This window comes from Leptopilina heterotoma, unplaced genomic scaffold (assembly GCF_015476425.1).
Source record: "Leptopilina heterotoma isolate Lh14 unplaced genomic scaffold, ASM1547642v1 Lhet_773, whole genome shotgun sequence".
Taxonomy (NCBI): domain Eukaryota; kingdom Metazoa; phylum Arthropoda; class Insecta; order Hymenoptera; family Figitidae; genus Leptopilina; species Leptopilina heterotoma.
The window spans coordinates 443153-505595 of NW_025111178.1; the positions used below are offsets into that span (position 1 = coordinate 443153).

At 34.4% G+C, this 62443-nt stretch overlaps 4 protein-coding genes across 6 annotated transcripts; 1 reads left to right on the top strand and 3 right to left on the bottom strand.

The window, feature by feature from the left end:
- Positions 1-12889: 12889 nt before the first annotated feature.
- On the top strand, positions 12890-15686 carry LOC122510923. The gene is made up of 4 exons (XM_043625884.1): positions 12890-12979; positions 13047-13206; positions 14542-14910; positions 15028-15686. Exons 1-4 carry the CDS (start codon positions 12890-12892, stop codon positions 15684-15686), a joined length of 1278 nt encoding a protein of 425 aa, XP_043481819.1.
- Positions 15687-19386: 3700 nt separating this feature from the next.
- On the bottom strand, positions 19387-23341 carry LOC122510924. Its single transcript, XM_043625885.1, has 6 exons — positions 22729-23341; positions 22008-22199; positions 21107-21886; positions 20792-20920; positions 19967-20201; positions 19387-19684 (listed from the first exon to the last, which is right to left on the bottom strand). Exons 1-6 carry the CDS (start codon positions 23339-23341, stop codon positions 19387-19389), a joined length of 2247 nt encoding a protein of 748 aa, XP_043481820.1.
- A 4712-nt stretch (positions 23342-28053) lies between these two features.
- LOC122510913 lies at positions 28054-46230 on the bottom strand. 3 transcript variants are annotated; one of them, XM_043625872.1, is made up of 2 exons: positions 45950-46230; positions 28054-28797 (listed from the first exon to the last, which is right to left on the bottom strand). In XM_043625872.1, the coding sequence occupies exon 2, from the start codon at positions 28787-28789 to the stop codon at positions 28085-28087; it is 705 nt and encodes a 234-aa protein (XP_043481807.1). In that variant the 5' UTR covers positions 28790-28797; positions 45950-46230; the 3' UTR covers positions 28054-28084. The 3 variants fall into 3 exon arrangements, with proteins under 3 accessions (XP_043481807.1, XP_043481806.1, XP_043481808.1); XM_043625871.1 differs by lacking the exon at positions 45950-46230 and adding an exon at positions 42423-43304; XM_043625873.1 differs by lacking the exon at positions 45950-46230 and adding an exon at positions 38577-38696.
- On the bottom strand, positions 36531-38528 carry LOC122510925. Its single transcript, XM_043625886.1, has one exon. It carries the CDS (start codon positions 38526-38528, stop codon positions 36531-36533), a length of 1998 nt encoding a protein of 665 aa, XP_043481821.1.
- Positions 46231-62443: the final 16213 nt, after the last annotated feature.

The following is a 62443-nucleotide window of genomic DNA, read 5'->3' on the forward strand; positions in this document are numbered from 1 at the left end:
ATTAAGATGAAAAAATTTTTTTATGACACTACACTACTATATTCCCATGTACTTTTTCCCGCTGAATCCGAGTTCGCAGTCAGAATTGACAGATTTGCTCAAAATTTTGAGATAAGCTCAAAGAACTGATAAAAAAAGCGATTTAAAATAAAGAAATGGAAATTTTTTGCTATGACACTACATTACAGTATTTCCATATCGGATCTCGCATTTAAAGTCAGAATTGACAGATTTATGACTGATTTGCTCAAAATTTTGAGATATACTCAAAAAACTGATAAAAATGTAATTTAATATGAATAAAGGAAATTTTTTGCTATGACACTACACTAGTGTATTCCCATGTATTTTTTCACTGTGATTCCAAAGTCAGAATTTTCAAAGTGGCTCAAAATTTTGGATTTCATTAAAAGTGCTCAAAAACATGCATGCTTGTACCTGTAACCAGGGTTTGAGTTCTAAAAAATTTTATGTCATTCTGATAATTCTAACTTCGAATTTGTATTCAGCGTATATAAAATTCATGGGAATACACTACCGAATACCAAAAAAATGAACTCTTTTGCATTAAATTAAATTTTGAGCATTTTTGGATTTAACTTAAAATTTTGAGCCAATTTAATAATTTTAACTTTGAATTTAGAAGCAGATGTAAAAACATGAGAATATACTTATGTAGTGTACTAGCAAGAAAAGTAGAGTTTCTTGACTTTAATTTCTGTAAGTTAACAGATTTTCTTGTTTGTCTCAAAATTTTGAGCCATTAGAATAATTCTGACTTCAAATGCGAGATCCGAGTGTAAAAATATATGGAAATACTGTAATGTAGTGTCATAGCAAAAAAATTCCATTTCTTTATTTTTAATCGCTTTTTTTATCAGTTCTTTGAGCTTATCTCAAAATTTTGAGCAAATCTGTCAATTCTGACTGCGAATTCGGATTCAGCGGAAAAAAGTACATGGGAATATAGTAGTGTAGTGTCATAAAAAAATTTTTCATCTTAATTCGGTTTTTTGAGTGGTTTTTTGAGTTTATCTCAAAATTTTGAGCAAATCTGTCTATTTTGACTTCGAATTCGGATTCAGCGTGAAAAAATACATAGGAATATACTTTTGCAGTGTCACAGAAAAAATTTTTCATTTTCGTCATTTTAATTCGGTTTTTTGAGTCGTTTTTTGAGTTTAGCTCATAATTTTGAGCACATCTGTCAATTCTGACTTCGAATCCGGATTCAGCGGGAAAAAATACATGAAAATATGCTATTGTCATGTCACAAAAAATTTTTTTAATTTTTTTCGTTCAAATTCGTGTTTTGAGTCGTTTTTTGAGTATAACTCAAAAAAAAGAACCAATTTGAGCATTTGGACTTCAGATTCGGATTCAGCGGCCAAAAATACATGGGAATATACTACTGTAGTGTCTCGGCCACGAAACTTTTTTTTTTGTGTGCCTGTGTTATAATATGTAATTATGAATTTATATTTTATCCTAGTAAAAATTTCGATAAAATTTGATGTAGTAGTTTTATTAATATTTTATTTAATACATCATTTTATTTGCAATTATTTTGTAATAAAAAAGAAAACAATTTAATTTTTAGTACACAACATTGCTTACATATTAATAAATAATAATAATATAAAATAAATAAAAATAAATAAGAAGAATATAAAATAATAAAATAATTAAAAATAACTAAATAAACCACTCCTTGTAATTGACATTTGATAAATTTTTAAGTAATCGAAATATTTCTGTTTTTTGTGAGTGGTGTGGAAAGTAACATGATAACATTTTATCTTCATGAAATATTTATTGTTTATTGGTTTATACACCTGTCTTCAGACTTACATACTTGGCTATACAAATGTTTTTACATTTTTCGTAACTCTCATTACAAATTTCCTAATTATTAAACTTAATACTAAATTTTGCGTCTACAGATCGGCTTGAAATTAGGAGTACTCGCATTTGCCTGGACCACCCGTCTAATGGGTTTTCTTGCTAGTGGAGAGGGAAACTAAAAAAACCTCTCCTGAGTACATCCGGTTTATCGACAGTCGAGTTCTATTGGTGTATACCGGACAATAATCGACGGTGCACATCATTATACCCCGACGTCAAACCTCCCGCTCAGATTATCTCACGTGCCGGAAAAATACCAAGCCAAATCTTCATGGAATATTCCCCAATCAGTGTTCACAATACTGTATCCGTCCTCAAACAGTACGACGGCATAAGGCTGTAGCAATTTAGAATGATGAAGGAGAGAGAGAAAAACATTATCAGGAATATCTGTTATTTATTATTTATTAAATTGTTTGAACAATTAATTGTTGTTACTTTTTCATAAAATATACTTAGGGTTTAAAAATTCTAGTTTTTTCTCAATTGTTACAATTTTTCATGAGTAAAACATCTACTGATGATAAGAAGTAAAAAAATTATTTATTATAAAACTGTTGAGCCAATGAATTGTTGCCATTTTTTCATAAATTGCACTTAGAGCTAAAGTTTCTTGTTTTTTCAAAGTACAATTCATTAAAAAATAAAAAACTATAAATTAAATAATAAGTTTCTACTTTTAAGTTCAGTAAATTGAAAACTTTACAAAAAATAAATTGTTTAAACAATGTTTAAATAATTAATTTTTAGTTTTTCTTTTATTCTTGAATGTTTTAGTTACAAAAAATGCACAATTAAAAAAAACTAGAAGTTTCTAACCCTAAGTACAGTTTAGGAAAGAAATAACAATTAATTGTTTAAACAATTTAATAAATTGGTATACTTTTGTTATACATCAGAAACACTCAAACATTTTTTTTAGGTTTTTGTTTAATTTTCTGAATGATTGAAGCTGAAAAAAATATATTTTACGATTTTATGATTTTTTTAAAATTTATTGTTATTAAAAAAATGCTTAAAAACAAAATTTTAAAACCGGGCTCCAGAGATCGATAGAAAACTTAATTACGAAGATTTAGAAAAAAAGAAAAATCGTTTTGGCAAAAAATTGTGGCTTGTAGTGTGATTAGGAACGAAACTTGCGCCGCCATAAGCGAATACATGCACGAGTCCCGCCATGCCGCGCTGGACATTTTATTTTTTTTCTCATAAAGTTATTGTTGTCCCATAATTAAATTTATAGAAAGTATTTTTGACTTTATAGACAACTAGCTGTCGGACCCGTCTTCGACGGGTTTTAGTTTCGGCTAATACATTTGATAGGGTTTCTACCAACCGGGAAATAGCCGGGAATTAAATTTTACTGGGAAAAACTAATAATTAGTTATCAGGAACAGTATTAGGCAACTTGTAGTACTTTGTGCGTTTGTAGTACTGCAATTAATGTATTAAAAATTAATCCTAAATTTACACCAGCTTTTGGAGTCAAAGAAGAGTCTAATTATAAATAATTGTGTCACAATTAGACAATATCATTTTTTGTGTAAAATTATGCTAAAATATGACTAAATAACATGTAACACTCAATTATACAGAGTTTAAAAGCTGTTGGAAATTTGAATTCTATTAGTGCTCTCGATAATCGATCTTATTATCCGATATATATGGCGCCTTCTGTGCCTAAGTTCAGTTCGATTACATCGTCTCTAACACGCGGTTTGTGCATCTCATCAGCTCTTATACTTTTGTACTTTAATTAATTAATAAATGTGTTTTTAATGACCTGGAATCTTCTCACTTGTGGTTATAACCCAATGAAGTGTATTTCCATCTAACAGGTTATGGGCCCAGGTCGCCAATAATAAGTATAAAGAGTGAAATTCGGTTTTGTTAAAACGACGCAACGCGAAAATGGCTAGCGCGCTCGGGTTTACGAATATTGAAAAACTAAACGAACAAAATTATGACCTGTGGAAAGTTCAAATGAAAAGCGTGTTAATAATTAACGAATTGTGGTCATACGTTGACGGTACCGAGCTGAGGCCAGCGGCAAACGCTGAAGATTGGATTAAAAAGGACAGTAAAGCACTAGCAATGATAACTTTAAGTGTCACCCATGGTCAGCTCAATCACGTAAAAAGAGCTACATTGTCAAAGGAAGCATGGGACGCTTTAAAGTTAGTGTACGAATTTCGAGGCCCTGTAAGAAAGGCTGTTTTATACAAACAGTTGTTACGCCTAGAAAAAAGGACAAATGATAGCATCACGCAATATGTTACCGATTTTACCCACAAAGCAGAGCAACTCGAAGAAGCAGGAATTAAAATTCCTGAAGACCTACTGTCGATAATGTTGTTAGGTTCTTTACCTAACGAATTCGAAAACTTCTGTATCGCAATTGAATCTCGTGATAACATTCCGACACTCGAAAATCTGAAAGTAAAACTTATTGAAGAGGAAGCGAGACAACATGATAAAAGTGCGAAAACAAACGATGACAAGGATAAATGTGACGCGTTATTAACAAAACGATACAATAGTGAACAGGGTAAACAATCAAATTCTAATTCAAAACGAAACAACGTGGAAATAAATACGCGGAGGTTCAATTTTAAGTGCTTCAATTGTGGTAAGATTGGGCATAAAAGTCGATTTTGTCGGAGTAAATCGAAACGTGTTGAAACAAATATGAGTGATGCAATGATCGCAATCGCGTACAATACCGAGTGCAAAGCAAAATCAGAAGTGTGGTTCCTCGATAGTGGCGCGACGAGACACATGTGTAATGACGATCAGAAATTTTCTTTTCTCAACAAAAGTGACAAATCAAAAGTGTACACAGCTTCACAACACGTTGTAGAATCCCCTGGTGCCGGTGAAGTGAATTTAAATACTAAACTAAATTCCCACTCAGTGAACCCTGTGAAATTGAAAGATACATTATACGTTCCCGAACTTCGAAACAATTTACTATCCGTCTCGAGTGTTACTGAAAACGGATATACGGTCACATTTGACAAAAATCGAGCTTTTCTAAATCGGAAAGACGGTTCTACAGCAGTCACGGCAACGAAACGAAATCAACTATATGTCATCGATTAAAAAGAAGAACCAGTGTCATTTTTAAGTGAAAACGAAACCAGTGAATTACAAAAATGGCATCAGCGTTACGGACACGTAAACATCAACGATTTAAAAAAAATGAAACTTGAGGAAATGGTATCCGGTATGAAATTTACATCAAAATCGTGTGAAATAAAGTGTGAAATATGTGCAAAGTGTAAAATTAATGTCCAACCATTCAAATCATCAGAAAATCGCGAAAAAGTGTTACTAGGCTTGGTTCATTCTGACATTTGTGGGCCGATAGACTGTGAATCACTCGGCGGCGCCAAGTACTTTGTGACACTTATTGATGATTGTTCCAGATACACAGAGACAGCTATGCTACGAAAACGATCTGAAGTTCTACAGATATTCAAGGATTATAAACGTCGAGTCGAGAAACAAACCGGTCAAAAAATCAAAAATTTACGCACAGACAATGAAAAAGAATATTTATCAAACGAGTTTAAAAATTTTTTGAGAGAGGAAGGAATTGTTCACCAGTTAAGTGTCGAATACACACCCCAACAAAACGGTGTGGCCGAGCGTGCCAATCGAACGCTCGTAGAGATGGCACGATGTCTAATGCTGCAAGGAAAATTCCCAAATTCATTGTGGGCCGAAATGATAAATACAGCGACGTATCTCCGAAATAGAAGTGCCACAAAATGTTGCATCGGTATCACTCCTCTGGAAGCGTGGACTAATCAAAAACCATACGTCGGATATTTTTAGAACGATAGGAAGCAAAGCAATTGTCCTAAACAAAGGTCAAAGAAGAGGAAAATTTCAACCGAAAGGCGACGAATATTTATTAGTAGGTTACTCAAGTGAATCTAAAGCCTATCGCCTTTGGAAGCCAACGACAAGAAAAGTGATTAAATCCCGAGACGTAAAATTCATCGAAACAATAGACGCACCCGAGACTTTAATAAACGAAACTCTTAATATACCAATGTTTACTGTCGAAAACTTTATCGAAGAAAAAATTCAAAGCGAAGATGACGAGAACTCTCAAGCAGAAACTTCGGACGAAAACGAAGAAAATTCTCAAGAGGAATTCGTGGACGCAAACGAAACAAACATCGAGCAACAAGATATTGAAAATTGTGAAGCAGAAATAAGTGAATCAAAACGAGGAGTAGGGCGTCCCACATTCGAAAGGACAGGAAAACGTGGCAGACCGAGGAAGATCTACCAAACGAAACACCATGAACCCAGAACTCCACGTGAAGCCTTGGAACGAGATGACAAAGAATCATGACTAACCGCCATGGGAAGTGAATTCGATTCTTTAAAAGAAAACAACACCTGGACTCTTGTTGACCGACCTGAAAATAAAAAAGTTCTGTCAAGTAAGTGGGTATTTAAAACGAAAACTAATAAAAACAACGAAATCGAAAAATACAAAGCAAGGTTAGTTGCATGTGGTTATTCGCAAGAATTAGGTGTGAACTACAACGAAGTTTTCTCACCTGTAGCAAGATACGAAACCATCCGTACGTTGCTTGCCGCAGCCGTAGGTGAGGAAATGTACATTCACCAAATGGATGTAATCTCCGCTTATCTGCAAGGTCATCTACACGACGAAGTATACATGGAACAACCCAATATGTTCATTCAAATTGGACAAGAAGAAAAAGTGTGCAAGTTACTTAAATCTATATACGGTTTAAAACAGTCGGGTCGAGAGTGGTATAGTGAACTGGACAGTTTTCTTCTACAAATTGGTGGCAAGCGTACTCCAGCGGAGCCATGCGTTTATGTTTTCGACAAGGGCGAAGACAGAGTTATCATTGTTGTATATGTCGATGACTTAATATTAGCTTCGAAAAAGATCGAAAAATTAAACGCGATTAAAACAAAATTAATGTCGAAATTTAAAATGAAAGACTTAGGTGAAATCAACACCATTTTTGGAATTACAGTAAAACGAGAAGGATCAACCGGAAAAATATACCTGTCACAAAAGAAATATGTTGAAGAATTAATCGAAAAATTCAACATGGAACAGGCGAAAGAAGCTCCAACACCGATCGATCCATCTACAAAAATTTCCAAGGATATGAGTCCAAAAACAGAAGATGAGAGGAACGACATGCGTCAGAAACCTTATAGAGAATTGATTGGAGGTCTCATATACTTAGCAAATGCAACGAGGCCAGACATCGCATTTGCAGCCAGCGCCTTGAGTTTTTTTTTGTTCGGATCCTGGAATAGAGCATTGGATTATTGCTAAGCGGGTTTTAAGGTATCTGAAAGCAACTTCTCATTTCGGCATCAGTTATATTAAAAATCAGGAAAATCTTCAAGCTTACACAGACTCAGATTGGGCAGGAGACATCGACGATCGGAAATCATGTTCTGGAAATGTACTAATTTTATCAGGTGGACCTATAAGTTGGAAGTCGAAAAAGCAGGCATCAGTCGCATTATCTACCATGAAAGCGGAGTATTTAGCACTGTCGGAAATTTCTCGCGAAGTGATTTATGTCAAAAGACTCTTAAGTGATATGGGTTTTGTTCAGCGTGCTAAATCTCCAATCAAAGTGTTCTGTGATAATCAAAGTGCCATTGAATTGTCGAAAAATGGTGTTTTTCACAAAAGAAGTAAACATATAGACATTAGGTTTCATTTTACACGCGAATTAGTAGAAAATAAAGAAATAAAAATAAGTTACATCAGAACAGATATGATGCTTGCCGATGTACTCACGAAACCATTAACGAAATGTAAACACTATCGAAACGTCGAAATGCTATGTCTAAATTAAATAAACATTTTTGTTTACATTACTATGTCAATTTTAAAGAGCACAAATCGATAGAGGGAGTGTTGGAAATTTGAATTCTATTAGTGCTCTCGATAATCGATCTTATTATCCGATATATATGGCGCCTTCTGTGCCTAAGTTCAGTTCGATTACATCGTCTCTAACACGCGGTTTGTGCGTCTCATCAGCTCTTATACTTTTGTACTTTAATTAATTAATAAATGTGTTTTTAATGACCTGGAATTTTCTCACTTGTGGTTATAACCCAATGAAGTGTATTTCCATCTAACAAAAGCAAATCATCAAAACATGTAAAATTTGTAGAGGTGTGCAAAAAGCTCGAAACCCGAAGCTCGAGCGGGTATTTTCGAGCTTTTCATTTTTCGAGCCAAGCCGAGCCGAGCTTTATAAAAAGCTCGAATAATTTCAGGTACTCGAATTTTTCGGGTACCCGAAACTTTCGGGTACTCAAAATTTTCGAGTACTCGATTTGATTCGAGCCCTTGAGAAAATCCAAAATTTTCTACATTAATTTTTAATTAAATTTAAAAAAAAATAATTTTTAATTTAAAAGCTCGAATTAAATCGAGTACTCGAAAATTTCGGGTACCCGAATTCATTCGAGTACCCGAAATATTCGAGTACTCGAAATATTCGAGTACTCGAGTGAATTCGGGTACCCGAATGTTTCGGGTACTCGAAAATTTCGGGTACCCGATACATCGAGCCCGGCTCGGCTCGGCTCGAAAAAATTCCGGCCCGGCTCGGCTCGGCTATTCGAGCTTTTTGCACACCTCTAAAAATTTGTGATTTTTAAAATTTTTTGAAAACATTTTTATACTTCAATCTTAGTTATAAGATATTATTTTTTGAAAAATTATGCTAAAATGTGACTAAATAACATGTAATGATTAATTATAGATAGTTTAAAAGCAGTCCATTAAAAAATATAAAATTTAGAAATTTGCGATTTTTTGAAATTTTCGAAATTATTTTTATACTTACATGCTAAAATTTGACTTAATAACATGTAATACTCAATTATAGAAGGGTTTAAAAGCAATTCATTAAAAAACATAAAATTTGAAAAATTTCGATTTTTTGAATTTTTTTAAAAAAAATTTATACTTACATCTTAGTTATAGGACATTATTTTTGGCAAAACTATTCTAAAATGTGACTAAATAACATGTTATACTCAATTATAGAAAGTTTGAAAGCATTTTTTAACAAAATGTAAAATTTGAAAATTTTTGGTTTTTGAATTTTTCGAAAAAATTGAATATCTCCGGTTCTAATTAATATTTTTCAAATCTGTAAATTTATAAACCTTCCTTGGTCCAAGGTCTAACATTCTGCCAAATTTGGTTTCAAATGGTTCAGCCGTTTTTAAGTGATTCGCGGACAAAGATTCTGCGACATACGGGCATACATACATACATACACGAAATTTTTTATTGGTATATTTGGAATCCTTGATGCCTAAAACGAATAATTATGTGCGAAATTTAAAGTTCTGAGCAATGTATAGACAAAAGTCTGATTTTATATATATATAGATAACTACAAAAAAGAATTTCAAATCGAAGAGGTATTTTTTTCAAAATTTTGATTCAAAATTTTTTTTTTAATTTTTTCGGGCAAAAAAATTTTTTTTTCTTTGTATTTTTTTCTTTAAAGTGCTTCTTATTATGAGTATTTTCCAAAAAAAATTATCCTAATCGGTTAACAAAGAAAAAAGTTATGTGCCTTTTTTAAAACCCGACCAAAATTTTAAGTGAGCGGTAACTCAAAAAAATTTTGAATATTTTTAAAAACATTTATACATTTTTATTCCATGTATATGAGGGAACAAATTCAGTAAGTATTAATAATATTGCTAAAATCATCGAAAATTCTTCAGATCACTTCCCGTGGAATCTAGCCTGCCATATGTGATATAAAATCGTCAAAGGATCACCCATGCGATTTTATGCTTGCCATACTCGTTATTTTTTGGTGAAGCAGGGGATAACATTTTCCTCCAACACGACCGCTGGAATAAATCATCCATTTCAAAGTTAAGATCCAACAATAATTCAAGGTGAGACACATTATTAACTATTCGAAGAAGACGACGAGAATACCCTTCTTTTGGTCCGTATTTTATTATATTATTGTTGAGACCCAAGATAATTATTTTCAGTTTAATTGTTTACTTAAAACGTGCTCGCCTTAGAATATTTAGGATTAATTTTATTACACTATTTCTTTGAAGATTCGAAAACATATTTAATACATCCTTCGAGACCCCATAAAATTAAATGTATAATGTCGGATTGGTTTCAATAGTCTTATGATTTTAAACTTTTTTCCTTTGTCAATTTATCCTAAACTTTAATATGTTTATTTTGCAACGGCGAATTCCAACTATAAATTGAGGTACATCTACCTTTATACCTATCTATTGTAAATCTTTTACCCTGCCTACACCTAATTATGCTTTCCTCCCTTCTTTTCGTCAACTACCTATATCCCTTCCACTATCACTTCGCCCTTCCACTTTTTTGAAATTTTTGCTTCGAACCTTCTTCAATGTAAAACTCAAATTTTCACTAGCTTCCCGAAATAAATCGTTCTCGAGTGCACTTAACGTAATTATGCTCTCGACATTATGTACACATCAAACTAAAGTTTATTGTATTAAAGTTATTAATTATTAAATGCAAATCATTTTGTTCTTCCTACGATGACCTATCTATCATATCCTACACGGAACTCCGATAAATATTTATAATAACGAAAAATTATAAAATAAGATATCGGCACCGTCAACATTTTGGTCCTTCGACCCGGATCCAGTTTCCTAGTGGTCTGCTATAAATGGTCATCGTATTAGTGAACTGCATCTAAAGCACTTAAACAATACAATACAACTGAAACGAACATTTAACGAAAAAGAATGTTCTAAATTTGCTAAATTATTAGTGTATATCGTGAAAATCTTTACAAGTGACAATCAGTGAACTAATATTCACATTTTTAACATATTGTTACTGAACCCATTGTGAACGAATCAGTGTTTCAAATAATCCAATGAACGAGTATGGATTAATTGATTACTGAATAAAAATAAACTATTTAACGAGATATCTGAACGAGATACCTGAACGAGGTTCCTGAGAGAGTTAAAAGTTCGAGTCTGCAATACTATTCAAGGGATCATCATAATCATCGAATAGTGTACTTTGCTTGGTGCTTAATCAGTGACCAGTGGATATTAACTCTATTAGTGACTGTAAATTTTGATCTAAACCCATTGTATATATAATTGTGTAGTGAATTGTCAATTGTTAATCTTTTGCGTGTCCTGCAAGTAAACCATCGCCAGAATATCTGAAGGGTAAGTCTGTTACGTTCATTATCGAGTCACTATACTTTCCCGTTTATTTCTGATTAATCCATAAAATATTCTATCTCAGTGATTAAAAATGTCTGAATTAGAAAAGCGAATCATACAACTACATAGACAAAGAGGTACCTTAATAACAAAATTAACCATTTTTGAAAATTTACTCTCTAAACCCGCCGGGGAAATAAATTTAATAGAATTAAGTGCTGAACAATCAAGGGTACAAACATTATGGGAAAATTTTGAGGTTGTTCAGGGTGAACTAGAAGAAATTGCCTCGAAGGATAAAATTGATTCAGAATATGCAGAGAGAATCAAATTCGAGGAAAAGCTTACTTTATTGTCGGATAAAGCACAAACGATTCTTAAAGAGGTTTCTAGGACAACTCCTGTTACAAACGCTGTTAATGACATTAATTCTTCTATTAATACTGTTTCCATATCAGAAGCTCGATAATTAAGTGTACCCACTATAAATCTTAAATTGCCGTCTTTAAATCTACCGTCTTTCAGTAGTTCATAGAACAGTGGCCTGGATTTAGCGATATATTCAAGTCCTCCGTCGATGTCGATTCGCGATTCAAAAATTCTCAAAAATTAATATATTTGCGATCTTGTTTATCGGGAAGAGCTGCTGATAAAATAGAATCTCTCGAAACTACCGACGCAAATTATAGGGTTGCATGGAATATCTTAGAAAAGAGTTACGATAATCCGACCTTTGTAATTAACAATCATGTCAAATCATTTTTTGAGTTACCCAATTGTTCTAACGCCTCAGCAGCTGCTCTCGGTGAACTAGCAAATAGCGTAACAAAACACTATCGTGCCTTAGAAGCATTGAAAAAACCCTTCTTAGAATTTTTTCCAATATATGCAGTCGTATCAAAATTAGATCCGCAAACGCGTATAAAATGGAAGGAACACATACAATCAAATAATTCTCCGAATATGGAAGAATTAATTGATTTTCTTTATAGTCGCGAAAAAATTCTCGAAACAAACAAATCTTTTTCAAAATCTGAAAAATCAGAGAAGAACGTGCCAAAGAACGGGAGTCAATCTTGCGGCAAAAATTCTAAAAACGTTTATTTTAAGCCGAAAAACAATTCACTAATCATACTAATAATCGTGCTTTTTGTCATATCTGTCAGGAAGCTCACTTCACGCAAAACGAGGCTCTCGACAAAACTGAATTAAAAATTCCTTCAAATCTACAACTTGCTGATCCCAATTTTGATAAACCATCAGAAATCGATATACTTATCGGCCCTGAAATCTTTTTAAAATTATTGTGTCGGTCAAAAATCTTTATCTGATTATTTAACGCTTCAAAAGACACATTTCGGGTTGATTGTTGGCGGAAAAACGTGCGGTACTACCTTTCCAAGCACAGCTAAGTGCAATTTATCACTAAATTTATTACACAATAAAATGTGTGAATTTTGGGAAATCGAAAATGGTCCCACTAAAAAACTTCTTTCTCAGGAAGAAAAAGCGTGTGAACTTCATTATAAAGAAAACACTACTCGACTTCCTGAAACCGGGCAATATATAGTTAAATTACCAAAAAAAGGAAGATTTAAACGAGCTCGGTGAATCGTATAATTTTGCATTAAAACGTTTTTACTCATTAGAAAGATCCTTTGCTAAAGACGCCGAATTAAAGAAAAAATATTTCCCAGTTATAAATGAATATTTAGATTTAGGGCATATGTCCGAGGATTGTTCAGGTTCAGTTTTCGACGGTTATTTTTTACCACATCACGTTGTTTTAAAAAAATCTAGTAGTATTACTAGGCTTGTAAGGTCCAGTTAATTTACAACCAAAAATCTTAATGCAATCTTTATGGCAATTAAATTTGAATTAGGATGAAAATGTTCCTCCTGAAATAAAAACTTTCTGGTTAGAATATAAAAAACAATTATCTCTTTTGCAAGAAATTGAAATAGAACGGAAGATTATTATTATTGACAAATTTACCGCAGTCGAAATACATGGATTCTGTGATGCCAGCGAAAAGGCATACGGTGCGTGTATTTATCTTCGCTCTTGTAACGAAGAAGGTACTTGTTTAACGCAATTGGTTTGTTCTAAGTCTCGAGTTGCGCCTTTGAAAGTGGTATCTTTGCCGCGTTTAGAACTTTGCTCGGCGCTTGTGTTATCAAAATTATTGACAACCGTTTCTCAAGCATTACGTAGATTACCCATAAAACGAGTTATTCTTTGGTCCGATTCAACTATTGCTCTACATTGGATTAAAAGTCCGTCAAATAGTTTAAAAACATTCGTCCGAAATCGCATAGAAGAAATTTAAAGCTTAACACAATCACATGAATGGCGACATATTCGAACAAGTCAGAATCCCGCCGATTTAATTTCTCGAGGTTTGTCTCCAAAAGAAATAATTTCTAATTCTTTTTGGTTTAACGGACCTACCAGACTTAGTGAGCATGAGGAGAAATGGCCTTTGTCTCATTTTGAACCCATTGAGATTCCTGAACAAAAGAAAATTGAACAACAGCTAAAAGTAAATTTAACTCGCGTTAATTCTTTTTCTAATTCATTATTTGCGAAATTTAAATCATTTACAACTATGATACGCATTGTAGCTTACTGTAAACGATTTATTAATCTGAAATTACATAAACTCGATATAAAAAGTCCTCTCTCGTTATGCGAATTAAAAATCGCCACATTTATTGAAATTTCATGAACTTTTCAAATATGTAATTATTAATAACGAAATAATATTGATCAACGAAAAAAAAACATATGACATTCAATAGAAATTGAACGAAACTAAGATATATTTACATAATGAAACTCCAAAATACATGCATTTAGATTTAAGAATATTGTAAATAATAATTAAATGAAATAACACCACATTCTCATTAGTAGGAAACAATTTCTCATTTTTTAAAGATTAAGTGGAGAAAAAAAATTGAAAATCGAAAGTGTCCATCTTCGAGAAATAACACTTCTTAAGTTTAATTTCAAGTTTTTAGGTATTCCCTTTGCAGATTCGTTATCAATAATTGCATATTTGAAAAGTTCATGAAATTTCCGACAAATTTCATGTGTCATATTATTTTCTAACTTGAAATATTGAAGGAGAAAACCGGTTTTGAAAAGTCACTGTTTTCAAAAACATTAAATTTCAAAAATTAATAACTTCTGTAATTTTCATCAAATCACAAAATAAAAAAAAAGTATTTATTTTTTTTCGATACAGAATCCAAAAAAAATTATTCCAACGAAATCAAATTTTTTTAAGAAAATATTGTGGAGAATGCCCCTTTATAATCAAGATGTTACAGCGTGAAACATTTGCAACTGGAATTCACATGTTTGAATTAAAGGGTCAAATCAATGGGCATTAGCCCCACTATCTCCTTTTTTAGATTCCGAAGAAGTGTTAAGAGTTGAAGGCAGACTTAAACAATCAGATCTCGCCTTTTCTGAAAAACATCCTATTCTTTTACCAAGAGATCACGAATTAACGATAATTTTAATTCGAGATCAACATTTAAAAATGTTACACGCTGGAACACAAGCCACTTTAAATTCAATTCGAGCTTCTTTCTGGATTATAAACGGTAAAACAGCTGTTAAAAATATAATTCGGAAATGCGTAACTTGTTGTCGAGCGAAACCTCAGATTCCCACATATGTAATAGGAGATTTACCAAAAAGTCGAACAATCTTTAAGAAAGCTTTTCTTCATGCAGGTATTGATTATTGTGGTCCTTTTTTTATTAAAGAAAAAAAGTTGAGAAATCGAATTAAAGTCAAAATCTATGTAGCAATTTTTGTATGTTTCGCTACTAAATCTGTTCACATTGAAGTGGTAAGTGATCTAACAACCGCTGCTTTTCTTGCATGTTTGAGTAGATTTTTTGCTAGACGCGGAAAAAGTACCGATCTATATTCCGATAACGGCACTAACTTCACTGGTGCTAAAAAAGAAATCGATGCAATCTGTAAGTTTTTTAATTCTCAAGAGCATAATGATTCCATGAAAGAATTCCTTGCCAATCAACATATTATTTGGCATTTCATTCCCCCGCGTTCACCTCATTTTGGTGGACTCTGGGAAGCCGCGGTAAAATCTTTTAAGCACCATTGGATTCGCGTTATCGGAGAAAGATTGTTAACTTACGAAGAATTTACCACCCTTGCAACTGAGATAGAAGGTATACTAAAATCACGTCCTTTAACTCCGCTTCCTTCAGATCCTAATGACTTGACGGCTTTGACACCTGGTCATTTCCTCACAGGTGACTCTTTAATGGGCGTTCCAGAACAAGATTTGATAGATTTGCAGTCAGGCCGACTTTCGTCCTGGCAGCAAGTCCAACAAATAAAGCAATTATTCTGGACGCGATGGTACAAAGAATACCTTCATGAATTGACTGTTAAGAAAAAATGGCATAAGGGCTTCTCTACTGATATGAAAATCGGAAAAATTGTTACGATACGCGACAATTTACCGCCAATGCGATAGATGCTTGGTTGTATCATCGCAACACATTCAGGAGAAGACGGTGTTGTTCGCGTTATAACCCTTAAGACTATCAACGGCGAATGTAAACGTAGCGTAAAAAATTATCACCTTTGCCAATTGATATCGAGTAAAATTAAAGTAATATCATTCAGAATTAAACACTTATCTTAACTTCATTTATTAAGTTATATTTATCAATTCTGTCAGATTGTTATTTAACTTGTTATGGTTTATTCAAAATTTTAATGGCAATAATTATTAAAATTTAATTCTTTTCTTCATTACATAAACTACATTTTGAACTTGTAGTTCAAGTCGGCTGGCATGTTGAGACCCAAGATAATTATTTTCAGTTTAATTGTTTACTTAAAACGTGCTTGCCTTAGAATATTTAGGATTAATTTTATTACACTATTTCTTTGAAGATTCGAAAACATATTTAATACATCCTTCGAGACCCTATAAAATTAAATGTATAGTGTCGGATTGGTTTCAATAGTTTTGATTTAAAACTTTTTTCCTTTGTCAATTTATCCTAAACTTTTATATGTTTATTTTGCAACGGCGAATTCCAATTGTTACGGTTCGACTATAAAAAAATAACAAAAGATGACAATTTCTCTATAGCTTGCCAATTTATTAAAATAATTTAGTTTATATTAGCAATTTCAATAATTATTTAGACAAATCTCCGTTAATAAAAACATACACATATATACAGTTTAACAAAATACCGTCGCGATTTCTTTTAACATACAAAATTTAATATTTGATCACACATTCGCACACACCACACACATTTACACACATTCAGTCTAGTTTCTTGGATCTGATTTAATCACAAATTGTACAATAGTATAATAATAGGCGCTGCAGCGCAACTTACGAATACAATCGAATTATACTTATGATGTTCGTATCGCAGCAAACCGGAACTCAGGCAGCGTGAATAGTTTTATAATCTCCGATAATATTGTCCACCAATATTGCATCGACGGAGTATGAAGCATTCACCTGCTTGCATCGGTTGTATCAAAGCGTTGTGTATCAAAGACGATCCAGGGGATTCAGGAGATCGTCCTTCTTTCCACACGTACAAAAAAACCACGCTGCAAATTTTACATTCGAGATTTACAAATGCTCTTTGTAATTTACATTTTTTCATTAACAGCGTTATAATAATAATCGGCTTACCTCTTTAAACGTGGTTTTCCGATTATTCTTTGCGCAACTTGTCACAATTTTCAATTATTTATATAACTTTTAGTACAATATTTTAACAGAATAAATTTAGTTGTATCGAGTAAGTTTTGTTATAAAGTGATTAGAATATTATTAGTCAGGTCCATCGTCCCTACCTTGATCACATTTTCCCCCATTCACATCGACATTTATTCACATTACAATTTGGCGATTCGTCAACTATTACATACACATCGTTACTCATTCTTCACTTCTTTCAATCATACATACTATTCACAGATTCACACCGTTACATATCCTCCCTTTTGTTTGAGACACTAATTAATTTTGCATTAAACAAACGTCATATTTTTTGGAGATCACATATATGGCCCATAAAATATATGGAATAATTTATCGATTTCTCTGTTCGTCTTGCACGACAATCTCGGAACCCGTAATAATACTTTATCTCCCACTTTCAAAGATACTTTTGAAATTGACTTTTGGGATCGTTCGCTGCGCTTTCGCCCCGATTCCATTCTTTCATTTGCTATTTCTATCATCACTTCATGCGACTCGTCGACACCTTCAGGAAACTTTACAATATCTTCTAATCTATCACGTACTCGCTTTTCAAAATGCAACTCTATAGGGCTATATCCTGTCGCGCTACTCACTGACAAATTTATCCACTCTTCTATGTTCTTGACGTGTCTTGCCCATGCCGAATGACGTTCTGATCAAACCGTGCGAAACAACCTGCCGATTTCTCTCATAGTTCTTTCCGCAGGATCCGATTGTGGGTGCCTAATAGAACAATATAGCATTTCAATCCCTTTTTCCTCTAAAAACGATCTCCAAACCGCCGAGGTAAACTGTGTCCCGTGATCGTTCAACAAACGCCGCGGTTTACCTACGTCTTAAATATACTGCTCTATTCGATTAATGGCACTTTGTGTCGTTTCTCTTTTTATCGGATAAAGTTTAACTAGCTTAGAGAACACATCTAACACGACGAGAATATATTTTACGCCACCCGTTGACATAGGTAATTCCCCGAAAAAATCAATCGCTACCATTTCACCCGGACGTTCTGATTTTACATGCATAAATGCCCCTTTCATAGAATATGTTAAACTTTTTACCCTCTGGCACAGATCGCATGCACTTACTAGTTTTTTAACGTCTCTACTCATTCCTCGCCAATAATATAATTTTTCAAGTGCTTTTAACGTCTAATAACTCCCCATATGCCCTGATCTCTCGTGAATCAATTCGATTAATTCCTTCTGGAGTTGAACGGGAATCACAACGCAATATCGTATCTCATTTTTAGTTTTATGGAATAAAGCTCCATCATTTACGCAATAAAATTCTTTGTCTACGCTTTTCAGATTCGCTAAATCTCTGTCCTGATCCTGCAATTTTCCTATGTACTTTAACTCTGGTAAATCTATTTTATTCACCGCGGCAAGCTCAACGCACTCAAAATCGTCATCTGTGCCATTATTACTCACAAAATCCGTCAAAGCTACTATACTGTGGTCATTTTTTACTTCGTCATTTACGTCGGGAAAATACTGGCTAAAATAGTCCGCAACGATATTGTCTTTGCCCTTGCAATGACTGATGTCAAAGTCATATTCCTGAATAATAAGCAGCCATCTTATCAAACGGTGATTGTGAAACGGTGTGTGCATTAAAAACGTAAGCGCCTGATGATCTGTGATTAGGTCGAATTTTTGCCCGAGTAAATAAGTACGCAATTTCATTACTGCATAAATAATTGCTAACAATTCTAATTCTGTAGCTCCGTATGCTATTTCGTGCTTCGACTACGTTCGACTAATTAACGATATTATTCGCGGGTTTCCCTCTTCATCATACTGATACAAAACGGCACTGATGCCTGCTTTACTTGCATCAGTCTGCACTTTGAACTTTTTTTCTGGACTGTAATATTTCAATACTACCGTGTCCATAAATCGTTTTTTTATCTCTTGAAATGCCTGGCTATGCGCGGCCGTCCCCTTGAATCTATTTTTCGTACTTAAAATGTCTCGAAATGGCTCGACATAATTAGCATATTTTGCCACAAATTCACGATAATATTCTACGACGCCCAACGCTCTCATCAACTCCTCTTGCGACCTTAGTTCCGCCATTTTCTCGATTGCCCTTATTTTTCCCGGATTAGGTCTTAACCCATCAACGGATAAGATAAACCCCAAAAACGGTACCTCAGAACTACAAAAAACTGTTTTTTTCAAACTTAACCTTAGCCCGAACTGTTTAAATGTATACTTGTTATTTATTAATAATAATGTGATTACAGAATAATAGTAAAGCAAATACAAAGAGATGTGAACATGCACGTGAACACGTATATACAAAAGACATAGACGTAGAGACATGTGGATGGGGGTCTCGCAACACGGTCTCAAGCACAGCACACACTCCCCAAAGCATGTGGTCGCTATGCGCACCAATATTCAAATATTCAAACACCTCCCTCTTAAAGATTGTGTCGCCGAACGGGTTTTACAGTACGGCTATATCGTGAACACATTTTATCGATGATTTGATTATTACTGTTATTCGACTTGTTATTCAATACATGATTATCATTATTCGAGATGAGGTTTGTATCATTATTAGAAACAGGAGAATTTCTGGGAGTTTGAAAAATATCGTCGTTAAATTCTACATTGTTTGGAGAATGATGTAAATTTCTGTTAGTGTGTTGTTCGTTGATTACATAATTATCAAGCATTTGAATATTACTATGATATAATTCTGGTTCACAAATAAATCTGTATTTAGATGTAGTATACGAATGTTTAATTTGAGTAGTGTTTCATCTAACAATTTGATTATTTTTGTCTTTTTTAACCCAACATGATCTTGGTTCATCAGCTTTTTTAACAATCGTGCCTTTAGACCAAATTTTTTCTTTGTTAGTTTATATAACTACTTTCTCTCCTTCATTATAATCTGTAGAGGTTTTGCGCGCGAGTTTATCTAAGTTTAGTTTAGTTTTCTTTTTTTGTTCACAAAGTTGTTTATAAATGTGTTGCTGAATCTTAGGTTCTAACTGTTCGCTAGTTATCGGTAACTGTGTTCTTAAATTTCGACTTTGTAAGATTTGAGCAGGAGAAGCATCTAAATGTATAATAGGTGAATTGTTGTATTCTAATACACCTTCTCTATAATCATAATTATCTTCTATACTTTTTCTTAATATCTGTTTACCTATACTGACAGCTTTTTCCGCTAGACCATTGCTTTGGTGGTAATGTGGCGAACAAGTTTTCACGGTTATATCTTTATCTTAATAGAATTGTTTACAACGATTTGATATGAATGGTAGATTATCCGTAATTATCTTTCGAGGGTAACCGAAACGAGTAAACACGTCCTGAAATGCATTAATAACAGTTTCAGATGTTTTATCTTTTAATAATATTAATTCAAGCCAATGCGAGAAATAATCGATAACAGTTAAATAGTATTTACCACCAAAATCAAGGATATCTGCGGATATTTTATTGAATCTGAGTCTCGGTGACGAATGTGGCAAAAGAGGTTCTCTAAAGTTGGCTGGCATGTATTTTTCAAAAAAAAACGGCAACTTTTAATGTAACTTATTATATCTTTAGGTAAACCAGGCCAATAAAATATTTTACGAGCTTTGCTTATTGTTTTATTATTTCCTATGTGACCTTTATGTAATGTTTTAATCATTTCGGTTCTAAGGTTATTAGAAACAATTATTTTATCATCTACAAAAATGATACCGGCTTCAACATATATGGAGTTTCTAAAGGGGTAGTATGGCTTGCAATCTGCAGATAATTTGTTTTCTTTTGGCCAACCGTTATAATAATAGTCGTGAATTTTCATTAGAGTTAAGTCTTTACTAGTCTCTTGTCTAAATTGATCTTTTCTTTCATTACTCATAGGCAAATGTGTAGTAATTGAATGAATCATTTTTAACATTTCGGGATCATTATATTTTTCCGTCTTTAAACTTGATCGCGATAACATATCTGCAAATTGCACGTTTTTTCCAGGCAAATAATATACATTGAGTATTTTAATAGTTTTAGCGCAATCTTTGTAACCTAACAGATCCTATTTTATTTATTGGTTTTTCATAATTGATACAATGGGTTTATGATCAGATTGAACATCAATGTCATTTCTATATATGAAACTGTGAAATTTTTGTGTACCGTATTGAATCGCAAGAAGTTCTTTTTCTGTTTGGCTGTAATTAATTTCGTGATCGTTCATAGTGCGAGAAGCACAAGCAACTAGTTTCAACATGTTATTTTCATGTTGCTGAAACATGCAACAACCGATTCCGTTTTTAGAAGCATCGCATTGAAGGACAATCTTTCTTTTTGGATCAAATGGAACGAGGGCTGGTGCTTGACTTATAATTTGTTTCAATTTATCAAAGGTTTCTTGGTGTTTCGGCAACCAGCACCATTCAGAATTGGATTTTAATAATTTATATAAGGGATGCATAATTGAAGACATATTCTTTACGTAACGCCTAACGTAGTTGAACGAACCTAAAATTCTTTGCAATTCGACTTTATTTTTAGGGATTTCTAATTTACATAATGATTCGATTCTATCAGGGTCAATTTGCATTCCTATTTCCGAAAATATTTGCCCCATAAACTTGACTTTATCTTGGCAATATTGAAATTTATCTTTATTAAATTTAGCTTTGACTTGTCTTGCTCGCGTTACAATTTCGAGTACAGCTTTATCATGTTCTTCTTTTGTTTTGCCTGATACGATCATATCATCATGACAAATTTGTACATTTTCTATGTCTCCGAAGTGTTTTTCTACTTCTTCCTGAAAAAGGTCTTGAGAGTTTGATAAACCGAAAGGTAATACTGTGAACCGAAATATACCGAAAGGAGTGGCAAAACAACATTTCCAAGAGGATTCTTCGGTTAAAACTAAGTGATGATATCCTTCTGATAGATCAAAAACTGTAAAAAAAACTTTTATTTTTTAAATTAGAACATATTTCTTCAATATTTAATCCAACTGAAGGTTTGCGAACTATTTGATTGTTTAAATCAGATGGATCAAGACAAAGTCTAATTTTACCGCTTGGTTTTTCAACAATAACCATTGTATTCACACTCGCGTTTGGTTTCATTTCATCTACTTTACTAATAGCTTTTCGATCAACTAATCTCTGTAATTCCGTTTTTAATTCATTACGTATTTTAATTGGGACTTTAGTTGGAGGGTGGCATACAGCTTCGAAATTTTCTTTAGTTGTAATTTTATGTTCACCTGGAAATCGACCATATCCGTTAAAAATGTCAATATTAGTTTTTATAAAATTTTCTTTTTCTTTATTGTCGTTTTTATTATTGAGATTTACGTTATTAATTCGTTTAATTAGTTTTAATTTTAAACAAGCCTGGCCACCTAAGAGAATCTGATTTGCCCCATCAATAATAACAAAATCTTCATATATTTCTTTGTTTTTATAAATACAATGTAAATTACATATACCGATTGATTTTGCTTGTGATCCTTCAAAAGCTTTTAATACATATTGTGTTGGCCTAACCTTAAATTGTTTATCAATAGTCCTGAATAAATCTAATGGTATTACACTGACGTCGGCTCCAGTATCTAACCTAACCTTAAATTTTCGGTCTTCTATTATTATCGATTCGTTCCACGTATTTACTGAATTAATCTCTACTTTTTTTCTTTTTGATATTCACATTGTTAACAATGTTTTGTCTACAATCAAATGTTCTTTTTTATTCGACATTCGAGTTTTTTTTATAATTTGTTTGCTTGTTCTTACCTGAATTTTGTTTCTTTATATAATTTATTTCGGCTTCTTCTTCTTGAAATCGCATGCTTTGTTGTTTACTTTGTTCACTCGTCCAACAAAAGTTGACAGCCTTGTCCATCGATAACTGGTCTATTCGTAGAAGAGCCTCGCGAGTTGTTGGATCCTTGATTCCCATTACAATTTTATCTCGTAATGCTTTATCTTCATTTGACTCGTTAGGATCAATCGTGTTGTAGTTGCAACTTTTTACAAGATGTCGACAATCTGTCAGAAAATGTTCAAATGGTTCACCTTCTTTTTGGATTCTTTTCAGAAATGTATATCTTTCGAAACATTCGTTGACTCGATGATTCACATATTTCTCTATTATTTCTAACATAGATTTATACTTGTTCGTTTCATTATCTGGTATAGCGAAGGTCGACATTGTTCTAGCAGCATCTATGCCGATAATATTTCTTAAAATTGACAGTTTAACTATATCTGTTGATTCACGTTGGCCTGTTGCTACTAAATAATCTTCAAAAGTGGTTTTCCAGAATTTCCATTCTGCTGCAGCATTCTGCCCTTGAAGATCAAAGTCAGGTGGTAATTTTACAGGACCTCCCAATACATTTGCCATTTTGTTTTTAGGTTATATTGCAGAATATACTTTTACACTTAAACTTGTGTTCAATAAATTGTTATATTATCCTCTTATGTACTGCGCCATGTTTAAATGTATACTTGTTATTTATTAATAATAATGTGATTACAGAATAATAGTAAAGCAAATACAAAGAGATGTGAACATGCACGTGAACACGTATATACAAAAGACATAGACGTAGAGACATGTAGATGGGGGTCTCGCAACACGGTCTCAAGCACAGCACACACTCCCCAAAGCATGTGGTCGCTATGCGCACCAATATTCAAACACGACCTTCATCCTTTTTTCGAATAATTTCCTCACATTTATTAAATGCTCTGCAAAGCTCCGTGAATTTATTAACAAATCGTCGACATACGTAGTCAAAAACTCTTCAAATTCCGGCCCGAATACTTGACGAATCGCCCGCATAAAAATGGCGCCAGCCGTTTTAAGTCCCATAGGAATCCTTGTGAATTGATAGCATTGACCTTCAATCACAAATGCCGTATATTGTCGCGAGGCCTTGGCCAATGAAACATGGTAATATCCACAAGTCATGTCAGACAAAAAAACATGCGTAGTACCGTGATACTTTTGGGTAATATCAGCGATAGCAGGGGGTCCCTCTTGATCACCCTCGATCATGGTATTCAATCGTCTCGCATCTAAACATAACCGTATTGTACCATCCCTTTTTCCACCGCTCTTATCGGATTACATTGCGCGCTATCTGACTTTTCTACGACTTTCGCATCTAATAATTTTTTCAACGCAATTAGCGATCCACTGCGACGCGCGATTGTAATTGAATATGAAGATCTTATTACCGGTCTTTTTACTGTTAATTTCAACTCATGTTCGTATCCTACTAAACATCCCGCATCTTCAGAAAATACCTCCCGATATTCCAAAACTAAGTCGATTAATTGTTTCAAATCATTTTTACCTAATTTTACAGTCTCGCGAATATGTTTAATTATTTCATCATGTCCTATGAAATTAACCTCGGCTGTAACAGAAATATCTGTTTTAAAATTTTTTAAAAATCAAAATGAAAACGTTTAACGGTTAGAACTTAAATATCACTTTAAAAAAAATGTTTCTTAATAAATTGTAAAATTAATTAAACAAATGTTAAAATTTTTTTTAATTATTTAGTTTTTTTTAAACTATAAAAGATAGTAAGGAAAAGCTTTGTGTTATAAAATAATAATGATTACAACAGTATTTTCAGTTGGTCCATTTTTAATAAAAAATAATGTAAAAATTAAGCATTTAAAAACTTTTTATCAACATTGCTGTTACAAATGAAAAATAAAAAAATAACAATTTTTTCTTACATGCAACATTCAAAATAAATAAATTCTTTTCGACATATTATAATGCTGTAAAAACGCAGTTGCTCACAAACACAGAAACTTATTTAACCATAGTCAGAAAGAAAATGTTAAACATAAGTAGTCGCAACATTCAAAATAAATAAATTCTTTTCGAGATTTTATAATGCTGTGAAAAACGCAGTTGCTCAAAAACACAGAAACGTATTTAACCGTAGTCAGAAAGAAAATGTTAAACATAAGTAGTCGCAACAGTAAAAGAATATAAATTATTTTCAATATATTATAATGCTGTGAAAAACGCAGTTGCTCACAAATACAGAAACTTATTTAACCGTAGTCAGAAAGAAAATGTTAAACATAACTAGTCGCAACAGTAAAAGAATATAAATTCTTTTCAATATATTATAATGCTGTGAATAACACAGTTGATCACAACCATAAAAACTTATTTAACCGTAGTCCGAAAGAAAATGTTTAACATAAATAGTCACAACAGTAAAAGAATATAAATTCTTTTCAATATATTGTAATGCTGTGAAAAACGCAGTTACTCACAAACACAGAAACTTATTTAACCGTAGTCAGAAAGAAAATGTTACACAAAAGATAAGGACTAATGAGGATTTATTATTAAAATAATATCTTAATAATATCCTTATCTTTAGTCGCAACATTCAAAAAACATAAATTCTTTTCGACATAATATAATGCTGTGAAAAACGAAGTTGCTCAAAAACACAGAAACTTATTTAACCGTAGTCAGATACAAAATGTTAAACATAAGTAGTCGTAACAGTAAAAGAATATAAATTACGGTCTAATTTATAAAATAGACACAGATTACTTTTTATCACTTCTGAGAGTGACAATTTATTACAATACTCAATATTACACTTTAAAGGCAGGAATAAGACTGAGTTGCAAAAACGTTTTGCAGCTCATGTCGAATATGAAACAATGCAAGTGGAGATATATATATTTGCTGACTATAACAGTGGCACGTTTCAAAAATTCTTACTGCTGCTTTGAGCGTTCTAGAAGTTTATTACGGTTATCTGTAAATTGCTTTACCAACATTTCTTTGACAATTTCTTTTAATAATAAATCCTCCTTAGTCTTTATCTTTACTCCAATGAGTAGTTCAAGTGGAGAAGTATTTGGGCAATTCCACGTGAGATTTTAGTCGACCCCTTAAAATCGGCCAAACATATTTGTTTTCTATTCTGTATCGAAAAAAAACAGATACGTATTTTTTCAATTTTGTTTAATTGTCTAAATTCTCAAGTTATGAATTTTCGAAATTTTGGACTTTTAATTGTAGACCTATATTCAGTAGCTTATAAGTCCGAAAATATTAAGTTTAGGAAAAAGTTGTCAGAAAATAAAAGTTTTCGTTTTCTTTCGACTTTTAAGAAATGTAAACAAAAAAATTTTTTTTTATAAACAAATTAATTTTTTTTTAACTTTGGGCCAGATTTTTAAATATTTTTTTTAAATTTATTTATATCTTATAATATAAAGAAGATTTTCCAAAAAGTCCCGAAATGGGCCTGATGTGTTAAATGAGTTTTAAAACATTTTCAAAAATCACTTGCAAGCATCACAGTGGGATTTTTTTACAATTAACTTTTTTAAACTGTCTACAGCGTATAATTTTTAATCTATTTGAGTGTTCTTTATTTTAAATTAAAGGGTCTACTCTGTAGACAGTTTTAAAAAGTTACTTGTAAAAAAATCCTACTGTGATGCTTGCAAGTGATTTTTGAAAATGTTTTAATAACTCATTTAACACATCAGGCCCATTTCGGTAGTTTTTGGAAAATCTTCTCTATATTATAAGGTATAAATAAATTTTAAAAAAATATAAAAAATCCGGCCCAAAGTTAAAAAAAATTAATTTGTTTATAAAATTTTTTTTTTAAATAAAAAATTAAAAAACAATTTTTTGTTTACATTTTTTAAAAGTCGAAAGAAAACTAAAACTTTTATTCTTTGACAACTTTTTCCTAAACTCAATATTTTCGGATTTATATGCTACTGAATATAGGTCTACAATTAAAAGTCCAAAATTTCGAAAATACTTAACTCGAGAATTTGGACAATTAAACAAAAATAAAAAATACGTATCTGTTTTTTTCGATACAGAATAGAAAAAAAAATTTTTGGCTGATTTTAAGAGGTCGACTAAAATCTCACGTGGAATTGCCCATTTATACTTCGCTGGTAAGTTGAATTCAGGGTCTGTTGTAGTCGATCTACATGTGTGACAGATTATTTAAATTAAAATAATTTAATGCATCTTCTGCACAAGACAAAAAGCAATAAACACATAAATATACAAATGAGAAATCCAAGGGGAAATTCCGCGACGGCCAACCGACTGATGCTTGACGGTGAGACAGAAACGACTTGAAGAAAATCAAACTGGACTTACCAACGATGATCGGGAAGAATCGACAGATAATTGACACAGCACAAATAACTAAACACCAAGCAATTAACTCGATAGATCTTTATTCAATAAACTCGAATTTGGTAATTAAAGAATTAACTTAACAAAAAGCAAATCAAAATGATAAAGGAGAAAGCACTTAATCGAAACGGTCGACAAATTACAACTGCTCGTACGAAAGGCACCGGCGGCTTCTCCCTATTCGCGACTCTCTCACTCTCACGGTAATCATGGCCTCACTCCTCTTCGTCACTCCTATGGACCGCGACACCTGTAACAGAAAATCGGGAGGAACCGGAAGGCCTCGGGGCCAAACACACAAACCAACGCAAAACCTCTAATAATCCCAAACGAAAATAGATGGCAGCAACAATCAGGAAACCAAAAAGAAAAATAAATACTGAGGGCCACGGAGCTGGCGCTCTTTCCAAAATGCCGTACGGGCCGCAGTAACCAGATCAGGCTGAAGCCCAAACAGTGATTGCTCCAACAATCGAAGGTCACCCATAAGGTCTCCCACCAAAGGCCCAACAACTTGCTCTCCAACAGCTTCATCTGAATTGTCCTTAATCGCCTCTGCCTCAATAGGGGGCACAATAGCAGGTGGATCAGGGACAACAATGGCCCTCTCCAACATCACCTGAACCTCCTGAACTCGTTCCGGAGCTTCTGCAGGCTCAAACACAACGTCCTCCACTTCAACTGTGGCAAAAGAACTTTCAGAACCTCCTCTAGTCAAGGCCCGAGGAAGATGTCCAAAACGAGCAAAATATACCCGCGAACAGCGAGGGCAATCTTCAATCCTAACGCCTCAACGGCCACAATTCTTGCAGAAACAACCCATTCGCTCCGGACAACGGGCCAACTTATGATCGTAGCTCTAACAATTAAAGCAGACTCCATAAGGTGGGTCAACTTCAGGATCCGTCCTTATATGAGTCAGTCCCCGGAAAAATCGTCCGGCAGTAATTGGGGAAGGACAGGCAAAGCATCCAAAGCCAATCCATCGGTGGGCCGGGCCACGACAACAGCCGCTGGCACACCAGACCGGACCAAACCCGAAGGTAACTCACGGTCAGGTGGCTCAACCCCGACCTCCATCGTGACGACCTCAAGACGTGGTGCTTCATGCACGGTCTCATCCAATTCAGCCACAGCACAACGACTTTCCCACTCCTCAACACTTTCACCCTTGCAACGAACTAAGGCCGATCTTTTTTCTAAAACGGGCCCAACCTTATTACCACTTGGTCTCACTCGGCCGCGTTCAACCGGACCAAAAGTAATTCCACGGCCTCTTGAACTAGTGGCCAGAATCTCCGAACCATCTGACGACGAATCGGACACATCCTCCAGTAGTTCGCACTCCTCCAGGGGCTTTGCCTTCACTGAGGGCTCATCAGGTCGAACGACATTCGAACCAGAGGCCTCCAATTGGTCGCGTAAAGTTGGTCCGTTCCTGTGATCAGCCTCAACACGAGAGACCATTTTCTCCAAAGACATCGCTCTCTCAGTGGTGTTAAGGTTACCCATGTTCCGTCTTGGAGTAACAACAGACATCCACATTTCCTGCACAGGGCCCACAAGTTTAATCCTTCGAATGACCGAGCGGCTGACGGATTTTCCTTTAGTAGTGGATGACATGGACCAATCTGAAAACAATTCAAAAATTAATAACTATTAAAGTTTAACGCGAGGAGGTACATAACGTTTAAGATCAGATACATGAACTTTTGCTACGCGACGCTTATTTTCTGACCCTAATTCATAAACGGATGGCGACAATTGCTTAACAATTTCATAAGGCCCTTCAAATTTCGGAGCCAATTTTGCCGAGAATCTGTTAGCATCATTCGAAAGTTTGTGGGTGCGCCACAAAACTTGATCTCCTACATGAAAGGTTGCTTCCCGTTTATTCCGATTATAATACCTACTTTGCTTCTCGCGCTTTTCATCAATGAATCTCGCGACCAAGTCCCTAAGAGCGTCCAACCTGCTCAACCTATCACACCAAACCTGGGGGTCAATTTGCTGAACCACAGACCTACCTTCGACCTCTCTTCTCAAACTTTTCACAGGTTGAGGTTGTCGGCCATAGTTCAAAAAGGCCGGAGAAACCCTAGTAGACGACTGCACGGCCGTATTAACCGCATGACGGAACTTATGGGCATGCTTGTCCCAATTCCGATGATCTTCGCCCACAAAGGTCGCAATCATAGTCTTTAAGGTCCTGTTACTTCGTTCCACTGGGTTTGCCTGGGGGTGGTATGGCGGCGTTGTCAGATGTTTGACCCCATAGTCCTCCAAGGTCGATTTAAGGTGCTGGTTATCGAATTCTTTCCCGTTATCTGTTAACAGAAAATGCGGTGTGTCCCATCTGAACACAATCAACTCCTCAAACGCCCTGGCTATGGACTTGCCATCAGCGGACCTAATTGGCATTACTTCAATCCAGCGCGAAAACAAGTCCTGGAAGACAACCAAATGCTTGCACTGATTATTACTGGACGGAAACTCCATACAGTCCGCTGCGACCACAACCCATGGTTGTTCCACAATTCTTTGACCCATTAACCCTTGAGGTCCCTCTTGTGAGACCATAAACCTCTGGCACTCAGGACATTCGCGAACAAACCTCTGGACATCGTGCCAAATACATGGCCAATAATATTCGGCCGCTATCCTGGCATAAGTCTTCTCTGTCCCCAAATGACCTGCCGCAATTTCGGAATGGGCATCCTTGAGAATACGGTTTCGATGCTCCTCTGGGACAACCAACTTCCAACCTTGTTCTTCACCCGTAACTGGTAACAACAAGGGATCGTTTCTATGACGATACAACAATTGGTTTTCCACCAACCATCCTGGGAAACGCTGTGGAAACTTTTCCACCAATTGTTTTCTCTTGATATACCACGGATCATCTATGGTGCTGAAAGCTGACATTTCATCCGCGTCATCCTCGTACATACGTGTAAATGCGTCCGGTACGTGGTGATTTACACCTCGACGATGCACAATGTCAAAATCCCACTGTTGCATCTCGAGTGCCCAACGAGCCAAACGACCAGATGGATCCTTAAGATTTCTGAGCCACCTCAGTGCACTATGATCCGTTATGGCCTTAAACCGGTAACCCTCAAGATAGGGCCTAAACTTTTTAATGGCCCACAGAAGTGCCAGGCACTCACGCTCAGTGACACTATAATTTCGTTCCGCTGCTGTCAGGGCCTTACTTGCGTACACTATTGGGTGTTCGCCATCCTCAGACTCCTGAGTCAAAACCGCTCCAATCGCTGAGTCACTTGCGCCACATTGGACGGTGAATGGCTTCATAAAATCCGGACGAGCCAAAACCGGGGCCGAAATCAACTTTTTCTTCAAAGTCTGGAAAGCCTCCTCATGATCGGCTGTCCATTCCCAAACTCTTCCTTTTTGGAGAAGCCTCAAGAGTGGCACTTTAATCTCACTGTCATTCTCTATGAAACGAGAGTACCAACCAACCATTCCAAGAAAACGCCGCAGCTGCTTAATATCCTGGGGTGCGGGGTACTCCAAGACCGGTGCCACTTTTTCGGAATCGGGCCGTAAACCATCCTTGTCCAAAACGTAACCCTAATAAGTTACCCGAGAGCAACCAAATTCGCATTTGTCCGGGTTTACCACCAAACCAGCAGACGCTAATTTCTTGAGCACTGTCCTCAACCATTTGATGTGCTCATCGTAATCATCAGTGACAATTATGATATCATCAAGATATCCAAACACCACAGGTTCAAATTCTGGACCAAAAAGTGAGTCCACAAACCTCTGGAACGTACCGGGGGCGTTCGTTAACCCAAATGACATTCTCTTGAATTGAAAGAGACCCAAACCAGGAACCGAAAAGGCTGTGTACTTCTTACTTTCCACAGACATCGGTACCTGATGGTACGCCATCTTGAGATCGATTTTAGAAATATACCGGGCTTTCCTTAATTTATCCAGTATAAAATCGATGCTCGGTATTGGGTACACGTCCCTAATTGTCACTTTATTAAGGTCCCGGTAGTCAAAACACAATCTAAGTGACCCGTCACTCTTTTTGACCACCACCGGCGCAGTGCTCCAATCACTTGACGCTGGCTTGATAATGCCTTGGTCCCATAATTTTTGTACCTCCTTGATCAACCACTGCATGATCATTGGAGACATTCTCCTCGGCCGATGCTTAATCGGCGTGTGATCAGTCAGCCTAATGTTATGTTCCGTCAATGACGTCACCCCATGTTCCTGACCCTGAGGAAGGACCAATTCATTTACCAAACTTTGGACCTCGTTTCTTTGGCCCACGGTAAGCTCCGAGATACCTGCACACTCTGCAACAATACCTTCTGAGTTACTTTCCCCATTATCCGACGCAAACTTATGCCATTCTTGGCCATTTATTCGTCAAGACCTTTACCAAGCTGGACATCCATATCCATTTCCCTACAAAAATCTATTCCTAAAATCAAGTCCTGGGTTAAGGTACTGAGGGCTTTCAGTTCAAAGGACTGCGCATATCCATTGACTGTCAACAATAACCTTAATTTCCCTAATGTTTTAGTGGATCCCCCTATAGCACTTTGGATCGCTGTATCCGCTTGCTCTAGTCTTTCTCCAAATTTCGCGGCCAATTTGGGACCAATTCCTGACACCATTGCCCCTGGATCGAATAACGCGTAATACGGCCGATCCGCAATGACTACCTTTAAAAAGTATCTATTTTCCGGTCTTGTCCCATCGACAATTTCATTTGAGTCGGGAGAGCCTGCTGTATTCACTACAGCTTCTCCCTTCTCCTGGACTTTACGTGTTGAATCTTTTTCAACACTCTTAGTCCAACTAACACTGGGGGCCTCATAAAAAATTTCCGAAGCAACTACAGTTTTATCTCGGCCCACTGAAAATGAGTACTCCTCATTCGTTTGGCCAAATTCGCTACACTCATTTTCGGTAACCACAATAGGCGAGCCATTATTTCCACCAGAAACATTCCAAGTCCCGCGACGACCTGAGCATGGTTCCCGCCCTGCTATACCGGATGTGCCCAATTTTTCGCTGACACATTTTTCACTTGTTGAGAGTGAGTTCTCCTCACTCGTCCAACACAAATTCCCAACATTTGAGAGTAAGTTCTCCTCACTCGACACACACGAATTACCCACAAAAATAGGTGAGTCCTCCTCACCAACAACACAGACATGAGATGGATTAGAGAGTGAGTTCTCCTCACTCGGCAACGAATAATCCATTTCTTTGACACTCAAAAACACTTCATTTGACGCTACACTACTTTCTCCTACAGGAACCCTATCTTTTGTCCCTATTGTTTGGACTGGGGGGGAAGAAACTGTTTTGTCCCCCCCTTTCCCGTTGCCCAAATAATTTCTCAACTCTAAGCATGCTGGACACTGAGCAAAAACTGCTCCCTTAGTCCCACAAACCTGACACGAAACCCCAACCTGTTCCTGCTGTCTGCCAGGATATTCTGAAGCAAAATGTCCCTGTTGCCGACAACTGAAACAAATTCTGTAAGGACATTGGGACAAACGATTGCAACCATTGACAACCATTGCAAGTGCCCAAAAAGGGACCCTGGCCATTGCCCTGGTTTGGAACACTAGGCTTAGGCCTACCTTGCTGGGGTAATGCACTAGCCATCTGGCCGCCTGGTGCACTGGGTGGGGCCCCGGTACCCACAACTTGAGAATAAATTACCGGTTGAGACGACCCCGGAGCTGCCTGCATTAGCTTGGTCCACCCTCTGTTTGGTTAGCCTCCTGCAGCTCCCTTGGGCCGACCCTGACCCAACCCAAATGCATCAACTGCATTTTCCTTGTTATCAGTTGTTGTTTCCTGTTCTTTGGTTTTGTTTTTAGACTTCTTTACCCCCTTTGCCTTCTTACTACTCTTATTACTCTCAGACAAAGAGCCCTCGGTTAAAGCGTCCAATTTTGTCCCTTTTTGAACACTCTTGGGTGCTGCCGACGGAAACCTCATCTTCTCCTTTGCCGGGGGTGGAACATATCTTTTGTCGATGTCCCTAATCCTTTCATACTTTCTCAACACACGCTCTAAATCGCCAATATTCTCGACTTCAAAACCTGCTATATACCTTCGATAATCCGGTGTTAGCCCTCGAAATACCACACGCAAAAATTTTCTGGCTGAGATAGGATGCCTAAGATGATCAGTTATTGTGCGCAAGCTCATTATATATGTTGAGATTTTCTCTCCTTTAGCCTGAGTACGAGCTTTAAGCTCGTCCAAAATGTCCTCATCATCGAGAACGCTAAAAAATTCTCTCGAGAACGCTTTCTTAAATTGTTTCCAAGAAACAATTTCATTCCTCGTTACCCCATACCAACGGCTTGCTGCACCGCGTAAAACAGAAGGGACCGCCTTAAGAATCTCCTGACCAGAAATACTCTCACCCGCCATACAATCTTCCAATCGGTTTAGAAATTCTTCCGGGTCCTCTCTATCGCCCGCCGAAAACTTAATTTCCCAATCCCTGAGCGTTTTTGTTATTTTCGAACTAAACCCATGGTGGTGGTGATGATGGCCCTTTGTTGGCCTATCTCCCTTTTTATAAGAGTCCACACTCAAGTCTGACCCTGAGTCACTAGACGACTGCCACGCAGAGTGCTTATTTCTATCTGAAAAACTATTTTTCCGCCCTTGGGACCGTTTTTTAATCTTAAACCTCCTACACTCCTCCCAGCTGTCGCTTTCCGTATTTTCCCTAACTATGGTTGGGAGACCTTTCGCCCGTCTCCCCCACTCCTCTGCCTCGGGAGGATTAAGCACCTTTTTGGTATCTTTACTTAGCGAAGATACCCTGTAATAATGCCTATCCGGAGAACTAGAACCAGCTTCATCGCTCATGTATGGATTTGATCCTATTCGATTGGCCCTACTCCTTTGGGAATAATAACCCGCTGATTCTGCTCTGGGGGCCTGTGGCTCCCATTCTGTCCCCCCTTGGGACCGATTTATATTTAACTGTTTGGGTACGGCCCCAAGCTCCGTATTTGGTCGTTGAGGAATAACCCCATGATTCAAATTTTGTTGATCAGGGACAACCCTAGGACCTACGTTTGGTTGATTGGGAATATTCCCAATATCTACGCTTGGTTCCGAATTTCCTACATTTTGGGGAGACACTACCCTTTCCGAAACAGGCTCGAGCGTCTAGGCCACTGAATTTACGGAAGGATTTAACCAGTTAAATTCCACGTTCCTATTCTGGGCGAAAATAGCGCCCAGATCTGGATGGAAATGCATCCTAGCGTCGACCTGACTCAGAATCCAACTACTCGGTGTGATCATTGGAGTTGTGACGCCACCTACGGCCGGACTCCAAACTACATTCGTTGCAGCTGGTCTGCTTGAATTGGTAGTTGTAGTCACTACTGAGTTGGCCACTGACGTCACACAAGTCGTAACCGTACTGTTACTAGTCAAAACTACTCCGGCGTTCCCTACTTGCTGTTCCCGCTCAAAGCCCAAGAAATAATCGTCTTTACTCGACAAAACTTGTGAGTCCCTTTCCCCCACCGGATTGCTACCATACAAACTCAAATTGATGGCCGCTTCCTGATCCGTTTCGTAATCCGAGTAATCTACCCTTCTTGCTCTACGCCCTGAGAGAGCATCAGTCAAGAAGACCCTTTGAGAGTCCGCCGAGTCATAAATATCCAACCAAGGGAACGGAATTGTTCCTGCTAAAGAACGGTGCTGAAAAAGGGCCAAAATTTGCCTATAAGGGAATTGTAAAAGCATAGTGGTTTCCGACAGTTTGAACCCAGCTGAAACCGAAAATGATAGTTAAAAAGTTGCAAAGTGAAGGGAAAGGGGTGAAAAACTACCCCTAAGTCATAAATTCCAATAATTTATGAAAATTAATAACATCTAAAAAAATAAATCAAAATCGCTTGAAAATTGTTACTCGGGGGTTTTTGGGGTCGCTGATTACGAATCTGATGTTAGTTTCCCAAAATTCAAAATGGCGGATCCAATATGGCGGATGACTTTTTAAAAAAATGATACAATTCGCTTGAAAATTGTTACTCGGGGGGTTTTTGGGGTCGCTGATAACGAATATAATATTGGTTTTTCAAAATTCAAAATGGCGGATCCAATATGGCGGATGACTTTTTAAAAAAATGATACAATTCGCATAAAAATTGGTACTCGGGGGTTTTTGGGGTCGCTGATAACGAATATAATATTGATTTTTCAAAATTCAAAATGGTGGATCAGATATGTAATAAAACTAAAACGAATCCATTTGTTTTTAAAAATTGCCCGCCATGTTGCATCAGCCATTTTGAATATTTGAAAACTAACATCGGGTCATTAACAACTACTAAAAATCTCCCAAGCAAAGCGCTTAAGCAAATCTATAAAAATAAGATTTAATGCATTTAAGGTAAGATGTAAGTTACTTCTAATCAATGAAGCTAAGACGCAAGGCATCTGACCTGTTAAGGTAAGATGTAAGTTGCATCCAATCAATGAAGATAAGATGCATGGAATCTGACCAGTTAAGGTAAGATGTAAGTTGCATCCAATCAATGAAGATAAGAAGCAAGGAATCTAACCAGTTAAGGTAAGATGTAAGTTGCATCCAATCAATGAAGATAAGATACATGGAATCTGACCAGTTAAGGTAAGATGTAAGTTGCATCCAATCAATGAAGATAAGATGCATGTAATCTGACCAGTTAAGGTAAGATGTAAGTTGCATCCAATCAATGAAGATAAGATGCAAGGAATCTGACCAGTTAAGGTAAGATGTAAGTTGCATCCAATCAATGAAGATAAGATGCATGGAATCTGACCAGTTAAGGTAAGATGTAAGTTGCATCCAATCAATGAAGATAAGATACATGGAATCTGACCAGTTAAGGTAAGATGTAAGTTGCATCCAATCAATGAAGATAAGATGCATGTAATCTGACCAGTTAAGGTAAGATGTAAGTTGCATCCAATCAATGAAGATAAGATGCATGGAATCTGACCAGTTAATGTAAGATGTAAGTTGCATCCAATCAATGAAGATAAGAAGCAAGGAATCTGACCAGTTAAGGTAAGATGTAAGTTGCATCCAATCAATGAAGATAAGATGCAAGGAATCTGACCAGTTAAGGTAAGATGTAAGTTGCATCCAATCAATGAAGATAAGATGCAAGGAATCTGACCAGTTAAGGTAAGATGTAAGTTGCATCCAATCAATGAAGATAAGATGCATGGAATCTGACCAGTTAAGGTAAGATGTAAGTTGCATCCAATCAATGAAGATAAGATGCAAGGAATCTGACCACTTAAGGTAAGATGTAAGATGATAATAATGTATTTAAGATTCTTCTTCTGATTCTTCTGACTCGTCTGTGTCATCTGATGCTATTTCAGATGGAAAGACTTGGTTTTCATGTATTCCAGGGTTTTTCATGTCATGGAATCTTCTATAGCCGAAGTACCAAATTATCAGAGTTACATGAGAACAACATCCATTAACTCTGTTGCCAACTTTGCATCCGCAGCTGTGACCAATGATTGATTGGAGACCATCAAGTGTTGTATCTAAAAGGACATACACATAGTATTTGACGCTATTCGAGTGTCTGGAGCGAATTTGTGCTTTGAACAACAAACTTTTGCAGAATTGAACATTAATTCCATATTTTACGAAATCTATTTTTGACGTCTCTTTCGCAATTTGACAAAGAAAGTCTCCATTACTGTTAACATGGTCAGCAAAATATCTGTTTGCCATTCTAAGTTGGTAACATCCACAAGTGTATCTATATAAATCGTTTAAAGTGAGTATTGGAAATTCAATTGTAGAACTTTCAATAGATTCGAATTTAGAACGACGGCCATTTAACTTTTCTTCTTTTATGACAACTTGTAACAGGTTTTTCTGTGTAGATCTTTCTAGCATATTGTAGGCTATTTCTCTCTCAAGCTCATTAGGAATTGATTTTTTGAAAGTTAAGTTGTACAATGCACAAGCCACTTTGAAATCACTGAAAAGGTGAGGAAGAACTGTATTCTGAGTAGTTTGGTTAAAATACTTGAATTTAGATTTTACATTTCCATTCACCTTTTCAACTTGAAATCTTACTCTCGTAACTAACCTCGAGATATTTGCCTGTTCAGTAGTGAGAGGAAGTCTAGGACCATCTGCAAAGGATGGCATTTTTGATAAAAAGCCTTTTTCTTCAATGTGTGTCAGTGAATCACGAAATCCCCTATCAACAACTAACACATCGCCTTCTTGAAAGGAACTCCAATAATCTTTCTCAAGCAATTCGATCATTATTGAAGCATCATTCTTCTTACCAGGATACGGACCAAAAACACCCGCAATATAACCATCGGGATAAACAGCCATCATTGGCTTTATTAGATTCCGCGATTTGTGCATGCAATATGTATTTCTCTGGAAAGAGAAGTCTGCACCTTTTTGAATGAACAAATAAGTTCCGTCGAAGATGAGGATTATTTTGTCTCCATTAGGAGCATAAAATATTTTTGATGTTTCAGTTAAATGCTCAAATGCTTCAGTTCGATTTAAAGGAAATCTTAAATACTTTGGAATCAGCGTTTCTTCAAGACAATTCATTAAAATCTTACAATATTTACTAGCTGTATTTCTGTCGATTTTCCATTTAATAGCCAATTCCTCAAAAGTATAAGCTCGCCGTAATCGAGATAAATACACACCTAATGCGAATTCTTTGTTAATAACCGAAATCTCACAAGATTCAATGAGTGACAAAACTTCTAGATATTGTTCCGTATTCAAGCCTGTTTCGAAGATAAGAATATCACTTTTCATATTAAGAAATGAGATAATTGCACTAGAAGTAGTATCATTCACGTACATCTTTTTGAATGCTTGCAATAGATCATGAACATCATTTGATGTTAGGTTGACGGAGTCGCTGTAAGGAGCAAAATTGGTGGGAATTTGCAGAGCATCATTACTGCCATGTGAATGACATATGCGTGCTCCATATTTCACAAAAATATTAGTTTTGAAATACACATGCAAACACTCCGTCTTGCTTACCAGTCTGAGTGTTTGTGAATTTCTGCAATCAAAAATGCATTGTCCATGATAGCCAGAAGCTTGATTAAGAGGAAGAGATATGGAATGCTCAATACTAGATGCGGAATCAGAGTCAATAGAATCACTTATAGTAGACACTGAGGTAGTTACATTAGTTCTTTTATGAATCAAGTTATAACACTTTTTACAATATGTAACACCAGACGATGTTCTGGTAAATGAGGATCGAGATCTTTTTTTTAAAGATATATTACACTCAGCACATTGATTGTCCATAATGAAACAAAAATCTACTTTCACCAGTTATAAATAAAATATACTTACCTTAAAACAACACATTAATTGACCAAAAATAATGAGATTAAACAGAAATGTTATCAGTAAGCATTGTTAAATCTATATATCACATTTTCAAACAACAGAACGTTAAAACAATAAAATAAATGAAAAATGGATACACTCAACAATATGTTTTAAAAAATGAGTACACTTAAAAATATTTTACATGCAGATGAAAAACAAATAAACTGCAGTAGAGATAGTGACGAAATATTATCGTTAATAAATAGACACATTCAATGATACGTTACATGCAAAAACAAAAACAAATGAACTGCAGTAGAAATGAAAAAGAAATATTCCTGTTAAGAAATGGATTTATTCAATGACACATTACATGCAGATCAAAAACAAATGAACAGCAGTAATGATGTTGAGAAACATTGTCGTTAAGAAATAAATACCCTTGAAAATTCGTTACATGCAGATGAAAAACAAATGAACTGCAGTACAGGTGTTGACAGAATATTCTCTTTAAGACATGAGAACAGTCAACAATATGTTAAATGTAGATTAAAAACAAATGAACAGCAGTAATGATGTTGAGAAACATTGTCGTTAAGAAATAAATACCCTTGAAAATTCGTTACATGCAGATGAAAAACAAATGAACTGCAGTACAGGTGTTGACAGAATATTCTCTTTAAGACATGAGAACAGTCAACAATATATTAAATGTAGATTAAAAACAAATGAACAGCAGTAATGATGTTGAGAAACATTGTCGTTAAGAAATAAATACCCTTGAAAATTCGTTACATGCAGATGAAAAACAAATGAACTGCAGTACAGGTGTTGACAGAATATTCTCTTTAAGACATGAGAACAGTCAACAATATGTTAAATGTAGATTAAAAACAAATGAACAGCAGTAATGATGTTGAGAAACATTGTCGTTAAGAAATAAATACCCTTGAAAATTCGTTACATGCAGATGAAAAACAAATGAACTGCAGTACAGGTGTTGACAGAATATTCTCTTTAAGACATGAATACAGTCAACAATATGTTAAATGTAGATTAAAAACAAATGAATAGCAGTGAAGATGTTGAGAAACAATTTCGATAAAAAATGAGTACACATAACGTTACGTTGCATGTAGATCAAAAACAAATGAACTACTTTACAGATGTTGCCAAAATATTCTCTTTAAGAAATAAATAACAGTAAACAATACGTTAAATGTCGATAAAAAACGAGCTGCTATAATGATAATGAAATATTCTTGTTAATTGAAAAGTGATGATCAGCACAAGTCAAATAGTAGATATAAGTAGTTTTAAGCAAATTCAATGGTATATAAAAAACCATTCAACCATATCTGATCCACCATTTTGAATTTTGAAAAATCAATATTATATTCGTTATCAGCGACCCCAAAAACCCCCGAGTACCAATTTTTATGCGAATTGTATCATTTTTTTAAAAAGTCATCCGCCATATTGGATCCGCCATTTTGAATTTTGAAAAACCAATATTATATTCGTTATCAGCGACCCCAAAAACCCCCCGAGTAACAATTTTCAAGCGAATTGTATCATTTTTTTAAAAAGTCATCCGCCATATTGGATCCGCCATTTTGAATTTTGGGAAACTAACATCAGATTCGTAATCAGCGACCCCAAAAACCCCCGAGTAACAATTTTCAAGCGATTTTGATTTATTTTTTTAGATGTTATTAATTTTCATAAATTATTGGAATTTATGACTTAGGGGTAGTTTTTCACCCCTTTCCCTCCACTTTGCAACTTTTTAACTATCATTTTCGGTTTCAGCAGGGTTCAAACTGTTGGAAACCACTATGCTTTTACAATTCCCTTATAGGCAAATTTTGGCCCTTTTTCAGCACCGTTCTTTCTTTTGTCCTGAACCGTAATAATCGTTCCCGTAATACTTGGATTGACCCTATTGTACTACAGTTAACATTCTCTAATTCCTGGACAATTTCATTAACAGGAGTCCTCTGAATCTCCCTCCAAATCACTCTTGCTTGGCGATTTCCCAAAATCTTAGACATGTGCTTCGCATATGTCTCCATGACTAAACGTTTGTCCAAAATTCAACAAATCTCACAATTACTTTACACTACATACAAATAATCACTCACGGATAAAATTTTCTAACAACCCAATTTTATTGTTGTTGTCCAAATATCACATAAATTAAAACAAATAAATAAATAAACCAATAATAATATGCAGAAACAAATTAATCCCAAAATAAAATTTCCAAATATAACACTTTTCCCAAAATTGTCACTTATGACCACTGATAAAAACCAAAAGAAAATTTTTAATTCAATCAATTAATCAGTTATTAATCAATTAATCGAATTCTCCGATTAAAATCCTCGTGGAATTACCCAATTCGTCCCTTAAAAATTGTACAACGATTTTCGTTAACAATAAATTGTGAGAAAAATAAGAAAGGAAAAAAAATTATTTTATACTAAAAACAATTTTATTACTTTATGCTATTAAAGAAACCAAAAACAGAAAAAAAAACTCGTTCTAATTTCAATTTGTTACAATTAAAAAAAATTTTTAAATCACTAAAAAACAAAACAAAAGTTTTCTTTTCTCTGCGAAGAACAAAAATTCCTTCTTTAACAAAAAATGAAGAGAAAATAAATGCATATATTTCACTCGTAAAATAGCATAAATCACAAAAAAACAAAAAATGAAAAATATTATTATTCAATTAATAAAAACATCACACTGGCCCCAATTCCAAAAAGTATACATAAAACCAGAAAACAAACAAAATTAAAATTATCACTTAAAAAAAATCAATTGAATTTAAAATTGCAAATGGCTGCCACCAACGCCAAAATTTTGCCGCTTAAAATTTTCCTGCGTTTTCCGGCAACCAAGTCTTTGAATTAATTTCCAAAAAAAAAATTTATTCACACACAAAAAAAACAATTTTTGAAAAATAATTATTTCTAAAACCAATCAATAAATAAAATAAACTCACAACAACAATAACAAAAAAAAGTACTCCTCCTGATTTGACAAAATTTTCAAATAATTTTAATCACACTGGCCATCAATTAATACAAAAATGGCCAAAGCATTACAAGAAATACAAGTTCCTTTAGACGCAATAGTATTGTCCACTGTGCCTCGCTTGCGTCGTCGACCATGTGCTCGGTACAGCTGTACCTAACCCTTGCGTCTTTTCGGAACTCCTGCCAAATTATTGTCAATTTTTTAAAAATTTCCACTCCGATAACCGACGCAATTAACCCCAAATAAGGTTCATGAATTATTTTCCGGCCAAAAATTAATTATTCGCGGCCACTTCCCTGAAAAATCCGTCAAGATTTGTTTCCAACTTGGAAGCTAAAGTATTGACCTGTGTACTGTACTGCAAACGCAACCGACGCTACGTCAATACCTTTACGGACAATTAATACTCGACCAAAAATCCCAAGAGAAAAGAAAAGAAAAAAAAACTCATGAATTCTACGCGTCACTACCGGAACAATTCATACAAAAATAAAAAAAAATATTGTCGAATCCTCGAGTCATTAAATTACTATTAACCAATAAAGACCAAGAAAAAAAAATTAATTTCACTACAGAACAAGAATTGACCAAATACAAAAATTTCTACACTGTCTCTCGCGCCAATTCAAAACGTCTGCTTACATGAGAGCAAGCACATGTTAACCTGAAAATTTTTATCTCGCTTCTTTTTCGAAATTATTAACACGGCCGCACTTATTTTTCTTTCCGTCGAGTGGCAAAAAATTTATATATCGGGTCTTAACGACATTCACAAAATACACTGACCCAAAATATAATTATATCCAAATTTAAATTTACCATTAAACAATTCGTCTCTGTCTCGCAGCCAACGCTTTGCCCTACGTTGGGCGCCAAGTTTGTGACAGATTATTTAAATTAAACTAATTTAATGCATCTTCTGCACAAGACAAAAAGCAATAAACACATAAATATACAAATGAGAAATCCAAGGGGAAATTCCGCGACGGCCAACCGACTGATGCTTGACGGTGAGACAGAAACGACTTGGAGAAAATCAAACTGGACTTAACAACGATGATCGGGAAGAATCGACAGATAATTGACACAGCACAAATAACTAAACACCAAGCAATTAACTCGATAGATCTTTATTCAATAAACTCGAATTTGGTAATTAAAGAATTAACTTAACAAAAAGCAAATCAAAATGGTAAAGGAGAAAGCACTTAATCGAAACGGTCGACAAATTACAACTGCTCGTACGAAAGGCACCGGCGGCTTCTCCCTATTCGCGACTCTCTCACTCTCACGGTAATCATGGCCTCACTCCTCTTCGTCACTCCTATGGACTGCGACACCTGTAACAGAAAATCGGGAGGAACCGGAAGGCCTCGGGGCCAAGCACACGAACCAACGCAAAATCTCTAATAATCCCAAACGAAAATAGATGGCAGCAACAATCAGAAAACGAATTATAACGAGAGCAATAAATGCCTCGTTACACATGAAGATACCATTTAGTGGGATCTTGTGTCGATAGTTTCGTCAAAATAGATATAATTGTCCTGTTAATTCGCACTATTTGCCCGTTGGCTCTAGGAAGACCTGTGGTAATCAGCGAATGCTTGATTCCTTCTTCGTTGCAATAACTCTCGCACTCCTGGGACGTAAAAGCAGTTCCTCTATCCGTGGTGATCTGAGCCGGATTTCCAAACGTGCGCATTTGTAATTCAAGTTTCGAGAGTACTTCTCGTGATGTCGTACTTTTTGTAGGATAAATCCAAACAAATTTCGTGTAGGAGTCAATCACGGCGAAAATGTGATTGTATTTCTTGCTTGTTGACTCTAATAGACCCAAATGGTCAGCGTGATAGGTATGTAAAGGAACGTCAGATTTCGTCAACGGATGCAGATACCCTTCCTGCTTACCACTCGTTCTGCAAGCAGTTTGGCACAACTAATACATCAGATTTGTTTGTCAATTTAAATAGTAATCCCCCTCGTAACTGGTAATTCGTGTGTGGATTATTCTTCGATGTGTCGATAAAACTTTGAATTTCGAGATCTTCAGTTTGTGCCTTTCTGATCCTGGCAATTAGGTTGTCTTCAATGATGTTCATGATAGCGTTTCTGCTTAACGCGTCTGCGTGCTTCATGCGAGAGCCTGGTCGATGCTCTATTGTATAATCAAATTCTTCCAAGGTTTCCGCCCATCGCCATGTTTTAGCCGAAATTTTCCGTTTACCCATCGTTTGACTAAACGCAGAACAATCGGTAACAATTTTAAATTTAATGCCGTGAAGGTAGACACGAAATTTTTTTAGAGCCTCTATAACCGCCAATACCTCTAGCTCGTAGCTTTTGTAGTTTCGTTCTGCTCCATGTGTTACGACTCCAAAAATGTACTGGGTGGAAGTAGTTGTCCTCTGGCGACCTTTGTAGTAGAATTGCACCGACACCGTCTTAAGAGTTAAAATTGATTTCAATTTTTGAAATGCATCCTTCTCGTTTCTTCGGAAGTGGAAGGGTTTATCCTTTTTTAATAAATCGCTTAACGACTTAGCTAGAACAGAATAAGACTCGACAAATTTCCGGAAATACCCCGTAAGACCTAGAAAACTTTGTATTTGTTTAATATTTTTCGGTTCTGGAAATTGCACAACAGATTTAATTTTATCCGGTGAGGGATACACATTGCCGTTTTGTATAACATGACCTAAGTATTCTATACGTCGTTTAAGAAACTTACACTTTTTAAAATTTACATTAAGTCCATAATCGCTCGCAACATTTAGAACCAACTCTAAACGTTTGACAGCTTCTTCGTAATCTCGAGCTAAAATAATTATGTCATCGAAATACACCGCAACAGTTGCATTATTTATTAATGGCTAAAAACCCTATTCATAAAGCGCTGAAAACGGGAGGTGATTTGCACAATCCGAAAGGAGCTGAAAAATTGAAACTGACCGTCATGTGTAACGAAAAATGTGTATTTCCTACTGTGTTCGTCGACTTCTACATGGAAAAAACCATTTCTTAAATCAATCGTACTGAAAATTAAAGCGTCCTTAAGTTTATCTATTAAATTTTCTACAAGCGGTGATGAAAATTTATCTTTTATTGTTACCTTATTAACCGGGCTATAGTCTACGCAAACGCGAGGGGTTTTATCTTTTCGTGTTGTTACTACTAAAGAACATGCAAATTCGACATTACATGGTTTAACTATTCCGTCGTCTACCTATTCTTTAACCTGATTTCCTACCACTTTCTTTCCGTTTACAGACATTCTGCGCGGCCTTTGGCAAATCGGTGTTTCATCAGGTTATGTAATACTCAATTTTACATCTGTCGACTTACATTTTCTCGGTTCATAATTTTCTACAAGACTTTTAACCCTATCGCGAATATCTAAATCTGGAAGTCGATCAATATCAGCAATCGTTTCTTCTGGAACCTGTATGTATGCTAAAAATGACGTTCGAATTTTTTTCTTAACAATTGTGCCCGACCCACTCACTACTAATTCCGCGAACTGTAGAATATCTCTACCAATATCATGTAATGATTCGTTCTCTTCTTTTCTCTTTTTCTTTAATTAAGGAAAAGACACGAGAATGGTGAAGAAAATGACGCAATTAGTTTCAAATGAAATTAATTGTTTTTATTCAAAATCCCTTCTTAGTGGTGGTTCACAATTTCAGTGTGTTTGGTGTGAAGATTGAGATTCTGTTGTGCGGTTAATTTCGACGCTACGATGTAATATACAAAGTTCTCGTGGGTAGGTGACGACTATACTTACTCTATTAATTAAGACAGAGTTTAATTAATCCTAATCAGTCAAAAATAAAAATTAAACCTTTCTTTGATCGAGGATACAATAATATAATGCTTTAATAATCATCAAAAATAAAACTAAACTTGTAACTAAACTTTCTTTCTTTCAGATGATAATACGTTCGTTTTTCAAATCTCTGATAAGTGAAAATAAAACTTAATTCTAATCTTATGATAAAATTAAACTAATCTTTCTTTTTTTCAGGTGAGCAGAGTGCTTTACATTCGTCTTCTATTCTTAGGTAAGTGAAATAAACTAAATTCTGATTTTTGTAATGAAACTAAACTAATTAAGGAAGATTTCGACTATATCAGCAATTAGTGACATCTATTAAAAGTCAATTGTTTCTACAGAAACTAAACTAACTTTTCTTTCTTTTCAGATGAGCAAGGCGATTTACATACGTCTTCTAATTCTTTGGTAAGCAAAATAAACTAAACTCTGATTTTATAATGAAATAAAACTAATTTTTCTTTCTTTCAGATAATGAGCAACGCAGTTCGTAAAACTTAATTTTACTTACATTGGTAAGTATCGTGATGGTAACTCGCGTGTCGACGGCAGCTAGCGCAGCGTGCACCGTAGGTAAGTTTATCATGAGAGTCACTCGCGTATCGACGGCAGCTAGCGCAGCGTTCACCGTCGGTAAGTTCTCGACACTCGCGGTTTAACGGCAGCCGGTATAGTGTGCACCGTCGGTAACGTCACTCGCGGTTTAACGGCAGCTGATGTAGCGTTAACCGTTGATAACACAGCCACGCAAAAAAAATAAAGTGTCTTTATCTGGGGTCGAGACATATGTATTCCGATGTATTTCGATGCGCTGAATCCAAATCCGCCATCAGAAATTGGCCAATGGGTCCTGGTTTCGCCTTAACCTCAAAAAATACCATAAAATCGTTAAAATGGTCACTTTTAAATTATCAATATGGGGGTAGATTCATTTTGATAATTTAAAAGTAAGATCCCTTAATTTAAATAAACTATTCTATAAGCTTTTCAATTGAAAATTCATATAAAACATTATATCCATCGAACCTAACCTCAAAAACACATCTAAGATTCCAAACAAACAAATTATACCATACACAGCGCAATAAAAAATAGGTAAGCTCATGAAAGTTACAACTTAGGTGTTTCTATGATTGGCTTTTTTTCAATGATGACAAATCCCATGTCGGTTTCTAAAAATTCAAAATGGCGGATCCAATATGGCGGTACTTATTATTTTAACGATTTTTTAAAATGTATTACTCGCGGTTTTTCGTGACCTTTGATATAGGATTTGTTATCAAAAGTTGCAAAAAACCGCGAGTAATAAATTTTAAAAAATCGTTAAAATAATAAAGAACGCCATATTGGATCCGCCATGTTGAATTTTTAGAAACCGACATGGGATTCGTCATCATCGACCCCGAAAACCCCCGAGTAACGATTTTCAAGACAAGCCAAACAAATTTTAATTATATTGTTCGCCATATTGGATCCGCCATTTTGAATTTTGATAAACTAACATCGGCTTCGTAATCAGCAGTCATAAAAACACCTAAGTTGTAACTTTCATGATCTTACCTATTTTTTATTGCGCTGTATATGGTATAATTTGTATGTTTGGAATCCTAGATTTGTTTTTCAGGTTAGGTTCAATAGATTTAATGTTTTATATGAATTTTCAATTGAAAAGCTTATAGAATAGTTTATTTAAATTAAGGGATCTTAGAAAATTACCAATATGTGGTTATATTCAATTCTTCATTACCTCACCCTGACGTACTCGATAATTACTAATTACTATCTCCTTGTTAAAGGAATAGATGAATAGATGCCACTATTAAGGTGGCATGTCCTCAACCAAAGAGGAATAACTTCAACAACACCCAATCAAGGAAGCCCGTTATTCCAGCTCTCTGGTGGAATGAAGCGTGTGATTTGGCAATTTCCAAAAGAAAAGAAGCTCTTAGAAAATATAGAAACGTCTCCAATGTGGACTTACGCAGCCGGCTACGGCTTCTTGTTCAGCGGATACAGAAGTTATAGCCATGCTACATGATCGTGTGAATGAAACTTGTCCTTCTACCGTGTATCGCGAACAATTTCCTAACGATTTTAGAGCTGACGAATTCCTCGAGAATCCCTTCACTGAAAAAGAACTTAAAATTGCCATTTCCTCCTTCAAATCTAAATCCTCTCCTAGTCTTGATAAAGTTGACTATATATAATTCAACACCTTCCATCTAACGCTTTATCCGCTCTCCTAGACATTTTCAATAAAATCTTATCATCTTCCACTTTTCCACCATCTTGGACTGAATTCTTAATTCTTTTTATCCCTAAATCCACCCCCGGGAAATTAAGACCAATTTCCTTGGCTTCTTGTCTATTTAAATTATTAGAAAAACTTATTTAGTTGAGACTCAATTGGTATTTTGAACACAATTTGAGACTATCACCCACTCAATTTGGTTTTAGAAAAAGTAGATCATGCGCCGACAACCTAGCTATCCTGGCTACAGAAGTCTGGACCGGTTTCGCGAATCGCCAAACTACCGCAGGTCTATTTCTTGACATAAAAGGAGCATTCCCAAGTGTAATGCCGAATATATTAGCTGAGGACCTTAAAGAACTGGGAATCAACAAGAATCAACACCATAGGACTACCACAAGGTAGTATCCTTAGCCCTATTCTTCACTCTTTGTACACTAGAGATCTAGCTTCCATTGTCCCAGCCAATTGTATTTTGGTCGAATTTGCAGATGACAAAGCAATCATCTGCAGATCAGAAGACCCTACAGAATGTATAAGGGGCATTCTTTATGAACGGAGCCACCTCATCTCTCCATTTTTGGTTTCGTCAAAAAAATATTTATTATATGTCAAATGAAAGCTAAGAATGTCAGCTTTTTAATGCCGAGTGGGATTTTTATAATTTTTGAATGTCGGAGACAGTATGGCGGATTAAATACAAAAAAGTAAAAATTAACATTGTATTTCTATTCAGAAATACAAGATAAACCCAATTAAAAAACTTATTTTAATGCTTAAACATTGTTTAGGTTGATTTCTTTCGAAATTCGAGGTGTTTTTCAAAAATGAAGATGGCGGATCCAATATGGCGGACGAGAAATTAAAAATTTTAAACTATTGGTTTTGTCGAAATTTTAGTAATTATAAACGTTTTTAAGATTGCTAATAAAAGATCTCTTCAAGAGATTTATATTTCTTTATTCCGGAAATATTCTGCCTTTGGAATCATTTGAGAATCTTTTTATCAACAATTTACCTTGAGGCAACACTACAAATGCATGGCTTTTTTTAATCTCAGGAATTGGTGGAACGATCACGATTTGCAAAGGGTATGCCGATTTTCGCAAAACTTCGTGGGATTATAGTTCTATATAAGAGACTTCTTTCTCCCAAATTTTTTCAAAAAAATTCAAAATTGTTGAAGATGCGCCATTTTGAATTTTAATATTAATTTTATAAAATTTTGAATCTCTCGGAATATTGTTTATGGATTTTTATGAAATTAACACATTTTTCAGGTAAAAGTATGTACTTTAAAATGCAAATAAAGTTAATAAAAAAATTAATTTTTAAATAAAAAAATTTTTTAAACAATTTTTTGTTTATTTACTCCTTTCTGAGAAAAATGTTATTAACATATTTGGATTCCTTGTGAATTTCACCTTTAATTTCATAAAAAAAAATTGATGGAGACTCAACTGGGTCCGGAGATATTGAATTTTTTGTAAAAAAAAGCGTCGCCGCGCCATAGCACCATACTGCACAAGTCGCGTAGTACGTTACTGCAGTCGTGCATTGCTGCTGTAACTATGACTATTTTTTACAAAAAATTCAATATCTCCGGAACCAGTTGAGTCTCAATCAATTTTTTTTATGAAATTAAAGGTGAATTCATAAGGAATCCAAATATGTTAATAACATTTTTCTCAGAGAGGAGTAAATAAACAAAAAATTGTTTAAAATTTTTTTTTTAATTTTTTTATTTTAAAATTAATTTTTTTTATTAACTTTATTTGCATTTTAAAGTACATACTTTTACCTGAAAAATGTGTAAATTTTATAAAAATCCATAAAAAATATTCCCAGATATTCAAAGTTTTATAAAATTAATATTAAAATTGAGCGGCTGGATCGTAGAAGGGCACGTAAATTTTTCTCGGCCGAAATCTAAGTCCCCTGAACACTCAAAATTCAACTTCTGATTTTAAATATTTTAAATACTCATCCTTATAGAAAATTTCATTCCGCATCTTTTTTTCTTATGAAATTTTTTTCTATCTATTTCCGTTTTCGAAATATTTGGGAAAAACTGTTTTTTTGAAAACTGTAAATTTAATGACATTTTTCACTTCAACTCGCGATATTTAAGACAATTTTAAAAAATTTTCAATGAAACAAAAATGAAAATACGTCTTAAGGTATTCTACGAATGATAAAAAAAGAAAAAAGTGGTTTTGTTTATAAACAAAATTGTTATTAATTTTTTTCTTTATTAATGTAAAAATCACAAACTACAATCTTCACGGCTCTCGTTTAACGGGCGAATTTTGAATAACAGAGAACTTTCAGTGAGAAAGTTTTTCATTATGATCCAAAAAAATTTTCTGGAAAATCATAAGGCAAATAAATAAGTAGTGTCAATGTGGTGAATGTTTAAAGGTGCTAGCAGCCAAACGTGTAGCACACGCATAACCCATGAAACAACACTCCCAAGCACGTATGGCGAGTGACGCGTGCTATACGTTTAGTCGTTAGCAACTTTAAACATTCATCATTTCGACACTAATTATTTATTAGCCTTATGATTTTCCAGAAAACTTTTTTGGATCATAATGAACAACTTTCTCACTGAAAGTTCTCTGTTACTCAAAATTCGCCCGTTAAACGAGAGCTGTGAAGATTGTAGTTCGTGATTTTTACATTAATAAAGAAAAAAATTAATAACAATTTTGTTTATAAACAAAACCACTTTTTTCTTTTTTTATCATTCGTAGAATACCTTAAGACGTATTTTCTTTTTTGTTTCATTGAAAAATTTTTAAAATAGTCTTAAATAACGCGAGTTGAAGTGAAAAATGTCATTAAATTTACAGTTTTCAAAAAAACAGTTTTTCCCAAATATTTCGAAAACGGAAATAGATAGAAAAAAATTTCATAAGAAAAAAAGATGCGGAATGTAATTTTCTATAAGGATGTGTATTTAAAATATTTAAAATCAGAAGTTGAATTTTGAGTGTTCAGGGGACTTAGATTTCGGCCGAGAAAAATTTACGTGCCCTTCTACGATCCAGCCGCTCAATTCAAAATGACGTATCTTCAACAATTTTGAATTTTTTTTGAAAAAATTTGGGGGAAAAAAGTCTCTTATATAGAACCATAATCCCACGAAGTTTTGCGAAAATCGGCAAATCGTGATATTTCTGACGTGAAATGCCTCATGAGTTACTTTACTGTAAAAAAGGACGGTGATTGTGGAAAATTTATTTTTTCCCTAGTTATAAAGTGCAGTAGCGGTTAGAATAGCCTCTGGCGGTTTATCCAAAAGACTTTCACGTGCTGCTTCTCGTTTGAAGACTGCACCTACTCCGTTACAAGCGTTTTTTTCATGCGCTGTAGCATGGCAATTCCATTCATCGGCAATATTAAAATCTTTTTCGTGATACATCAAATTTGGTAGCGATTTTTAAAGTGTTGTTTCGCACCATCACTAAAATAAATAATTTTCACGACATTTTTTACTTGTTTTTTTATTTCTGGCAACAATAATTGTTGGATGGTGTAAACCGCTGCTGTATCGTGGACAGTGCTATCTGACAGAAAGACTAAACTTCTATGCTTTAATTCTGAATTCTCCATATAATAATATACAACAGTAAATACAGTGCATTGGTCGTTAAAAAAAGTAGAAGGCTTGCGATGCGTCCTGAACTACATATTTGTAGTTTTCAGAGAAATATAACGTTACAAGCACTTCACCATCCTTTAGGTTTCTCTTTTTATACTCAAAATATTGTGCTTGTTGTTTCGATTTTTTTTTCCTTTTGTTTTATCATACCAACCCCACATAACCTTGGAGTGCGGAATTCAAGGTATCTGTAGGCAGATTTCCCAAAATTCCCTAAGCAAAAAAAAAAAAACATTATTATCATATAGCTGATTGAGTATTCTATTAGAAAGTTCGGAAACATCTGAACACTTTGGGCATTCATTTAAATGACAACTTGCGCCTCCTGATTATCCTTATTCTCTTCATTGTATTTTGCAAACAACCCTTTTAGATCGAAAAGGAGTAAACGTTTTTGCATCAGTCTTCGTGTACCCTCAACTTTAACTGAGATCAGATCTTTTACACCTGGCATTATTCTACTGTTATCATCACAGTTATAAAATTCTATAATTTTTTCAGTGATATTTGTCGGCAATGGATTTCCAGTTTTTTCTGTAGGACTCGCTAATACGCCTTCTGACTGTCGTAATTCTTTAGCTTTTTTTGCTAGTTTTCTAGAACATTTAAATTCTTTAGCAATTTGTCTTATGCTCCAAGTAGCAGGATGAATTGTCAAAATCGATAATCTCTCTGGATCATTTATGTCTAAATTCGAAAACTTTTCTTTCAATACATCGAACATGCCTTCTTATTCTATTTCCCTTTGCGACTTACTTTGATGATTTTCATCAGTACTAACAGTACTTGCAGATGCAGTACTGTTATCAAATGAAGCATTTCTTAAGGACTCAGATTTATCAGAATCTTTGGTTTTCTCATTATTCATTAAATCATTTACAGTTGCAGAATCATTCAAACTTTCATTAACTTCAGAGTCAATTATTTTTCCAGAGATAGCAGCATCACTATCGCGTTTGCTACCTATTAATCTACAACTGAAACAAATTTTTTTTTCAGAGGCCACTCAGGGTATTTTCTAATCATTTTTTCAGAGACGACTCTTAACTCTTTTCCAATATGCCCATTTAATCCATAAGGATTAAAACATCGATCACTGCGTATTATAGGCATAGTTAAAAAACTGATAGAAATAATAAAATGCTATCTTATCTAGAATAGAAACACGCAAAATCTTTAAAAACAAAAAACTGTAATTATAATAGTAAACTCACAAAATAACTCTTAAATATAACAAAACGAAAAAGTGGAAGTATAATTGCTAACTTACAAACTAATTCTTAAAACGAACAAAACAAATAAATGGAATTGCTAAATAATACTTCAATGTCAAAAGAAATTTATATTTCTTGGCAAAATTGACAATAACTATTATCACAAAATGCAAATTTTACTACCGGTGATATATATTCCTGGTCAATGAAAAGAAAGACGATCTTATGTCAAACAAAAATAATTGTCCATCTCAAAAGCAAATGCTTGTGATGTGCAACTATTTTTGTTTGACATAAGATTGTAATTTTTTTCATTTTCTGGGAATATATCACTTTTTTTCAAAAAATTTCGATTTTTTCATAATACACGGAGAAACTTTTTCTTCTAATATTGAATATATTTGGTTATCTTTATTCTAAAAGTACGTTAGAATGTGAGGATTTTTCGTGCGTTGTGCTAATAATTTCAACATTAATACGAAAATATGATAAGTTCGTTATATATTAAGCAACCTTCGGTGTACAAAAATTACTATCTGCATTAGAAATAGTCTTATTTTTCTTTAGAAAAGAATAAAATGCTAGTTTTTGTTTGTGAAATAATACGGTAATTCTAACCTTTTTTCCACATATAGATAGAATATATAACAGACATTCTAACGTAACATACCAATTTTGGAAGGACTGCGGGCGGACTTAACCGATTTCGCCCGAGCATCACCGAGTCCATCACCTGACGTCGCGAACTAACCCTAATGTTTTCGAAGTTGAAATTCACACGTGTATGAAAGATAAAAACCTTTTATTAATAAACGTGAATGTCTCCTCATGCCAAATTAAATTCAAGAACTGTTCCTCAATATAACATAATTTTTTTCACGACTTTTACTTATTTACATAATTTGATTAGTAAGTTATTTTAAAAAATGCTCTCTCTCGAAGGCACATATTTTTCCACTCGTTTAATATATAAGGACGATTCAGCTGTGTACTTCTAACGAATCGTGCGATCTTTCGGTTTCCGTGACCAATCGTCGTGTCTTTACTTGCTTGTGCGTGTGTGCGTTAATAATATAGGTTAGGTTCTTACGTCGTGTTAAATATATTTACCTACAGTTACAGTGACATACACTAATGCCATCTACCATCAGATCCAAGTATCACTATCGTCTCTATGAGTATCTATAGACAATTAATTTGTTGTGTTTCTTTTTAATTCATGGCTTTCCCAACTTTGCAAAAATTATTATTTTCTTTCTAAAACAACATACTAATTTTCGTTAGTTTCCTTATGAAGAACTGTAAAATATATACTGAATGAGTGTTTTTGATAGTCTCAATAGCAATTTCTATAACCTATGTCGTTTTTCCCTTGAATCTAACCTAACATACTAAAATGTCTCACCAGTTTTAAGAATTAGTGGTATTAAAAGTTTCTCCGTGTAATTATTGACAATTAATTTTGACAAGAAATACAAATTCCTTTTGGCATTAAAGTATTTTTTAGCAATTCCACTTTTTTTTGTTTCATGATTGAAGAAAATGAGGTGGCTCCGTTCATAAAGAGTGCCCCATAACCATCCTACAAAATTGTCTTAATATACTTATCTAATAGAAACCTCGAATTATGCCCAAATAAAACAAAATTAGTCCTGTTTAGCAAGTTTAATATTGACACCAATGATCCAGGTTTAACGCTTAATTTAAACAACAATTACGTGTACCCGTCAAAGTCTGTTAAGTTCTTAGGTGAATCATTTGACGATAAATTTACCTTTGATGACCACTTCAAGAACTTGGCAGACAAATCTAGGAAGATCCTTAAATATTCTCAAGGTACTCAGAGGCACTTGGTGGGGGCAGACCCCGATATTTAACTAAAAATTTTCCGAGCATTAATTAGAAGTGCATATGAATATGGTTCCCATACGTATACCTTTAAACGACACAAATTTTTCGATAAACTAGAAAAAATACGTAACGAAGCCCTCAGACTAGCCTTTAGGCGCTTGTACACTTCACCGATTCCGAGTATGTCCCCGTCGTGTAAGCAGTTTTCCAAGTTGGAATGAGTTTTTTAACCAAGGAAACCGAGTTAGAAAATTGCTTGCATGGCGGGATAATTAAAAAATATAAGTAATGATCAGTAATTTGTGAAAGACATATAATAGTAAAATATGAATAAAATGATTTTTTTGATTAAAACTTATGTGAAATAACTTGTGATAAATTATTGTAATGAAAAAGTGAAAATGTTAAGAGAAATATGTTAAAATAAAATTACAATTGTGATCAAGTCAATGTTTGCAGAAAAAGTAATGTAGTCCATTTTAAATTTTTAATAATATATATAGGTATATATAAAAAAATCAACAATTTAATATATTTTATAAAAAACTATTTTGTTCGTAACCTCATCACATCACTAGCTGTTTTCAACAACACTGATAAATTTTCACTTAATATACACATGGACTACATTACCTTTTCTGCAAACATCGACTTGATCACAATTGTAATTTTATTTTAACATATTTCTCTTAACATTTTCACTTTTTTATTACAATAATTTATCACAAGTTATTTCACATAAGTTTTATTCAAAAAAATCATTTTATTCATATTCTACTATTATATGTCTTTCACAAATTACTGATCATTACTTATATTTTTAAATTATTCCGCTATGCAAGCAATTTTCTAACTCGGTTTCCTTGGATAGAAAACTTATTCCAACTTGGAAAACTGCTTACACGACGGGGACATACTCAGAATCGGTGAGGTGTACAAGCGCCTTTAAGGTACTGCCACAGCTCGATGCTGCCTGCGCAGGCAGCTGAGATACAATGAGAGTAAGGGAGAAAGAAAATTCAAATTCATGCTTTTTCTCCCTCACTCTCATTGTATCTCAGCTGCCTGCGCAGGCAGCAGCGAGCTGTGGCAGTACCTTTAGGCTATAGGAGGAGTACACCGATCAACATTATGCTTGCCGAAACATGTGAGCCACCTCTAAGGAAAAGATTCGGTTTCTCAGCCAAGCGGTACTTGATTAAAACCTTCGCGAACCTTAATCATCCTCTTCTTGCCGCCCTTACAACTGTTTAGAATGCAACTCAAGCAAGAAATACTTATTAAATTAAAAACATTTTCACACTCATCATCGCATTTAAAAAGGTCATTAACTTCAACACTCAGATTCGCCAGTCATATCTCTATCCTTACTTTGAACTTCCTTACGAAGACTACCTTTTTTCACCCCAAGTCGATTTTAAGATTGGAATGAAAGTGCAAACAAGTATTTCTCCGAATTTTGTCTTTAACGACTTAACACAACACAATCTCAATCGCTTCGCACATTTTTATACAGATGGTTCCAAAACGGAATCTGAATCCACAGCCGGTTGTTCCTTTATCTGTACTTCCCACAACATCTCGCGTTCCTGGAAATTGTCAAATAATGCTTCGATTTTTTCCATAAAAGCTATAGCCATTCTATATGCTTTAGACTTCATCCTCACACAAGACTTACTCAAATAGTTATTTTTTCGGACTCACAAAGTGTTCTACGCACACGGTGAGTCTTGATAAAGTTCAACCCAAAATTCTTACCACTAAAATTTTTTTTACAGATATTAATTTGTTCACACGTGAAATTAGAATATTTTTGGCCTGAAATGAAAATCATCTGTCGAGGGTTTTTAAAATGAACTCGATTTTTCTCGTTTTTTTGTAGGTTAATTGCTGTGGTTGATTCCATTTCAATTCAGACAGGCTATATGTATGTAAGTCAAATTATCGTTTTTTATGGAAATATATTATTTTTCACACAATTTTAGACGACACGTATTTTGCCGTTTTGCAAAAAAAATTATTTAACGCATTTGAAATTTTAAAACTGCGAAGTCTGATTTCAAGAAAATGACAGTAAAAAATATTAAAATTATTGTATCTTTCTTGTATCTGCCTATAATGTAATGATTCTTTTTGTCCCTAATTGCGGATTAAATTTTCTTTGAAATCCTACAGGTTTAATTAAAAAAATTTGAAATTTAACAAATTGGCGGCTATTTTTCGAAAAAAATTAAAATAAAATTTTCTTATAAACCCCAGCGTTTTTTCTTCTCTCGATTTTTTTATTACTTTCTGGAAGTCTAACGATTATTTTCCAACAGAATTTATCGGAGTCCCGCGATTTAAGGAGAAATAAAAAAATTTTTTGTTTTTTCAAAAATGAAAATTAGAAGTTTTTTCGCTACCTTTACAATATACAACAAATTTCAAAAAGAAAAAACGTTCGTCTTGAAAAATGACACGCATTAACCCATTATCGCATGCAACCACTGAAACTTTGTGTTTAATTTATTTAAAATATAATTCATAATAGAACTTAGTATTTAATTATATTTTTTGAGGTCGCTCATTACGAATCTATAATCGAAGTTTCAAAATACAAAATGGCGGATTTATTATGTCGGACAAGAATTTAAAAAATTTGTTTGATTCACTTGAAAATTGTTACTCAGGGGTTTTTGGGTCTTTGATTAGGAATCTGCAATTGGATTTTCAAAATACAAAATGCGTATCTAATATGACACATAAAATTTTTTTAATTTATTAGATTTGCTTGAAACTTGTTACTCAGAAGTTTTTTGGGTCCCAAATAATTACGAAACTGTAATCACATTTTTTAAATTTAAAATTTCGGATCCAGTATATGTTAGACAAAATGGTTAAAAATCAAATCTAGTCGCCTGAATAGATTATTATAAGGAATTACCTGTAATGTTCACCAAACACAATATTATTTACATTGATATTAAAATAAAAGAAGTACTTTTGTCAAATGGAATTCTAATTTTCTTAGTGCAAAATGATATCAGATTGACTATACAAACACTCAAAAATTGAATTTAAAAAATAACATATTAGAGAATCAAGTTGCATGCAGATCGATCAATTTTGAGAAGTGCATATTCACAATAATCCAAATAATATATATATTGAATTTTCGAAAATTAATGACATCAAACTACAAAACTACTGAAAACTCCTTCGTAAACGACACCTTCTGACGTTAAATAGGAACAGTAGTTTAAATGCCAGGTAACAAGTTTTAAGTGATTCAAAATGTTGAAGACAATTGTTCCTCTATATTGGATCTCCACGATTGAATTAGAAAATCTGATGATATATTCGTAACAAGAGGCACAAAAAATCCCCGAGTAACAAGTAGCAAGCAAATCGAGTAACTCTGTTAAATTTATGTTCGCCATATTAGATCCGCCATTTTGTATTTTGATAATCCTATTACAGATTCGTTAACAGCGACCCCAAAAACCTCTAAGTAACAATTTTCAAGCGAATCGAACAAATTTTTTAAATTCTTGTCCGACATAATAAATCCGCCATTTTGTATTTCGAAACTTCGATTATAGATTCGTAATGAGCGACCTCAAAAATATATAATTAAATACTAAGTTCTATTATGAATTATATTTTAAGTAAATTAAACACAAAGTTTCAGTGGTTGCATGCGATAATGGGTTAATGCGTGTTACAGTTAATAATAATTTTAATTTTCTGAAAAGTGGAAATGTCAGTTGTAATAAATATTTACTTCATTTTTCAAGACGAACGTTTTTTCTTTTTGAAATTTTGTTGTATATTGTAAAGGTAGCGAAAAAACTTCGAATTTTCATTTATAAAAAAACAAAAAACATTTTTTTATTCTTCTTTAAGTCGCGGTACCCCAATAAATTCTGTTGGAAAATAATCGTTAGACTTCCAGAAAGTAATAAAAAAATCGAGAGAAGAAAAAACGCTGGGGTTTATAAGAAAATTTTATTTTAATTTTTTTCGAAAAATAGCCGCCAATTTGTTAAATTTCAAATTTTTTTAATTAAACCTGTGGGATTAAAGAAATTTTAATCCGGAATTAGAAACAAAAAGAATCATTACATTATAGGCAGATACAAGAAAGATACAATAATTTTAATATTTTTTACCGTCATTTTCTTGAAATCAGACTTCGCAGTTTTAAAAATTCAAATGCGTTAAATAATTTTTTTTTGCAAAACGGCAAAATACGTGTCGTCTAAAATTGTATGAAAAATAATATATTTCCATAAAAAACGATAATAAAATATTCTGATTTTTCTTATTAGAAATAGGTTACACACTCTCTCCAAACTTAATCGCGAAGTATGGTTAGTCTGGACACACGGACACATTGGAGTGACCGGTAATGAATTAGCTGACGTGGCAGCCAAAGAGGCAGAAATCGACGGCAATCTCCTTAATATTGCTCTTCTCCTTTCTGATTTTTATTGACAACCACGTATAGAACTAGACAAAGGCTGCGATGAGTTTTTCAAGGTTATTGGCGAATCCAGATGTATTCTATACACCCAAAAATTCTACAAATATCAAAAGAAACATTTCATTCACTGTTCATTCACTGAACGTAGACAATGGATCGTTTCGATCTGTAGAATGAGGAGTAATCACTACTTCTTAAACGAAAGTCTCCATAGAAAAAATATAATCAGCTCACCAGGATGCTCTTGCAATCCAGAAGTTATGCAAGACCTGGATCATGTCCTTTGGGCTTGCCCCAATTTCAATGCACACCGAGATTCTTTAATTAAATCATTTTCCAAAGCCATTAAATGCCAACCTCCCTATTGTAGTGTCAAATTCTTAACAAACCCTTCTACAAAAGTGGTTTCACCAATATTTAGATTTCTTAAACTCTGTAACCTTAATATATAATTCTTTCCCCCTCCTTTTTTTTATTTCTCTAAATTGAATTAGGAGTCCCTGTAACGTTCTCGTCTGGATGACTTTCCTTCCGGGTGGATTGAGTAACCTGGAACTGCGGTCTCGAATAGACGACACGTTGCAGGATCCTCTTCTAACCTTCTCTCGAATCTACCGAATCACCATTTATCTACTAGCATTATTATTAATCTCAACATTAATTAACTTAACTATTTATTCGTCATTTATCTATAAAATTAAATATCATTTCTAATACCTTTCCTATGTATAAAGCTTAAGACATCCTTTACCTGTTCTAATCATGGCAGTATGCACGATGCTTAAGGCAAGTGCGTTGCCAACGTAACCGTATGAACGGTTAATAATAATAAGAAGAAGAAGTCCAAGGACATTGCAGATTGATATTTGTTAGTTTATTCAAGTAAAATATATCAAAAATTTATCTTTATTTAATTCTATAATATTAAATATCTACGAGTTAGTTCTGAGTAAGGTTTAGTTTATATTATAGGGCGACAGAGCGGCGGATAATAATCTTTATAACGTAAACTAAAGATCGAACAAAGAAGTTCGCTAATACTGTCCACTTTTGACATTACGTAATAAGTCCCTTTGTATGAGCAGTTAGTCTGCCGAAAGCTTAGGTAGAGTAAAGACCAAATGCATCTTCCAAGTGATAATTTAAGTAAAGACTTTCTTTAATTAAATGATAATTTCACGTATTGTTATTTAAACTTCACCCATAATCATAATAATATTAAATCTCCAATCGCCAATCTGACAGAGAATTCTATTTTGCTACGATATTCATCCGAATCATCACTGAACTGAAAACCTTTGAACTCGCGCAAACGCTGTCGATTGCTGCGGTCGCCTCTTCCTCGAACACTAACCTATGCAACGCACGAATCACTGCTTTAGAAGCACTCTTTAGTTTTTCTTTAATGTGAGGAATTTGAATTAAATTTTCCATTTGTACACTATTATTTTTCACAACACGTATTGAATCTTACGATTCCTCGTGATTTTTCGTCGTCTTTCCTCGTCGTATAACAATTTTGTCGTTAGCGTCGTTTTGCCTCGTCGTATTCCACTTTCGTCGTTGGCGTCGTTTTTTCGTTTCGAAAACATACTTTCGAATTTCGAAAGTTCACGTTTTATTACAACATTTTTTTCACTCGCGTCCGTCAATATCTCGGCTGAGTCCCCAAATTATAGGATTTTAGCCAGAAGTATAGAAATAAAACAAAGTCAACTCGATAGGGTATGTAGAAAAATTTATTGAAAATAGATCACATGAAAACAGGTGAACATTTGTAAGTTATTGATTCGTGATAATTAGTATTATTATATTAATTGATTGATTTAATAAGTAGACTACTTTTATTTTATTGTAAAATTGAATTCATATTTAAAGAAATATTTTATTGCAGTTTAAAGATATGTTTAAGAATATAGTTGGAGTGTATCTGAAGGAAATAGAAAACAGTTGGACAGATAAGCATTATTTGTTATACAAATTAAATAACCTTAACAATAAAGTCGCTTACGAGCATAGAAAAATTAATTGGATTCTATCAGACGATTTAACAGACGATGTATGAATATTTTTTCCATGACAGTATAGGAGATATATTTAAAACTTATAAAAAATTATAAAATTAAAGCAAAATATATTTATCAATCATTTTAATTATAGTTTGTTGTTGGAACTAACGCTTTGGAAAATTTAATAAATTTTTCCAAACATCATATAAAATTTAAAGTAAAGACCTACAGAGTAGCTCATAATTATAATGAGTAGGTATAGTTTGTATAATTCAAACATTAGCAAAAGGATGAGTATTTTAATTTAAACTCTTCCTGTATTAAAATATTAAAGTTTTTTATAACTACTTAAAATTGTATTTGTCTTTTAGAAATTATATACCGATTAGAAAAATAATAAATGACGAACGTTTAGCTCCTGTCGTCGAATACAATCTTCTACAGATACGCAAGTCAGAATTTTATGCGACCAGAAATTTCCCATTTTCGCTTCATTTACAGATTTGTCATATACCTACCAATCCAAAACAAGAATGAAACTTTTTATAAAAAAAATTCACAATGATCTGATATGCATTTTTCTCTTCGAAAATTTACAGATTTACTATAACGTGACAAAATCTGAGGAAATTAATATAGGCGTATCCAATTTCGATGGCTTTTCTAGAACATTTGATTGTAAAATTGATAGTCCAATGAATCCAACGAGAAAATGTGATTCTTGGTCCATGCCGTAAAAAAACTATATGTACATTGTAACGTTGATTTTAAATAATCACGTTATAAAAACCGAATTGAGTTCTCGCCGAAACTTATTCAGTTAATTCTTGATTAATTATTATAAATTAAATGCGGTAGCCAGAATCAAACTCAACATTTTACTTTATTATTATGTTGTTGAATTGTATAGAATCAATATAATACATAAATGTTGAGTTGTATAAAAATCATATTGTTTATCTCAAGAGAATTCTACACGTTTTGGTTGATTTTAAAACACAATGTTATTTATTGTTATTTAATTATCAACCGACCGAAAATGTGTCAACAATTAATATTAATCGGCACAAATCTACTGTCAACTGGCAACCACCTGTGCATGACCTATATACGGGACCGAAGCAGGATGTCAATTAACCTAATTTCGACAGTTCGTGCCTGGCTGCCGATTGAATTATAACGTTTCACCGCAGTTGTCATTTCCATTAGTAAAGTAATAAAAGATGGATTTCCGTGCTCGTTTGGACCGGATCAAAGGTTAGTGTCCAGTATTCATCTTCCTCGTTATCTTGGGAATATCACCGGTGCACGGTGTGACCGAGAAATACTATCGAGACGGAAGACCTCATGGCAAGCCGATAGGACGCCGCCATTTTCGGTCAACCGACGCAAATTACCGGCGTGTGGAAGTTCTCAGTTCTCTTCACAAAGTTCATCAAAGTTTAAAATAAAAATTAGAGTGATTTAAAAGAAAATAATATGCTTGTGTGTTCTTATAATTTTCTTTACTCATTTGTTTTATTTGTGTGTTAAATTCATCTTGTC

Coding starts and splice junctions, on each gene's coding strand:
- LOC122510923 (XM_043625884.1), top strand. CDS start 12,890: ATGTCCGAGGATTGTTCAGGTTCAGTTTTCGACGGTTATTTTTTACCA. Junction 13,207..14,541: donor TGCCAGCGAAAAGGCATACG/GTGCGTGTATTT, acceptor TTTGAATTAAAG/GGTCAAATCAATGGGCATTA. Junction 14,911..15,027: donor GAAAGCTTTTCTTCATGCAG/GTATTGATTATT, acceptor TTCACATTGAAG/TGGTAAGTGATCTAACAACC.
- LOC122510924 (XM_043625885.1), bottom strand. CDS start 23,341: ATGGCAAATGTATTGGGAGGTCCTGTAAAATTACCACCTGACTTTGAT. Junction 21,887..22,007: donor TATTGTTGAAAAACCAAGCG/GTAAAATTAGAC, acceptor TTTTTTTTACAG/TTTTTGATCTATCAGAAGGA. Junction 20,921..21,106: donor ACTTCTTGCGATTCAATACG/GTACACAAAAAT, acceptor TGCAATTTGCAG/ATATGTTATCGCGATCAAGT.
- LOC122510913 (XM_043625872.1), bottom strand. CDS start 28,789: ATGTCATCCACTACTAAAGGAAAATCCGTCAGCCGCTCGGTCATTCGA.
- LOC122510925 (XM_043625886.1), bottom strand. CDS start 38,528: ATGGACAATCAATGTGCTGAGTGTAATATATCTTTAAAAAAAAGATCT.